General features: G+C 39.3%; 1 protein-coding gene across 1 annotated transcript; it reads left to right on the forward strand.

Moving 5' to 3' along the window:
* The first annotated feature begins 3,266 nt into the window (after positions 1–3,266).
* sfswap (splicing factor SWAP) lies at positions 3,267–59,335 on the forward strand. Its single transcript, XM_085359736.1, has 19 exons — positions 3,267–3,617; positions 5,096–5,259; positions 14,105–14,236; positions 16,717–16,793; positions 19,653–19,878; positions 20,064–20,164; positions 20,987–21,125; positions 24,175–24,424; positions 24,734–24,886; positions 25,059–25,152; positions 29,659–29,725; positions 30,493–30,596; positions 30,721–30,850; positions 36,030–36,226; positions 43,373–43,788; positions 44,662–44,793; positions 45,788–45,928; positions 47,617–47,689; positions 58,765–59,335. Exons 1-19 carry the CDS (start codon positions 3,424–3,426, stop codon positions 58,828–58,830), a joined length of 2,856 nt encoding a protein of 951 aa, XP_085215862.1. The 5' UTR covers positions 3,267–3,423; the 3' UTR covers positions 58,831–59,335.
* Positions 59,336–72,089: the final 12,754 nt, after the last annotated feature.

Genomic DNA, 72,089 nt, shown 5'->3' on the forward strand with positions numbered 1-72,089 from the left:
TGTGCACAGACCCCTGTGACTAAAATCTAATAAATAAATAAAAATGAAACTTCTCCAGATCAGTATATATAATATACACAAGTGTATCCACTGCAGCCCTCTGAACAATGCTCTCTGCCTTTTTTTTCTCTCTCTGTCCTACTTTTTTTTTTAGCCTCTACATCCCTGAGAACCTATGGAGAAATGTTAAGAAAAACACACACAGAAGCTGTAAATAATAGAAAGGACCAATACAGTCTTTGTGGCAAGAGCTGCAAAGTAAATGCATCTCTATTGTCTTTGAATGCTGCAGTATAAAAGCTCAGAAGTGTACTTTGTTAAGCTTACTGGACTGCTTTCATTGTCTGTGATAAATCATCTGACTATAAACAAACTGTTCATCTTAAATAGTAAATGATGTATAATAGATGGACACAAATGAGTATGTCTCATCTTCATACTTCTCATCCAGGGGCAATTTTAGCCTATTTTTGGGGGTGCTTCAGCAAAATGGTTTGTTCCAGCCCACCTCTCCCCTACTCTGACTCTAGCGCCGTTGCTGCCAGAGCGATGGTGGCTGAGACGCAGCGGAGCGGAGGTGGAAGTGCCTGGCTTAAAACAGGACATATTAGCTGCATTTAACCTTCAGTTACTCTTTATATAGTTAGGTAGGAGACAGACCATGTTTCTTTTTAGCTGAAAAACATTACACTCAGGTAACCTGCAGTGTTGAAAACTTGTTTTCCGACGATGTTTGCTACCCTACAATCTGTCCTACTCTGTAGTAAAATCAGCAACATTTGACCGTCCTGTTGCTCCCATTGAAATTTATACAGCCTATTTAAAATCTAAAACTTAACATTGTCCGTAGCCTACTGTTGTTACCACTGTCCTGTTTGAAATGTAATGAGAGAAACTGGTTACTTTGTCATATGTGCATGTGCTGATATTAAACCCAAGGTACTGACTAGCTAACTGACTGGATGCCCATTAACCTTATAACTCCTGGTGTGTGTGTGTGTGTGTGTGTGTGTGTGTGTGTGTGTGTGTGTGTGTGTGTGTGTGTGTGTGCGCAGAGAGACAGCCAGCTTCATAATGGATATGAGGATGTTTTTTCAAAAAAAGGAGAAACATTCAGGTAAAAGTGTAAGATCAAATGATCCGTCAATAAAGGATAATGTTGGATCAGTGTTTCAATATTTATATCCTTTATTAGATATATATGTGGTTTGGTTATTTGCCTTTTGGTTGAAAGTACACTGAGAGAGGACTTTTTTATTAGTGATCTTAATAGTATTTTTTTTTAATCTAATTGAATACAATCTATTTGTGTATGATTGTCAGTCCAAAGAGGGAGAGAGGAAAGAGGGGAACCTGAGGAGTACAAGATCAGGAAGAACCAGGTAAGAAAACAGACAGGGAGTACTAACAGGCATAACAGAAACTGTTAAACTGGCAAAGAAAAAACAAACAAACAACTAACTAATCTGAAAAACAAACTGGGTTGTCAGCCCTGGCACTGCATTAGTAATGCAGTTCAAAATGGTAATGCAGCATTACCATATTGAACTTCAGTCAGAGGAAGTCACGGTTGCCAAAAACTTTTTGAAGCTCAAGAGTGAGGCTGGTGCCATCCCAGATATGTTAACATTGTACAATCTTCAGGATAATCAGATCTTCCCCACACTGAAAACTGTTAATCTGGTTGCCCTAACAAATCCAGTTAGCAGCCGTAGCTGTGAAAGGTCTTTTAGTGTCTTGACTCAGCTCCATACCTGGCTGAGAAGGACCATGGGTCAAAGCAGACTCCAGCACCTGGCTGTGATGTCAGTTGAGAAAGAGATGCTTGAGAGACTTGACCACCAAAATGTGATAGACAGATTTGCCAACCTCAAGGTGAGGCGACATAGGTTAAAAGAAAAGCAAAGATCTGCAGAGCCATAGGAGTATCTGCAGTAAACATCTTTTCATACATTGTATACATTGTACCATAAGCCAGGGTGTCTCCATTTTTCTAATCTTTTAATAATAATTTGTACATTTCAAGGACTCTTCTATTTTTGGAGTGTATTTTTTTATGTATCTGTATTGTATTATACATACACTTTAAAAGTGAATCTCTGTCCAAAAAATGCACTTAGTTTACTTTTTACTCACTATGAGCATCATTCATTATTCTCCTGCAGTAATTAAGGTTAGGATATGTTTTTTTTTTTTAAAAATTCCAATCCATTCTTCTTTAGCAGCATTTAAATAACCTTTATCAGATTTGATGGTTTTGTTACAGACTTAAAAAAAAGTGTTTTGCTTTTCTTTCACAAATGTGGGGATTAAGTTGTGTTAAAATGTACAAAACAGTGATGTCATGTTTTGTGACGAGGACCCAGGCACAGAGAGACTTGATGAATTTAAGAATTTTATGATATAATAAAGAAATTTGCAGACTTGCACAGAGAGGGTAAAATTATGATGACTGATAATGGAGATGAAGACAACAGACGATGAGGACAGGGAGGAACAGGGGTTTAAATGCACCAAGGAGACAGTCAGAGGGAACTCGGGACAACTGGAGACATTTAAGGATGCAGGGACTGACAGAGACAGGGAAGAAGTCTCATCGTGACGAGTAAAGTTTACCTTGCCTGGATGGGCAGCTCTCTGGGTGCTCAGCACCCCCAAAGCTCTGATCCTAGAATTGTCCCTGTTCTCATCACAAAGTGCTTGACATCTCACTCATAATTCATATGTAAAAGATGTCTCTAGTAAATCCTTGAACTACTCAGCATCATGTGATTTAATCAGGTTATGCAAATCCAAATTCATTAAACACCAAAACACATGGCTTGCAACACAGTTTTCAAATTTTTTAATTAATATATTTTAATAGCTTTATCAAAAATAATTAACAGCCTGAATAATTACAAATCTTAAACATCCAGCTGTGCTGTCAAATCCACTTTAAGATTATGATAAAAATGTTTTGTTTCCATATATTTAAAGTAACTAACTGTTGAATTACCTTGAACACAGGAATTTATCTGTTGAACAAAAGCTTAATATAATAGGGTATTTCACAGCAGCACTTTCGATAATTTGGGAACCACAAAATGTGGTTTATATACAGAGTACTTTAAAGCAAAAAAGTATAACATAACAGTGGACATGTTTAGCTACACATTAGGACGTTTACTTACTGAACATTAGTGTAAACTTTAACTGTGCTCTCGTGAAATTGTCGTAAGTGCCGACCGGATACACAGATGCATTTACTCACTTTTCAACATGGCGGCTCTTGGCGTGTAGTGTTTTGTTTTGGTGCAAAATCCCACGGATTAATGTAACATTTGGAGGACCTGGTAGCCACCTGGTAAACAAAAAGCTATCACGATACCGTCATTGTTGTTACGTCCTTTAAGCTAATCTATTCCTTCGACTATCTGGGAGATGTATCGTCGCGGAGCGGCAAAGAAAGACAGCAAGCCGGTGAAGAAGGATGTGAGTGACAGTGATAAATACGCCGATCTGTTGGTTTTCGGCTATGCCTGCAAACTCTTCCGAGACGACGAAAGGGCTCTTTACCATGATCACGGAAAGCATCTTATCCCATGGATGGGGGACAAGAGCATCATGATTGATAGGTCGGTTGAACAAACTTAGACCGAAACATTATGCTAACAATCTCTCCTGTCCGCTAGCCTGTCTCAAAATTCAAGGGACCACGTTGGAGTTGTTGCTTGTTGAAGCTTGGAAACACCTGCAACTCGCGACGATTGTTTTATTTCTTGCCTCCTAACGTGTCTTGTTGGATGTCCTGAACTAAAAAAGAAAGAAAATTGGGGGGAAAAGAAAAACACCTGGTATCTAAAGTTTCTTCGGTAACATGCTAACTTGCAAATGCCTGTCAGTCTTTGCTAATGTTAGCCATGACTGACCTATTTATGCTTTTTGCTGTCAAGTTATTATACACTCCAGCTTACATTATAAGAGAACATTGGACAAATGGATTGAATAAAGTTTATTTGAGACTGGTTTAAGACCACATAGGCCTGCATAGTTCGCGCTAAATGTACCTCTTAAATTGGCAATTGCAGTAAATATATAAAAATACTCAAGTTATCTGTGAAATCGGCTTTGCATCTTGGCATGTTATGAGAATTTCCTCTAGAAGCTTTTTTCATGCTTTACACATGAATAATATGTCTAAGCTATAACATGTCTTTTTCCTGTTCTTTTCAAACGGACGTTTTCTAATATAAAGTGGTGAAGTCCCTACAAAACTTGGTATTTTACTATGCTTTTGTTTGCCAGAGCAAATTCTAGCAAAGACAAAAGTTACTGTCATTAAGGTGATTCAGTGTATCATTTTGACTAATTTTTTCCACCTTTTACATAGAAATTGTCCTTGTTGCAAAGTCATTGTAAACCTCCTTGAGTCTTGTATTTCTTTAAACATATTAAATCAATTGAATCACCTTAGTGTTCAGACCCAACTTATGTTTCATTTGTACAGCCTTTGTTTGTGTGTCTTTATTACATAACCCAGTTTTTCCACAGCAAGGTAGGCTAAGGGGTCCTTCCAAACCCCGAATGCCAACCTCAGCTCCAGATTTCTTTGTCTTCATGAAGAAACTGCAAGTGAGAGATGGCGTAGAGGGACGAACCTTGGAAAATGTCGTCCATTTGGGTTCTTACGGATAGGTATTTATGTGCTCGGGTTTGTGTGAATGTAACTTTCTTTGCAGATTTAGAAGTAATGATGAGTGTTACAGGGGATTATTGAACCCTGTAAGGTAAGAAGCGAGTTGCTTTGTTTGTCTTTTTTTTTCTTTTTCATTTCTAATGTTGTTGGCCTGTAAAAACAGGAAGAAAATACAGACAGAAAACTTGCTAGGTATATCAGAGCTCTATCCAAAATAATTCCCAAAGACTTAATTAGTATCATTATTGTGATGTATCCATTTTGAGAAAACATTCATGGAGGACTTACAGAGGTAGACCAGTTTTATATCTTTTATATTGTGGGTTTTAGGTTTTACAACCTTGGTAAGTAGGCCCATGTTCTGTATGAAAAGTTTTGTCTACTTCCTTTTCTCTAATCCTTTTTATCATCCAACAGATATGATGGACGTGGTCACTTACATGACCTTTCAGAGTATGACAGTGGGTCATGGAATACATCCTACCAGCTGTCAGAGGAAGAGGCCAGGATTGAGGCGCTCTGCGATGAGGAGAGGTACCTGGCACTGCACACTGACCTGCTGGAAGAGGAAGCTAGACAAGGTGAGCAGGATGCTCGTTTAAACATTTAGCAGTAATAGTTAAAAAAAAAAAAAAAGAGTGATATTAAAGGCAAGGAAAAATAATTTCAAAACATCTTATATACCTTAAATCTGCTGGAGCTCTTAAATAGGATATCATGACCTTACTTTCGTAATCTGTTTTCAAAAGCTGATTTTGTGTCAGTAGCTCAAACTTGTTTTCCGTTTGTAGTCAGGCCTTTTTAATAAAGATGTAGTTGCATGGGCTCATATGTCAGGGGATGCTCACTTAACAGCATTTTTGCTGTCTTCATCTTTTGCTCCAGTAGAAATTTTAAGGTAATGTCTACTGCTTCTTAGGATTTCCCATTTGTGATGAACACACTGACATTTACTTATTGCTAATGCTGGGCAGACACTGTGCGATTTTTTTTTTTTTCCAGTCGCACGATTCAGTTCCTGCTCAAACTCAAATTGGCCCATTTTGAGCCGATTTCTGAGTCCTACAACCGTTTTGGCGATCGGCCCGATTTTGGCCTTCATCGTGCGTCGTGCATCGTGTAGTATACATGGGGTAACGAGAAGCGATTAACACCTCACGACCAGCTCCCGATCATCAATCGCTTGGTCGTGAGGATTTCAAACCTGTTTGAAATCCTCGCGACCGTCGTGAGGGTGTCACCGCAGTTTCTCACACTGCGCACAGCAGTGCAGCATGTGATCTGGACACAAGCGATGGAGGCACAAATTGTAGAACTTTGGAAAGCTCATCCGAGCCTTTTCAATGTGGCCTCACAAAATTATCACGACCACAACAACCGTGAAAATAGTTGGATTTACACTGCTGCTCAATCACAGCTGCCTGATCAATGTTTTTCATTAGCAATTTAGCAAAGTTGATGGTGGTGGTGTGTCTGTGTGAGTGAAAGACAGAGAGGGAGAGCGAGCGACAGAATTTCTGTTATAACCTTCATTTTATGGACGCACAGTGTGAGCACTCAGGTCGCATCAGAGCATCGGACCGTATAGTGTGAGACCCTGCATCGTGACCTATGAACTTCTAACCCCTGCGAGTCAATCGTGCCGTTTGAGCAGGAGCTGAATCGCGCCACTGAAAAAATCGCACAGTGTCTGCCCAGCATTAGTTACAGCTTGTTGTCAATACGCTGGGGGCAGAAATTAAGTGATCCTCTGCTGAATTTGTAAATTTGTTTGCTTCCAAAAAAATGAACAGTCAGGTAAACGGGTAGCTTGATTTTAATGGAAATAAACATAATATCATCCAAAACTCCAGGGAAAAAAGTTATAAATTAAATTGCATATCACTGAGTGAAGTAAATATTTGATCCCGAAGCTAAATATGACTTGTTTGAAATACCTTGTTGGTAAGCACAACGGTAAGATGTTTTTTGGTTTTTTTTGTAGTTATTCACCACATGTGCACACGTTTCAGGAGGGATTCTTTGTTGAAACGCTTAAGTCCTTTGGCTTTAGAGTTGGTGTTTGTCAACCCAAACCTTCAGCTCCCTCCACAGATTCTGTAGGACTCACGAATGGCTGGTCCTATCCATGACCTTAATGTGCTTCTTCTTCGGCCACTCCTTTTTTGCCTTGATCGGATGTTTATGGGTCATCGTCATGCTGGGAGATCTATCCATGACCCATCTTCAGTGTTCCGGCTAAAGAAAGGAAGTTCTCATCCAAGATCTTATCATACAGGGCCCCGCCCATTAGCCCCTCAATGTGGTGAAGTCGTCCTGTACCTTTAGTAGAAAAACAGCCCCAAAGCATAATGCTACCACCTCTGTGCTTGGCTGTGGGGATGGTGTTTTTTGGGTCATAATCAGCATTTCTCTTTCCCCAAACGCTGCACTTTGGGTTGACCACGGCACTTTCTCCCAAGCCTTGGAGATGTTCACTGGCAAGCTTAAGATGGACCATCGCACGTGCCTTCTTTAGCAGGGGGACTTTGTGGGCTTTGCAAGAATAATTGATGCTCATTTGATTTCTTTCGAGAGTTATCAACTTCTCATCAAACAGTTTGCTCATTCCAGCCTTATGCAGGTCTATGATCTTGTCCCTGGTGGAAAAGTAGGAATGAAACAAATTGAGTATCTTCTGTGTGCTACATGGACACAGTCTGTGGAAGCCAGAATTCTTGCTGGGAAGGAGTTTAAGTCTCTGGCTAGAACTGAACCAATGATCTTGATGTCCTTATTTCTACTGTGACACTTGGATGGTTGAATCAGAAATTGGTGTAAACATCATGAAAGCTTGGATCCATTACTTTTGTATCAGCAGTTCAGGCTGGCGGCACTGATGTATTGGTGTGATATATTTTCTCGCCACACTTTGGGTTCGTTGTTACCAACTTTAAACAGCAGAGCCGACCTGAGTGTTGTTGCTGACCATGTCCATCCTTTTATTACCCATCTTCTGATGGCTTTCCAGCATGATGACGCATGTGTGTCACAAAGCTCAGATCACCTAAATCTTATTTCATTAGCATGACAGTGAGTTCTTTGCACTCAAATAGCCTCCACACTCACCAGATGTCAATCCATTAGAGCACCTTAGGGATGTGGTGAAACGGAAGGTTTGCATTATGAAAAACTACTACAAACTTAGTAGGTTAATGTTTATTGCTGCTTCTGTCATGCCTGTCATATTACACTAATTCAATTTATCAGGTCCTCTTTTGAACTCGTGTCATGCCTGTCTTGCTTTTTCACAGTTTAGAAATCTTCACTCTCTTCAAAGGCAGTCTGTGACAGTGTTTTAATTACTATCCAGTGCGTTTTAGTTTCAGGCATGCATCATCTTATGAGACTTCTTCTGCAGACTGCCACTGCACATAAAACTTGGATTTTATCCCAACAAAAATTGACAAGTCACATTTGCTAAAAAGTTTAATCTATGCTTCTTAACAAAATCCCTGGATTTTTTTTTTTCCCAGGCCAAATCTTCAGAGTAGAGTGACGCCCCCTTTCTAAGGCCTTTTCAGCTTTTAGACTCTTAAAAAGGGCTGGCTTTAACTCTTGAGTTGAAGAGCTGCAATTTCTATGGAAATCACATTTGACTCATCTAGGATACTTGCATCTCACTCATTTTACATAATATAATGAAGCTGGCTGTTTTGATGACAAAGCATCCTTCCAAAAGACAGACGTAATGACTGTAATTGAATTTAATAAGCCACAGTTTTAAGTGAAATATGGTCTCTTTTGCTCAAACTGACAGGTCAGAAGGAATCAGCTAATGGTTTGTGTAAAACACACACACACTGCAGAAGGTGGATCTTGCAGTCCGGTTTGCCCTTGAATTTGGAGATCTGACCCCATTTTGCTGAGGCGATTACCCATCTGTCCACTTAAGGGGCAGTGGGAAGCATAAGAAATATTTATAGAGTTCAATGAATTTCAGTAGAAAAGGGTTGGCTACAGGGTCCAACATGCATACTTCCTGTCCCCTTTTATATATTACATTGGTAGCATTATAACTATTTGTATATCATAATGATCATGAGTTATTTGAGATTAGAGCAGGGCGATATGGCCAAAAATATTTATCACGATATATATTTGAAAATTTGCGATAACGATATAACTGACGATATAATTGATGCGAGACAAAATACAACTCCACAACATTACTAGCGCAAAAAGACAACCTTTCATTTATTTTCACTTAAACAAGAAGCTGGTTTTTATGTACATTAAAGCTTTATAAAAATGTAACAGTGCAAATGCAAATTCCTTGCTGAAAGTTTAACCAAAAGGCATTTCCAGTAGAAATGGGCTGACATATCCTGAGCATAACCATGTATAATATCCACTGAAGTTAAAAAGAGGTGCTTTGCAACATTAAACTGCAGTGTGCAGTACGCATTTTTCGGACCATAAGGTGCACGGGATTATAAGGCACATTAAGCGAAACAAAGCAGTCAGATAAATCAAACTTTATTCAACTCATTCTTCTTGCTTCCTCCACTTCTGTACCATTGATTCATTAATGTTGAATTCTCTGGCAGCTGCTCTATTCCCATGTTGTTGCAGTATAGTAATGACTAACCTCGTATTGTGGATGGATTATCTCAGTTGTTCTCCTGACTGAAGTTTGGTCCGTTTACAGCATCCTGCCATGCGACTGCATTTGTCTCTAACTATCAGGAACCTTAACGTTAACTTTTATAAGTGGAAAAGTGTTAGTGTTCGTCCTCCAGCTTCACTGTTTATGTTATGCTAACATAGCTGTGTCGCTAGCGATCACATAGCACATCATTATATACCAGCTAGCCCAACTTCAGTAACCTTACAAACGTCATTGCTGTTTAGTTTCCTGTCTTCATTTATGTTGGAAGTGATAGCAGAGCTGTACGTTTGATTTTTTTCAGAAATCTCTCAGTCAGAACATGCTATATCATGCTAAGGTAACTAGCAAAACTAGCGAGCTAACTTCCGCTAGCTTCCTGCTAACTTCTAACTCCGTTAAATGTAATAAATTTTGTTTTCATGGATGCCTGGAAGTTAAACTTCATAGTTACACCTGGTAAAGCAGAAATGCTGATCGTTTTATTAAAGATGAAAGAATTTAGACAGTTTTTAACTCTCAGTGATGCTGCAGTGTTGTTTGACCTGAACGATACGGAGTTTAGGACCCAGATTACTCCCAGATTTAAGAGCATCTTAGTCCGACAATAACGACGGCCGCTTGCATGTTCTGCAAAAAAATGTGCTTTGTCGTGTATCTGAAGGACAAACACCAAACCAGTTCCACATCACTGAAGTTGCACCATTTTTACAAACCAATTCTGGTTCATCTGTTTCACTCAACAATCAGCCATGTGCGTATGAAAACAAAGGCACTGCGCATGCGCGTTTTACTCATATTCTATCGCGATATTTCATTTTCCTATCGTTGCCTAACATTATACCGGTATTACCGTGAACGGTATAATATGGCCCAGCCCTATTTGAGATTTTATATATATATATATATATATATATATATATATATATATATATAAATAAATACAGAGGCTACTGAGACACACTTAAGTACAGTCCTTCAACAAGCCATTTGTGCACTGCTTGCCAGCTGTATGTATGTATAGGTTGTTGCTTTCATCTCGGAGTGGAGTAAACGTTCTTCAGTGGCTTTTAAAATGCAATTTAGTTCATATATTTATTTTCTGGGTGAAAAGCAACCAAACTAAGGGAAGATATGTTAAGTTTTCAAACCAGAATAAATAAACATTAGGCTTTAAAGGACAATTGTAAGAAGAATTTTGTGAGCCTGTTAAAGTTTTCTATATATCTGCACGAGTATGTCCTAAAAGTACACAAAAACAATTAACAACAGTATTGTACAACCTTACGAAAAATATTAGCTCGTTTTGAATTTGATGGCAGAAAGGCATCTCAAAAACGCTGGGAGAGAGGACACAAAAAGCTAGAGAGGACACAAAAAGCTGGAGAAGTAAGTGGTACTAAAAAAAAACAGCTGGAGGAACATTTTGCAACTAATTAGGTTAACTGGTAACAGATCTGTAGCATCGTTGGTTAGAGAAAGAACATCTTAGAGAGGCAGGATTTCTCAGAAGTAAAGATGGACAGACATTCACCAATCGGCTGAAAAACTCTCTACAAATTGTGGAACAGTAATGTTGCAATGATGTCTCTGTATTTTTACTCAGTTGTATATAGCATTCGTATTCTATTTTTATCTTATTGTATATTTTTATTCTATTTTATTCTACTGTATATAGTATATTATTTTATTCTATTCTGTACAGCTGTGTACTGTATTTATTCTTATTGTATTCTAATTTTTGCGTCATAACTTTTGCACTGTCCACTTCCTGCTGTGACTAAACAAATTTCCCACGTGTGGGACTAATAAAGGTTATCTTATCTTATCTTATCTTATCTTAACATAAAATCATAAAAGACTTTTAAAATCTTATTATATACGGTAGATAATATCATTATGAGAATCAGAAGAAATCTCTGTGCGCAAGGGACAATGCCAGATATAAATAATGGATGCCTGTGATCTTTGGACCCTCAGGTGCCCCTGCATTAAAAATAGACATGATGTTAACGTGATCCGGAAATGCTGCCATCTCCCCTGAGCCTAAACTCAGTTCAAATGGACTGCCAGCATTCAGTCCAAAAGCCTGTATCTCTGAAGGGGGCGGCTGAGTTGACATGTTGCACATCTGAAAGGCACCACCAGTCTTGGAAGTTATATACAGGTTTTAAAGCAAGATACGCTCCCATCCAGAAGATTTATATTTCACCAAGACATTCCTATAGCGCAGACTGCATCTATTACAATAGCATCGATTTGTAGTAGATGAGTCTAAGCGCTGAAATGCTCTGTTTGCAGTCCAGATGTTTCACCAACTGAAACATTTAACGTGTCATGAAATGGAAAAAATACAACAAAGATGATCCAGGACTGTTGAGTTTTTAGAATCCTCTATCAGACAGGAATGAGACAACATTCCTCTCAGAAGTCCGACGGTCTGCTCAGTTCCCAGTTGTTTACGGGCTGCGTTAAAAGAAGAGGGGATGCTGCACAGTGATAAACACAGCCTGACCCTAGCTTTTCTGATATACGTCATTTCCATCAAATTCAAAGTGACCTTGTTTTATTCTTAGGCAAGGCAAGGCAAGTTTATTTGTATAGCACAATTCAACAACAAGGTGATTCAAAGTGCTTTACAGAGACATTAGAAACAAGAACAAATAAAAAGCATGATTTAAAATTGAATAAAACAAGCAAATAAACTAACTAACTAATTAACAAACAAACAAACAAACAAACAAACAAACAACAGTATATAAAATCAAAACAGATAAAATCAGAACAGTAGATAAAATCAGTAGTTAAATGTAAGTTTTGAAATTTAAGCTTAAAGTGTGGATTTGGTGCTTTATTCAAATGCAGCTGAGAACAGGTGAGTCTTCAACCTGGATTTAAATAAACTGAGTGTTTCAGCTGATCTGAGGCTTTCTGGGAGTTTGTTCCAGATATAAGGAGCATAAAAGCTGAATGCAGCTTCTCCGTGTCTGGTTCTGACTCTGGGAACTGATAAAAGACCGGATCCAGATGACCTGAGGGATCTGGATGGTTCATACTGGGTCAGGAGGTCATTGATGTATTTTGGTCCTAAACCATTCAGAGCTTTATAGGCCAGCATCAGAACTTTAAAGTCTATCCTCTGACGGACAGGCAGCCAGTGTAAGGACCTCAGAGCTGGACTGATGTGGTCCACTTTTTTGGTCTTAGTGAGGACTCGAGCAGCAGAGTTCTGAATGAGCTGTAGTTGTCTGACTGATTTTTTAGGTAGACCTGTAAAGATGCTGTTACAGTAATCAAGCCTACTAAAGATGAACGCATGGACTAGTTTTTCCAGGTCCTGTTGAGACATCAGATCTTTTATCCTTGATATATTCTTGAGGTGATAGTAAGCTGACTTTGTTATTGTCTTAATGTGTTTTTCTAAGTTTAGGTCTGCATCCATCACTACACCCAAATTTCTCGCCTGGTTTGTGGTTTTTAGATGTATAGATTGAAGTTCTCTGGTGACCTGTAATCGTTTTTCTTTGGCGCCAAAGACTATTACCTCAGTTTTGTTTTTGTTTAGCTGGAGAAAATTGTGGCACAACCAGTCATTGATTTCCTCAATGCATTTACCAAGAGCCTGTACAGGGCCTCGGTCTCCTGGTGACATTGTGATATATATTTGTGTGTCATCTGCATAGCTGTGATAGTTTATTTTGTTGTTGTTTATAATCTGTGCCAGTGGGAGCATGTAGATGTTAAACAGAAGCAGGGCTCGCAAAATCGCTAGCCCGACGTCCCGGAGCTAGCGATATCTCTGGTCAGGTGACCAAAATCTATCTCAGCCCCGCCCGTCGGGCTATATGATAACCCAACGGGTGGGGCTGAGATAGATTTTGGTCGCCTGACTGGAGATATCGCTAGCTCCGGGACGTCGGGCTAGCGATTTTGCGAGCCCTGAGAAGGGGTCCCAAGATGGAACCTTGGGGAACTCCACATGTGATACTTGTCTGCTCAGATGTGAAGTTACCTATTGATACAAAGTAAAATGTAATATTTTCTCAGTTAAAACATCTGATACTTTTTTATATTCTATTATTAATGAAATATGTGTTTATGGAAATTACAAGCTATTGTGTTCTGTTTTTATTTATATTTTATATAACATCCCAATTTTGGAGGGCAGTTGGGGTTGTACTCACTCCAATTCATCTTTTACCTTTCTTTGTACAATTGATTTGTGTGCAAAAGGTACCTTTCTTTGTGCATGACCAACTCTCTCATGAGATTCAGCTCAGACAAGCATCCTGACATTTTCTTTTAGTGTTCCTTGGTGTTATTCAGAATTCCCTTTTCTTTTCTATTAATGATGGTCTGTTGTTTTGGCCCAAGCGTGACACACAAAGATCTATACGATGACACTTCTAACCCCCTCTGTGTTTCAAAGATGGGAAGCAGGAGGTTCTACCTTACCTTACTACCTATGCAGTAAATAATGCAAACGAATGCTTCTCATTTAAACCACAAAGTTTTATTTTGGTCTCATCAACACACAAGACAGGACTGCGTCATTGTTTTGTTTAATTTTTCATCCACTACACGTCTGTATACTGTATATCTAATTAAAACTGACACAGTATCAACTTAAAAAGAGTAACATTCGTTATCTTCACAGATAGATGTCCTTCATCAAAATCAAAAGTCATCATCAGTTTGTGCAGACTGGTTTAAAGTGTTCTTCAACATTGCAGTCTCTTTTTTTTCCCTGATTATGTGTGTTTCCTAATCCTTCACAGAGGAGGAGTATAAACGTCTGAGTGAGGCTCTGGCTGATGAAGGCTCTTACAACGCCGTGGCTTTTAAATACAGCGCTGACTACTATGACCCCTCTCAGCCCACTGAGGAGGAGGATGCTAACAAGGAATCAGGTGAGAACTCGTCACAACTTCCCAGAGTAATGTAGTTACCGTGGGCTCTGTGTCACGTCTAGAATTGTAGTTGATTGTGTGTGCTGCAGTCAGCTGTGAAGAACACAGCAGCTCTTTCTGATATATAACATTTACAAAAACCAACTTTTTTTAATCCAAACAGCCATCTGCCCATTCATACACTTGAGGCGTTTGCTGAAGTTTATTTTTTGCCCAAAAAAAAGCTCATGACAAATGTGCAAAAAATTCAGTATTGCACTAGAATATCACCTCATGTAATCACCTCGCACCATCTGTGTTACTTTTAGTCCTCTATCTGTTTGTGACTTCTTGTTATGACCTATTTTGTGAGGAGCCTTCATGGATTCCCTGCTCCCTTGTGCAAACCTTAACCTCCTAAGACCCGAACTCTTCCACGGCATGCATTTTTGATTTCTCTTTGATATTTGGGCTGATTGGGACCCAATGAATGTAAAAACAAAGAATGACCAGATTTTTTTTTTTTTTACCTGATTTTTGTTTCTAAGAAAAATGAGAGCCACATATGAGGATATTTGTTTAAAATTTTGATAGAAGAGTAGCAGCATAATGTCCTCGTAAGTGGATCTCAGGCCCTTGTAGAGCAAAATTGAGTATTTTGGTCTAAATAACCCAAAATGTGATGTCCACATATGTGGACGCCAGGTCCTAGGAGGTTAAACTAACAGTCTTTTTCCCAAATGTCATCTAAACAGACCCTTTGCCCTCCAACACACCCTTGTCATGTCTGGAATGACTTCCCAAACATCCTCATGCTCAAGAAAAAAAAAAAAAAAGACTGCTTCCTAAAAGATAGACACTGACCCTGACACAGTTACTTCTGCTTTAAATATCTGATATACACACAGACTAGTTAAGCAGACTAGATGCCTCTCTGTGTCTCTGGTGAATTTGTAGAGCTGACCCCATGGTATACAAACATCTGCTAAAGATTCAGATGCCTGCAGAGGGTGACTTCGTGGAAAAAGTCAGAAAGGTCTCACATTTGATCTAGTTTGAGTCGAGCTCTATTTAAACTCTGAAACATTAATAAAAAAGTGGTCAAGAACTTCCCTCTTACCAAAGAGAGCATTAGCGCTTAAGGAAATATATCACAGTAATATACCAAGTTCAGTCATTCAGGTAAGGAAATCCCAAACAGTTGATTGTGTTTGTGTTGATTGTGTTTCAATGTGAGAAACATTTCGTCACTCATCCAAGTGAGTTCTTCAGTCTCAGCTGACTGCAGGTTTCCCAACCTTATAAACCGTACAGTTCCATAATGACTGAAACCAGCCCACTGACAAACAATGGGCTGTGAGGTCAGTTTCATGACCATTGATTAACAGCCACCGATCAAAGACCATTGATCAATGACAAATGGCCATGATTACCACAAAGAGTTGGCTGATCAGTGGTTTCACCTGCAGTCAGCTGAGACTGAAGAAGTCTCTTGGATGAGTGACGAAACATTTCTCCTTCTGAAAACGCTACGTCCACATGAACAGAATCAATTTTTTGGATTTATATTTCAATTATTTGGTTCTGATTGATAGCCAAACCAGAAGGTTAAATTCAGTACAGTTTATTACGTGTTCTGTCAAAACATGATAAATGCGTCTTATTGTTAGCCTCTCTGTTAAACCCCACACCAATCATTAGCCAGTCATTTCACAATATACCAATTAGTTTAACATCCTGTCAAAATAAGGAAGCTAATTTGAATAAGCAGTATCTCTTTGCTGAGGTTATTTAAATAATTCACTCTGTCTTCACTGAGTAGCTACTCTGTAGTGTGGCTTTAAATAAAGACAATGCTGGACTTCCCATTAAAAATGATCAGTTTCAATGGTTTTTATTTTAATGTGTAATTACCAATGAGATTTACTTTATATAAGATTTAAGAACAAGCTATATTATAAAGTTGCAAGTAGTTTAACCCTGATAACAGTGCTATTATATAACTATATTGAACAGTATTGCTTTTTTATTGCTTTTACTGTATAGCCCTTTATAAGCCTGTCGATTACATATTGTTGCCATGGCACACCTTCCACATGCACCCAAGTGGAATCCATAAGCATTGCTTTTTTTCTTTTTTAATTGCTTCAGAGATGCCTTTTGTTAATATAAAGGACCCCTTATTGGAGCAAACTCCCTACAGTACCTGGTTAAATATTTAAGCTCGTTTCCACCTGACCTGTATGTTGTCATCAAGATGAAGGTAAAGGCTAGAGTGCTGTTTTGCTTTGATGTATTTGTGTAGTGGGGAGGTTGGTAGAGGGCATGAGTTTCATCCATTTTTAAAATGTTTTAGGAGTTCAGAAATAATCTTAATGTTATTGCTGAACTGGGTAGATATAAAGTGGGGTTTGTTCGTTTTTTGTTGCCGATGATTGTCAAAAGTTAATCTGTTTATCGGTATATTTATTTTCCATTCTCATGTCCCTTCATTTGTGTAGAGGAGGCAGAGCCTGAAGAGAGTGAAGAACCATTCGTTGCTCCCGCAGGGCTTTCTATCCCTCCTGATGTGGAGTTGGTGAGTGTTAGATATTCTGCTTCGTTTCTTGAAACTCTGACTTTTTCTGTCTTTTTAGGTGGATCTTTAAATGAGTTCAGTTCATGCTTTTCTTTTTCTCATTCTCATTTTCTCACAGACCAAAAAAACATTTTCAAAATCCTATTATCACAATATTTAAAAAACAAAAATACTGTACACACTTAACAAATGCTCGCTACTTTCACAATAAGTAGTGAGCTCACAGATGATGGCGTGTCAGAGTGAAAACCAAGCTGGGGTTAGGTTACTTTGCTTTAGAAAACAAAACAAAATCAGAATACTAGCTAATGTGATGAGCTGGAAATGTAATTCATGTGCCGATTTGCAACCTTGTCAGACATGCTGATCATTCGCTTTTGTAGATGATCGAGTGGTGGTCACTTTGAATTGTATCTCCTTTTCCTTCATGAAGAATAGGCTGGTGCAGCCTGTGCTAAAGGTGCTAATAAAGAAAATACTGAAGCGCCTTTCTTTTGTATTCAGAGAATTCAGCTGCCTCTTATTATGGCTGCCACTTACTTACTAGTTGAAAACACTTCAAAATGAGAAGTGTGCCAAGCTTGTAGAATCATTCCCAAGAAGATTTAAGTCTGTCCAAAATCCTTTAACCAAGTAATATGGGAAGGATCCGAATACTTCATATAAAAACAAATTCAGGCATTTATTTTCAGTGAATAAACTAACTATGCAGAAAACTTAATGATCTGTAGACTTTCAAAATGAGCTGTATGTACAGTGTGCTCTATGTTTAAATGTGATGTCACGACATTCTACATGTGTCTTAACTATAGATTTATGTTGTGTTGTCTGCCTTTGTTTTTGAATCACAGATTCAAATAATTTCTATATAACACGCAAACCAAAGCAACAGAAATGACTCTGCAATAAGTTGAAAATCTGTGAGTTTCACAGGGGTTTGCTGAAAGGGGATTTTGTCCTAAAATTGTATGGCTGTCCAGCCTTACTCTGAGGCAGAATGCCACATAGTTTTTGTTTGTGAAAAAACACTTCTGTGCCAAAAGATAATGTTTCACATTGACATACCATCTAAAGAAGGAAACAGTTGAAGTAATAGAAAAATATAAGATTTTCTGTTGCTTTGTTGTGTCTGATATCCACGGCCAGAAGCCTGATGATTCCCTGTAGCCACTGTCCTATGCAAAGAGAGTCGGTCTCTCCTGCCGTTGTACACAGATGTTGAGAAGTGATCCATCCCACTTAGGAATTAGTGACAGTGTATAGGGAGAGTCTTTTTATGTGAAAGCAACGAATGCGTTTTTCCTGCTTTCCTTCTTTCAAAGATGAATATAAAAGAGTCATTCTCCCCTGTCAGGGATTAACACATGTCGGGAAGCATAACACCTCCCTAAGGAAATGCTACGGCAAATGTTGCATGTGAAAAAAGGCATGCTTTAATGCCAGTATTATACCATGGTGGGTATATGAGAATCAAAACAACCTTGTGTTTGCATATATACAAACACAGCATAGCTGCTGCTCTGTATGATTTGCATATATTATCAATCTCTACTCCTTGGTTTGTAGGGAATATCACCAGGAGAAGCCCTTGAATATTGGGCAAATTCACAACACAGCCTGATGGGATTCTAATATTTACCTGAAGGATAGATAAATATGTCTGTGACACACTAAAATAAGAGCATGGCTCAGTTTGACGTGCCTTATTTCTCACAAGCTTCTTAATGAAACTATTCAAGGCCTGGTTCAAAATTATTAAGCTGGTAAAATTAAATTATTCATATGCTATGAAAAATACATTTTTATTATAGCAGCTACCAGTCCATTAATTGGATTAGTTCTGTTTTAGTAGTCTTAAGGTGGACTTTTGCCACTTTCATTCGCCGTTATTAATTATTTTATGATTATTAGATTTGCCCTTGTTTTCACAAGTATAGCTTAATAATAGGTAACACTGAGAGAGAGCAGAGCAGTTTACCTCAAAAGGTCCTTGGCCAAGGATGTCTTTGAGCATTTTAGATAAGGTCAGGGTGTCACATTTTAGTACAGCTCTAGTAATAAGTACAGGTGCAAATTAATCTCTACTCACTAACCTTTGTTAACTGAGAGACAATATGGTTGGAAACATTACATATTACTTTCACATTGGCATTCCTAATGGCTATTCTTTGGGTAACAGTGTTGCAGAATAATAGGTGCGAGACACCATGCTCTTCTCTTTTTTTATGAGATAAAATAAGTACGTAAAAGTTCCAAACACCCTTTTCCCTTAATTGCTAAGTTCGTAAGTGGAAGTGAGAAGGGATTGTGTATGTCAGAAAGTCCTTGGCAGCTTAAAAGATAATAATGATCTGTTTTTGTTGGACGCCAGTCTTTTTTTGGCAGTGTTTTGAAAGGTGGTATTTATTATGACTTTCAACTTGATGGGATATGTGTATTCTTTGGAAGACTGCTGCACTTCTCTGTACTCTCTAGGTATTGGCAAAGATTAATCATTGAAAGCACACAAGGCAACCAATAATGAATGAATAATGGACCATTTCTTGTTCCACTGATTTCCACCCCATGTGTATTTTCAGAATTAATGTCATCACAATGAGCATAAGAGTGCTGGGCATGAAAATGTTTCTGTAACAAAATTGCCTCTGTTCTTGGTGTACTGTGTGTTGCATCTTAATGCCCCGTCTGTGGTGCCGATGCTTATTTGTCACAAATTTTTCACCACGTGTCTTAAAGGAGAAAAGTTTTCTCCTTTGCAAATTGAAAAAAAAAATGTGTGTTTTTCAGAAACTGAAATATAATAATAGAAACTGTCTGCATTTTTAAATGCAATTTCTTAATTTCTTGACTCTTTTGTAGCCTGCAACCACCAAGACCCACAACATCATTGAGAAGACGGCCAACTTTGTCTGTCAGCAGGGGGCTCAGTTTGAGATAGTGTTGAAAGCGAAGCAGTCTGGTAACTCCCAGTTTGACTTCCTTCGTTTTGACCATTACCTGAACCCTTATTACAAATACATCCTGCGGTCCATGAAGGAAGGTCGATACAATGTTGCCTCTGACAGCAAGAAGGAGCAGTCGCAGGGTGAGTTACAGAAAGCATTCACTGGATCCACCACATTGCATATGCATGTGTCTCGTACGGTAACTAATGTGTAATTGTTAGATTGATCACAACGTATAAGTAGTCAAACAGTGCGGAATACACTAAAAACATTCATTATTGGCAATAATTTGTTTCATCTGTACATTGTTTTTTTCGTTCTGCAGAATCTGATTCTGATGATTCAGATGATGATGGAGATGGGAGCTACCTCCATCCCAGCCTTTTTGCCCCTAAAAGGAGCTCTCGCCTGGAGGAGCTAATGAAGGTATTGTAAATTTTTTCTTTCTTTTTTTTCTTATAGTAGAAAGTTTTCCACAAACAGGCTTGTTACCACAGAATTCTTTTTAGGTCGACTGGAATATTAATAGGAGAAATTTCTCAGCCAAATATAATGCTGATATTTTTCTGAAAAGATACTCAAATGTTGAGCTGCATAATTTTATTTGTGAACATAAGTTAATGTTTTGGGTGGGGTTTTTGTGGGGTGGGGGGTGTTCTGTAAGACTGATCCGTTTCTAACCAGTAGCACCATCTGGCATCTAAAATTGATTTACATGCCTTTAATGCAACCCAAGTCTGTTACTGAGACTAATATCTTAGAGCTTTACTCTGTTTCCCGGTCTTCATGCTACTTCAGTTGTTAGTGTTTTCATGTGCCTTGTCATTAGAGCCATTAGTCTTTGTGCAGCAATAATGGGAGCATGCCTCTTTATAGAAACATAATGAGCTTCTTTTAGTAGAAGCTGCCTAACAGTTGTCTCCCATCAAGAGGGATTCGTTATCAGATTTTCCCCTGTAATTTTCTACTGAAGACTCATATTTTAATGTTTAAGGTTTCATGGGGTTAAAGCTTAAATCTTGTAGACTTGTAATACCACAATAAGGACGATTAATGTGTATGATTTGAATAATGCAAGATATTTAAATACATGCCATTTTAGAGGGCTTTGAAGATATTTTAATGCATTAAATGCTCCTTTCTCATGTAATGCTTGCAGGAACTCAAATGTTTTAGTATCGCTTTGCAACAAACAACATAATGGTGTGAAATGTTATTTTCACCGGACTGGCCTTTTTTGTCTTGTAGCCTCTTAAGGTGTTGGACCCAGATCATCCCCTGGCAGCACTAATTCAAAAAGCCCAACAGGAAAGAAATGGGACAGCAGCAGTGGCAACAAACCAAGAGGAAGCTCCAGCTAGTCTACCAACACAATACAGCGCCGACCGTGAGTAGAGTCATTCTGATAGAAAACCGCATTTTGACATTTTTAGTTTTTCAGTCATGGTCTTTACATGATGGGTCCCTCTGTACTATTTTGTTCAGCTTTTGTCTTATACACTGCCAGTTATTCATCAAAACTCCCTTCAACAAATACTGAGTGTAGTCTATCATTGAGGAAAATGGTTTCCAGTCTCTGCAGCGAAGAAATACTGAATTCAGTGGGTTTTTTTCCCATGGTAGGCCAAGCGTACTAAACGGTTAACCTGACCTGAGCCAGTATTCAGATCCAGAAAGACCTTTGGCTTGGGGTCATGACAGGCAAAGAGATCGAAGGCTTGATAACATGATAAACGTGTACTGCAGTGCTAATCTGGGTATCAGATGAGTGTTTGAATGAACTGTTTCACATGTGATTTTAAAGTGATTGCTCAGACTTCATGTATAAATAAACACAGGGAGATTATATTGTTCGATGAAATCCTTATCTTGCCAGATTCCATTAAAAAAATTTCTACTATAACAAAATAAAAATTCTAACAAGATAAAAATAAATAAAATGAGTATCCTAGAAATTTAAAGAATAGTTCAAGTAATGAATGTGCAAACAATGAAATGAGTTAAAGAGTTTTAAAAAAGCTCGAGTTGTATTTTTTTTTTTTTAAATACATTCACTCTTTTTTAAGTTAATCTGATAACGTCTAAACATGGCTTCGTGCTTGAATGCCACCCTAGTTCACTTGACCGTCAGGTCAGAGCATAATGGGATTTTACTATAACTTTCAAGGTAGCACAAGACTTGAATGCATGCTGTGACTTAAACTGATGGTTTTCTCTTGATAACACACTCCAGTATCTTGAGTTTCAGTTCTGATTAAGATCCTTCTTTTAGATGATAGCAGTAATGTCAGGGTGAAAAAAATCTAATCAATTTCTAATGTTCGATGTTCAAGGTCTGAACATCAAGACTTTTCCATATTTCTGCGCAAAACATCAGACTACTGAGGATGTTATTACGCCTAGCTACGGGTATTCAAATATAATATTAAAAAGAGGGATATCTCTCTGAATTTAAGAGCGAACATCCTTTCATTGGGTGATGTTGTGCAACAAGTCTTTTGCATGTAAGGGTGAAAACCCCAGGCAATCTGTCAAAACGCCTAAAAACACTTTCAGTTTTCTTGATAGAGAAAATTGGATATGTCATTAAAGTCAACCAGCTTAGTGACTAACGTGTTAATATATCCCAGCCTCCACTTTGACACTGACCATTTATTTTGTCCTCGTCCCTTTATTGCACATTCTTCTTTCTTTTTCAATAACAGTCTTTGTGATATAAACCTGCTGATGACTGAGAAACTTTTCTTGGACAGGGGCCACACATTGACTTTTATAACCCAGTTGCCAAAATAGCTGGAAGTCTTTGTAAATTTGCCAGTGATTTCAATTCTGTATTTATTTAACAGTAGTACGATGATGCAGTACAGAATTTTGACAACACTCTGGGAACATGGAGACCAGTTGCTATCAATGCTTTCAGTTGATGACACTAAATGGGTGTCGTGGCTGCACAGCAGGCAGGCCAGTTTAGTTTTTCTGCAGAGCCACCCTAACCTGAATATGTACCTGTGTAACCTGTAAACCTCTGTAAGTTGGGACTAGGTAAAACAGTTAGAGTTCTGTCTGCAGATGATTAGCAAAAAATGAATTAATTAATAAAACTGGCTAAAAAGTTTTATTGTTTTACATTTATTTTTGCAACAGATCTTTTGTGGAGTTATTTTTCTTGTTTTTAAGTTTTTAATTAAGGTCCTCTATAACATTTGCTCACTGTTCAGTTCAGTTCAAGCTAAGATGACTGAAACGGCTCACTAAAAAAAAAGTAAAACTTTGAGTTTTTTCGATAAACCTGATGCAGGATTATTAACTGCAGATGCCTTTGTATATGGATTGTTCGAGATCTCTCACATGGTCCAATCGAAATAACTGCATGTTGATTGTTTAGTGAACTTATAATGTTAAAAGAAGAGATTATTTGACTTTGACAGAAGTTCCTTAACACTGCGTTCTTTTTAAGACGATCAAGTTTTGGTACCTTTGCAAAAAGAGATTTCTGGTCCTGCAGAAGTCTGTGGAAAAACATGCATTTGTGATTACCTCTATAAACAATTTAAATTCATTTGAATTTCACATCAACAAATACATAAAATATATAGATACCTTTTATTTATATAAAAGGTGAAAAATGTTGGTTTAGAAACAATTTAAACTTGAAAAACACTCTTGCTGTGATCAGGAGGCTGTCTTTCTCCACCTCTCCCATTTTCCCTGCCTTGAAAATCTTGAAAATGTATCAGTTATTTAAAGGTTTACCGAACAAGTCTGGTGTGACAGTTTCCATATTCAGTTAGAGGTGACTTTTGTCTGACCTGTGGTTGTTATTTACCAAGGTTAAAATGAAAAGTTTGCACAATTGAGTCTGAAATGAAATACTTCATCATGTTAGAATCTATTATAATGCCCCATCAATTTATATAAAATCTCAACAGCTATTTCACAGTTCTTCACACTTTTCACTTTAGCTGCACATGAGGTGGACACAAAACAAGTGCTCCACACTCAAGGACAAGTTGGCTGAGTGGTTAAGTGTATCCTAACTAAAGCAGAATCTGGTTATCCTCCTAAAGTTATTATTTATTGGATAAGTGTGGAAATGGTTTGAATTAGGTCATGCAGTTTGGTCAACAGGTGGCAGCATTTTAGCAGTGAGTGTGTGAGGATGTTTTCAGACGTGTGCTGCTATTTAACTTTTAATAGTTTATATTTGCATACCAGCGAAGCTTTTCCTGGCTAAATAAATGTTCATATGACTGGCTACAGCATGTTTGGGTATAAATGTGAAAGTTGTTTCTTAACAAAGAGGCATCAACTTACAATATATGATATATTTAGTTCATTTTGGTGGGGGTGTTGTTTCTGTTTTATCACACACAGTTAAATAGTTTCTTGGAGGCATGTGTATTTGATCTAATTCCTGCCTCAATTGTTTTCAGCAGCAGTGTACTATGGATATTACATGCTGCCAGATGGATCGTTCTGCTTAGCTCCGCCTCCCCCAGGTATAGATGCCACCTCATACTATAATAATATGACCTCAGCTGTCATGGCACCACCTGCTTCTACCGAGGCCGTGGCTAATTTGGGCTCTGCACCCACCCCTGCTGAAACTGTCACAGTAGCAACAGCAGCTACAGCCCCCACTCAGGACTCCAGCTCTGTTCCTCCAGCAAGTGTACCAGAAATCAGGTGGGCTCTGACACTGCATGGAAACGCTTTTCACTTTTCTTTATGGTAGCCTTGACATCAGTTAGTTTAATTTTGCCTTAATCAGAAATGATTAAATGTGTTTTCTTTAAGAACCTTGATCAAGCATAATGATGACTGTTATTTACCCAAAAAGCTAAGTTAGTGTTTTGCTTAAATTGTCTGAAGTTACATTTTAAATTCAATTATTACATAGTGTATTTAAATACAAGAATGAAAATGATGCCATATTAAAAGTTGAAACTTTCAAAGATAAATTGTATTCACATCTTAAATTTCCCCTCCAAACAGTTCAAAAGCTGAACTTCCAGTTTCCACCCCATCAGCAGCAGCCATCATTCCCCCACCACCCGACATCCAGCCGGTCATAGACAAGCTGGCTGAGTACGTTGCAAGAAATGGTCTGAAGTTTGAGGCGAGCGTCCGTGCCAAGAATGATCCGCGGTAAGTTTTCTTACCAGAAATAAACCTGCTGTTCCAGTCAGGTCTCACTTTAGGAACTCCTGTTAGTAATTTTGCCATCAGATATGGCATAACCTCTTTATCATCCCCCGGCTCATTTTTCTGAGCGCTCGCCTCTCATCTTTGTATGTTTTCTTCTCTCTGTGCACTGTAGGTTTGAATTTCTGCAGTCCTGGCATCAATACAACACCTATTACGAATTTAAGAAGAAATACTTCATGCAAAAGGAAGGAAAAGGCTTGCCAGAGGTAATATAAGCATTGCGCTGTATACATTATGCTTCTGTGCGTATTAATCTAACTCTCTTTATCTTTCTTTGCCATTTAACATTAATGTAACAATGGTTCCTTCAATCAAAACTTTAATTACTTATTTTTTTAATACCCTGCAAGGTGTGTGGTTTGGTTAATGGTATATGTACATTTACAGACATGAAACTTCTAAGTATTAAATATTGTTCCTACATAATGAATAATAATGAATTATAACAGTTAATAATGACTGCACTGAAGCAGTTCTCTCATTTGCATCACTGCTACAGATCCATAAATGATCAAGATTACTGCATAAAGCCCTTAAGAGCTTAATAAAGCTGTGGCTCACAAGCAGCGGTGCTGTCATGGACACTGACTAGAAGCAGTTTTACAAAGACTGTGAAGAAATGTTTCTTACAGAAAGATCAGTGTGACTAATTTTTCAAAAATCACTAAACCAAACCAATGGAAAGTTTTTAAATTTCATCCAGAGCGACGACATTAAATGCACAATAGAAAGTACCAAAGAAGACATTATGTGCTAGAGTAGGGACAAATGCTGCACAAACAAAATAAGATTGATAATCAATTAATCAGACTTGACTTTAAGCGAAATCTCCTCAGTATGTGTATTATCATTTCCTTTTTCTTATTATTTCTTCCCCATGTATTGTTGATCTTAGAATTTTCAGCTGTGCTTGAAGGATGGGCTCCATATGTGATATTTTTAGTCTGTCTTGCCCTCAGTGTCTATAAAATCTGCCTGCAGATCTAAAGTTAGAGCTCTGGGGAGTCTCAGCTTGTGCTTCTTGATGTAGTTCATGGTTTTCAGGTATGCTTGGGATTATTGTCATCTTATTTGTAATTTCTTTCTTAAATTAATGCTTTTGCAACTTTGAAATTAGTTCCTTTTGTTGCGTATCCACTACAGATATCTTTAACCAGAATTTGGAATTGATAAATGAGGATAACGCAGGGAACAAGGAAGAGATTAAATGACAAGAGGTGGATCCAGCCATCCTACTGAGAAGCAAAGTAATACACTAGCTCAGCAGCTTAACTTGTCTTTCAGTCTGTACCTTCAACATTTCTAAAGCTCAAAGTTTTGCTGCTGAGATAATCCCACCTGTTACCAGAAATGTCTCCCATGTTTTAGAAATTTGATTCACTTTGAGTTCATCTGGTACTTTACAGCAATCAAAAAATAAGATATTAAGTTGAGTTACTAAGAAATTGCTTAACATGCTCGGTGTCCCTCAGCTTGGGAGCTTTTCGAGTTTCCGAGCCGAGCATTGGTGTTCTCTCATCTGTTTGTAAGTCAGATCGCTACCAGTCCATTTTTTTTTTTGCTCCCGGGAGGTGCCTCTGTGATGTCAACAGTGAAATGGATGGATGGAGAGATCCTTCATACGTATGAATACATAAGCATATTTCATATACTATATATTGGCTTTATGTCAGAGCTAGAAAGAAATGGTAAGAAGTAAGTGAATTTTGTAAGGAGCGATTTGTTTTATGTCAAATCAAATTTATTAGCTTGTCAGAGTGCAAAGAAGTGTGGTCCATTATGACACAGCACAGGCTGTTTCAACAAGCAGTGCTTGGCTTTTTCTATCAGAAAATCTGTCTTGTGTTTATTTTTTGCTGGCTAATGGGATGAGGTTTGCTGCTCTCAGTCAGTGCTATTATTTGTAGTTTCATACTTGATGAAAAAAGTTAATGTTGCTTCATATAGTATCAATAAAATGTTTAATATTTGAAATTTTCTTCACTTTATTAGTGTATAAATATAATTATATTAAAAGGAGGTTTTTTTGTAAATAGTCCAAACCTTCCTCACACTTTTATGTTGATATTCTAGGTTGAATGTGACACCTTCTGAAAGCCCAAGCTTTCAATATTTGAATGGATGCTTTCATTTTTGCATCAGTTATAGAAGCATCTTATAATTTTAAAAAATAAATACGTAATAAAACATTGGAGTATCTCAGTGACGGTCTAACTGGGATTAGAATTTGCACCATGAACAGATTATTTATTTTTTTTGAAAATTAAGGACGTAAAAGCTAAGTTAAAGGTGTAATTGTGAGAGCAATCAAATTCCTGCATTTTACAATTGAGGTTATTCCAGAATGTTTTAGTGTGCTTCTTCTGTAAGCTTTGACTTGAAAGTTGTTTTTTTTCCCCTAAGATTTATTCTCTGGGCGTTTCACAGTGCTTTGACTGTTGAAAGCACTGTTCAATTACAGCTGAATAGTAGATAGTTGCCTTTGAAGCATTCTTCAAACATGATAAAATGTTTCTCCTGAGGGTTTTCCCTCCTGTGGCATTGGCTTCATCATCAATTTTCCATCTCATCCCATCAGTAGTTTAAATTTGGGATGGCAGCTAAGAGCACTTGGTCCACAGGTATTACTACAGAGGGTTTCTGTTGATCTGGTCTGTGCACACAAGCCTGTTAAAAAGGCTTTGTGAAGATACTCTGTTGATTTGAGTAACAGACCAAACAGAGGAATTTTAGAAGGCAACGTAAGGGTGTAATTTCGATTCTAATTAAGTACATGGGAGTGAAAACGGAGAACGAGAAGTGAAATTAAACTTGTAAAAATGATATTAATTGATCTTGAGTTATAAAAAGTTATCATTCAGAGAAATGAGTGCTCAATGAAATGCCTAACTACTTAAGGTGTATCAGTTAATATTCAAAAATCTGTTTTTAATTTTTTCCTGCTATAAAACAAAAAGAAAATGTTCGTTACAGTTTGCAGTGCAGAAGGTTATGCTGTGATGAATACAGCTTCGGAAGTTGATAGAAAAATTGAGGAAATTAAATTACTATTTATCTAATGAAATAAACTAAAAATAGTTAAAAGTGAATTCTTTGTTAAATCACAGGCTTTGTCTTCTAATTTATCTAATTTCTTACTATAATTTTTTTCCTAACAAAAGTATTTGAAGGATATGAGTCAACAGTGTCTTTCCCCCTCAAACCATATTCAAGGACCAATGATTTTCCAGTAAGTGCTGTGTTCTCTAGTTAGATACAAGAGGTGCTGATGTTGACATGAGTGCAGGAACAAACTCTCACTTATCTTAGGGGACTACTGCTGCACACAAGTTAATGATTTCCTTCTTCTTATGCACTTGCTCAGTGGGAAATAAAAGTTGACATCTCATCACATTCCCGAGCTATTGTCAGTGGTATCCTTGAGCTACCTCTCATTCTTTTATATTTTGCTTCCACGAAATCAGACTTTCTTATAATTGTTTAATGTGGTCTTGAGCGATAGTTCTGCAGGCTGTCTTTGAAAGCTTTTCTTCATGCACTGGCTACCTGACCATTTTCAAAGGAATGTTGTTTTTGGTTTGTTAAGCCACTTAACACTGACCTATGAAGCATTCAAGCATTAAAAAAGGCACCTAACTCAAAGGATTAATGAGTTTTCTGTCTACATATAATAGACGACTTCAAAAAAGAGCCAAGTTTCAATAGTATTATAAAAGTAACAAGATGATTGTCATGAGAGGTCCTGCAGTGAGTATCTAAAGCCATGTATAAACTGGTAGCTGCTCTGTCATGGTTTGGAGCTGCATTTTAGCCAGTGGTGTTGGGGATCTTGCCAAAAACTGAATCATCAACACAGAAAAATACCATCATACTTTGATCCACCGTGCAATACCATCTGGAGAGTGTCTAACTGGCAACAACAGCTTTATTTTTAATACTGACAATGATCCCAAACACTGGACAGAAAAACAGGCCAGTCATGGATCGGGCTCCCCAGAGCCTGGACCTCAACAGAGAACAGAACAAAAGACAGCCAACATCCAAAGAAGAGCTTTGAATGTCCTGCAAGAAGCCTGGAGAACTATTTCTAATAACTACTTAAATTATGTGGAGAAAACGTAATGTGCTCTTTCAGACTTGTCAAGTTGGTTTTACTTTATAATACCCTGAAAAAAAATAGTTAGCGCACTGTGAAAGTCCCTGCAGATGGATAATTACAATAATTATACACAAGAGTTATTGTTTCATTGGAAACCACAGGAATGACTCATTCAGTGATCCATGCATCATTGAATTTATACCTTGACTATAACATACACCAACACTAAAGGTTGGTTCTTTCAACCACCCAGCCAATTAAATATTGTTTACTTGTACCGACAGTGGATAGATGGTATATCTTTTAAAAACTTTCCCAGCACTAACTTTTTTTTTTTTTCATTGTGCTGCTTTACATCAAATCTACAGTATCTTTTATAAAAATGAAGGCATGCAAGTTCCCAAGAAATACCATTTACAACACCATCTGTCTCGTGTTCTACTGGTTTACCCATAACGTGGACTCATTGCTGAAAAATGCAACAAGGTTTAGACATACAGAATTTGTGAAGCCTCTGGAAAATGTTAATGGCTTAGCTTTTAACATTTTAAAGAAAAGCAGGATGATCCTTTTCTCATTTTCTCTCCTTATTCTCTCGTGCTTCATCATCTAGAGCGAAGAGGTAGAGGATTCTAAGCTTCAGTCAGACAAGGCAGCCAAGGAGTCCAAGTTGACAAAAGGTAGGACACAAACTCATGCAAAAATAAACTCATTCTCAGATTGCAGGGCTGCTTGCACTTTTTGTTTTTTGTTTTGTTTTGGGCGTTTTTTTTTCTCCCTTTTTTTTAGTTTATTACTTCAGTGAATGGGATGCAAAGCCTTTGGGGAAATATGAGTATATTTGCTCTGGTGTGCATGTGGATGTTTGTATTTATGCGGGCAATTTCATTTGGTAATATCAGGCCGGAAATGGCTATGCAAAGATGAAAGAGCCTGCTTACCACTACGCTGGCGGGAGCCGTAAACATGCACGCATATTCAAATTAAGGCCCGCATTCACAGACTCCTCAGACGCAGTATATCAGGGTGCACGCAAGGCAAAACTAATAACTAGTTGGATTAGTTGCACAAGTAAACTATCCAGCCCCCCACAATAAGAATCAGGATCTTGTATTAAGGTTATGTGGGGGAATGGGAAACAATAGATCTCTTTCATCTCCAGTAGACCACAGATATTTGATTATAAAATGCTACCTTTCATTGTGCATGTCAGTCTTTCTCATGTTCACCTGTCTTTCTGTGCTCTTATTGTCTGTCCCTTATTTTTCAAAAGTCTTTTCTCTCCTGAATGTTTTCCATGCTTCACTTTTCTTTTTAACTTGGATTTGTCAAGAAAAAAATCCAGTTGTGCAATGTTTTTTTTTTTTTTTTCTCCAATATCAACTCACCTGAATCCTTTTTGGTCTTTTCTCAAATCATTTTAACTCGTGTCTTTGTGCCATTACAGCCTCTTTTGCGCCCATCTCTTTTGCCATCAAGGCAAAGGAAAATGACATGCTGCCACTGGAGAAGAACAGAGTTCGACTGGACGATGACTCGGATGAGGACAAGGTCTAGCTCAGCTTTGTCTGTTTATTGCACTCACTTTAGATCTTGGGGTAGTTTTTGCACATTTAAAACTCATTTTTGTTTTAGTACCATTTTTAAGAATAAGTTCTGATGTGTTTGCTTGAAGTTGTTGGAAGAGGAGGGGCTGGAAGCTGTGATGGGTGGAGCTGAGATGATTGATAAGGAGCCTCCTCCAGTCAGCGTACCAGAAGAGAAGAAACCCACCCTCAGTTTGGAGGAGTTAGAAGCAAAGCAAGGTAAAGGTCTAAAAAAAAATGATAATGCAATGACTGTATGAAAGCTCTGTAGCTCTTTAAATGCTAATTTTAGCCATGTCTGCAACAGAAAGCAGTATAAAATATATTTGGAGAATAATTTTGGACAAGTCATAAAATATTCTCGTGCTCTCAAACTGCCCCACTGCCTGTACAGTTGATAGGATATTGGAAAAACGGGATAATTTCCCCAGCTCGATGACGATTTAATGCAGGCCTGCTAAAAGTGAGGTTTTTGTAAATGAGCTCAGCTTCCAAGTGATTTCTCTCACACCTTCTGGCTTTTTGGGAGGGTTGGTAGAAAATAAATTTTAAAAAAGAAGTGAGAAGATGCATAAATCCACAAAAGTCTAAATTATGAATTCCCTTAACAGGGTGTACCCTAAGGTAAGAATCTAGCTATATAGTATAGTAAAGTGCATGATATACATCTCCCCCAAAGGCATAATGGAATTATAGATATAGAATGTCATCATGCTGGCTCAGCAAAGTCTTCCAACAGAAAATATGTTGCCTAAAATATAGAAATACTGCATCCTAATGCATACACAGAAAATCCCCCCTTTGTTCTCCAAGAAGTTTACACTGTGTGGTCCGATCAGGGCTTTGATGATAGTTTTTACAGAATGTTCTTCAAAAACGATTGAAAGATTTTAAAAATCAAAAGAAAAGAATTTGCCCATTAAGTTTTCAGGGTTAGTCACATATTCAAAAACTTTTTATCCACTCGATTATTTATTTTATCTATTTTAAAGCTGTATCGTTTATTTATGTATTTATGAATTGATTTTATTGGAATCTGAAAACAGATTGTACTTGAAGTTCTTTTGTTTTTTTGGTTTTTTTTAATCTTGTTATAATTTGCCAACTTCAGAAACCTGCAATCGGTGCCTAGCTTCAGCAAAACTGGACACCTTCCCTGATGACTTAAACCTGTGTTATTAAACAGAGGTGTGGACTCGAGTCACATGACTTGGACTCGAGTCAGACTCGAGTCATTAATTTTATGACTTTAGACTTGACTTGAAAAAATGTTCTAAGACTTGTGACTTGACTTGGACTTTTACACCAATGACTTGGGACTTGAATTGGACTTGAACCGGTTTACTTGAAAAGACTTGATATTTTACCCCAAATATAAAATTTAACATGCATATTATATAGAGATTGAAAATGTGACGTCATTCACGGGTAGAACCGCAAAGGATTCTGGGAACTCGTGGCAAGCGGTACTATCGCACGCAGGCTTTCAATTAAAATCAGTTATACAGCGATAAAAAGAAACACAAAAATGTCAAGAAGCCGTTGTATTATTAACTGCAATAGCCGGTCGCATGACAGCCACGGGAAGCCGACGGGTAAAGAGATCGGTTGTTATCGGATTACGTCGTTGAAGAGAAATTGTTCGAGCCATGTTTCCGAAGTAACAAAGACGCGACTGGATTGCAGCCATTCAAAGATCAAATATAACGTCCTAGAACACTCCAGCTCACAGGTTAGTCTGCTCCAAGCATTTACACGAAGGTCAGTGTTTTTTAGTAGTTAATACGTCATTTTCTTAACATAATTGGTGATATAGGTTACAAGCAAGTCTGGCGCTGAACAGAAATTGTCGCGCTATGCTCCTTTATTTATTGTGCATAAATAGTGAATTGTCCTGACACAATATTGCGTTTCGCTTCTGTTATTATGGTACATTGACAAAAACATATACTTTTATTCACAGAATAAAACAGTTGTTATGTATCACTAATTGTCCAGTGCGATTACAGCATACAATATTATTGTCACTGCTACATTTCTGTGATGCTACCAGAAATTATTTCCACTACTAATTAATTACCGTTAAGCTCAAAGGTTATATTAATAAACGGTTAACGAATGTGTATTTATGACGACGATTTGTGAGACTGGTAAACTTATGATACGTACGATGGTCTTTACTTTCTACACGGTGCATTTCAAGGTCCTGTACCCATCCGTCGGTAAACTGTACCTGGGCTTGTTGCAGTGACCGGAAGTTACTAAACTTCACGAGTGTATGCACTCACAAGAACCGTATAATTATAAATATGCATATAAATATGCTACGATGAGATAGCTGACTTCATCTAACTAGCAAATGTTGTCCAGGCTACGTTGGTGATGCAGTTTTTTTTAATGTATATGATATTTTTGTCATGCGATTTTAAAGCCGGTGTTGTGCCAAAAAGTGATTGTCTGCCAAAAACTGATTTCCAGTGTTTCTGTGTATTTTTTATGTGTAATATCTTTACGTATGTTCGTAAATAGACTTCGGTGAACAGGGGATACAAAGGGGTTACATAAAGAATTAAAAAATTATCTGTTTTTTAAGTATCTTTACAACTTGTACTTACATTATAACCAATCCGGTCCTTTATCCCCACTTAAAATATTTTTACAGAACTATTGTAATATTTGCTGCCATTTCTGCTGTCCTGTTGGGCAACTTACTCTTACAAAATACATTTTTAATGTTAATGAGATTTTTTTTTACTGCATAAATAAAGGTTATATAAAAGTCGCTGCCAAAAACTGATTGCGGCTTGTATCTTGCTACACGAATGTTGTTTGTGGCTCAAGATGACTTTATGTCATCCATAAGGGATGCATTTGACATATGTTTAACATATTATAGCCCAACAAGTTACTTATAGCACTTTAAATATGAGCAATCGCTTTTTGGCAAATACCGGAAATCAGTTTTTGGCAGACAATCACTTTTTGGCACAACACCGGTCCTACAACCGCATCCAAGAATAACATGCAGCTTATCTCAGAACTGTCGGTGAAAATTATTCTTGGAGCTAGGTTTAATTGAGCTGCATTTTAAAGAGGTGCAATTTCACAATTTGTGTATATTTTCTAAGTTCACTATTTTGTCATGTGTTGAGAAAAACACAGATTTAAAAATTACATGGTCTAATATTTACATTTAGCATAACTGCAACATACTTTTTTCTTTTTTTTTTTTTAAAGACTCGAAAGGACTTGAAATTCAAAATTTCAGACTTGTGACTTGACTCGGACTTTTACACCAGTGACTTGAGACTCGACTCTGACTTGCCTGACATGACTTGAGACTTGAGGATAAAGACTTGAGACTTACTTGAGACTTGCAAAACAATGACTTGGTCCCACCTCTGTTATTAAATGTCTATCTCCGTGCTTGTCAGAGAGATGTGATTGACATGCCGGCCTTTTGCCAGTTAATGCCCAACAGACATCTACGTCTGTAAGAATGCCGCATTGATGTCTGATGATAGAGAGCAAGAGTAATAATCTCTTAGCTGCAGAACGGAGCCTGAAACGATAGACGGACAGACAGTCAAAGACAAATGTGTCACTTTTCAGCATCAAGATAGTTGACCGGTGCCGTTTAGGTTCAGTGGAACACTCTTTGAGTGTGATGGCCTCTCCTGGAGCTGACAGACAAAAGAGAAAGACTAGAAGACCCTAATAAAAAGCTGACTGAATTGGTTTTGCTGTATGGCAAAGTGGCTGTCAGTCAGCAGGCCTAACTTGATCAGATAGGAGAAATGGTGGCAGGCTGCAAAACACTAATCTGTGTTGATGGCCTGGAACAGCGCCATCATGTCCGGTTTTTAGGGAGAGCTGCATAAATTGTTCAGACTGCCATCATTTTCGACTAAATGTGTGTGTTTTTAGTCTTTGTACAAACACAATTTTCATTTCATTATTTTATTTCATTCACATGGAATTGGTATTGACTAAAGATGGTGAGTGCACCCCAACACTCAAAAATGCAGCGTAACCCATTTTGTGCTTGATATGAATGCAGTAGTTGCTGCTAAGAACGGGCTCTGTGACGAACAAGAGCGTGTGGGGTAGAAGAAAGAGAATTTTTCTCCACTTGAGGTACTTTATTTGAAATGCCCGAGGAAGGTGTTTGGCAGAACATATCGATTGCCGAGACATTTCTTAATTTGTTGGAGGAAATAAAAGACGACCTGAAGCCTCCAGCTAGGAGAATTCAGGAAATGCCTGCTGCCTCACTTTTTGGGCTTCTGGCTCTTTGCAAGAAGTCAAGAAAGGCTTTAATAAACTTTTATTTTAACAGTCACAAGGCTTCATGTCAACATTTTAAGCGTTAAACCAAGAAAAACAGTTAAAGGTAGATCATGTTTGACGGTTTACCTGATACATGACTGAAACAACGACTTGACAGAGCTCCAAATGATGAAGTGGAAGTAAACGGAAGTAAGGAGTTTGGTTTAGTTTTATTGTTCTATTACATTAGTCAAATGTATCTATAAATACAGGAGTCAGATTGAGGCTAGGCAGGACTATGTCAGTGTCTAGGGTACCGATTCTGCTCCACTTGACTGTTGTTCATTGTACTCAAATATGATTTGCCTTAGCAGCTAGCCTATTTTTAACCCCAAAGAGATAACAGTAGACCCAGAGGTTGCATAACTTATACAACTTGTTTTCCGCAAGCAGTTGCTTTTATACTGTCTTGTCTTCCCTATTTTTTATTTATTTTTTTGCTCGCTCATGCCGTTGCTCCCTGTGCCCCATTACATTAGCTGTGCTCTTCTTACCTATGTATCCCCTACCCATCTGTGTCACTTCATCTCCTTTCCTCATCTCTCAAACCATGCATTTTGTTCCACTCCCATTATCAGTTAGATGCCTGTCTTCTCTTCTCCACCCACGTTCCCTCCTACTCTGTACAAACCTTGAATTGCATGAAATTATGCATCATCGGGGATTTCGTCGGGCCTTATCTTTTAGAGTAGAAACTTTGTCAGTCTTCAGCACTTGGAAAGTCAGAAAAATGCCAGACATTACCTTAGTTAGGGCAGAAATGTACTCTTAAAGTCTTTGCTTGTTTTTCGCTTCACAAATGTGAATTTTTCCCCGCACTGTTTGTCTCTTCATGTTTCATTCCGTGTCTCTCTGCTCTCTCTTCTTTTTAATTCTTTTATTTCCACAGGGAATTTACTTGTGACCAGAACAAGCTTTCCTTTTCTCTCACTTTTCTCTCAGAGCAAGTCAATCCTTTGTTCCCGCCATTTAGTAGCTGCATATCTGGCAGTGAGAAAAACAAAAAAGGGACAATGCCTGCAATCCAACCATGTCTCCTGTGTTTACCCTCTCATCTCTCGTCACTTAGCTAAGCAGAAACTGGAGGATCGTCTAGCGGCGGCAGCCAGGGAGAAGCTGGCCCAGGCATCTAAGGAGTCTAAGGAGAAACAGCTACAGGCAGAGAGGAAGAGGAAGGCAGCACTCTTCCTACAGACTCTCCGCAGCCCATTCGCTGGAGAACCTGAGGCAAAGAGAGCTGAGCTAGATGCATGTGCTCAACTCGAGGTAGGTACATGGTTGCAACGGTTGCATAGTGTTCGTCACTGTGTGTTTCTATTTTTAACAAATGATAGTAAGTGTAATATGAATCATTATTCATGTTACACATGTCTACATTAACTCAAAAACTAAAATGGCATAAATATAGTGGGGCACATACCCACCATATGTAGTCACCACATTTTGCATGCATATTTACACAGCCACGAGTCCTAAACTAAGCTTTGTTATTCTTACTCAAAGTGTGGGAAATGCTACTTTCTTTGCATTTTGTTCTAGAGTCCTTGGTATAACTTTATAAATGACTGTGGTGAAATTGAATTTCTCCTCAGTGAGCCTTTCAAACCCAAGAACACTGTACCAGCTCTTAGGCGTGGTGGTGGTAGCATCATTCTCTGGGGTTGTTTTGCTGCCAGTGGTATTGATACATTGCACAAAGTGGATGGAGTAGTGAAGAGAGACGACTACCTCTAAATTCGTCAACTTCACCGATAAATGGTAGAAACACCAGTATCAGGTGTTCCACCATAACAATGATCCCAAATATACATCAAAACTGATTTTGGACTGTATAAAGCAGGCCTTCATTAAGCTATTGGGATGTCCTTCCCAAATCCACAACCTCAACCCTGTTGAAAATATGTGGATTGATCTTAAAAGCTGGGCCCGTGCTGAAAAACCAACACATTTCGATAAACTCTAGCATGTAAAGTGCTTTGAGGGGTCCCGAAAAGCGCTATATAAATGCAATCCATTATTATTATTATTATTTATGTCAAGACAAATAATTTAAAAATCCAAAATACACAATACAGTACAAAATGCACCCAGTTTTTTTTTCCTAGTCATTAAAGCTGTCTGCTGTACACTCATTCCAGCCGGGGGGAAAACTGTTAAAAAAGAATTAAAAGCCCAAAATTAGGCTGACATACATGCCTGTGATGAATGTATGTAAATTTCTTAATGCAGCTGTAGTTACCTAAATTGTTGATTCCCTAAAATGTTTATAGACTCCAATGGAGAGGAGCAGAGCCTATCGGCATATCCCAGTGTCACTCTAAAGATACAAACTGAATTATAGAAAACTTCTTTTCTTCACTCCTTTGTTCTATTTCTCAAATCTCCATACCTCATGTAGGGTACGGAGATTCTGTTTTAAAATTCTCCTTTGTGAAGTACTACGAAGGTGTTGCAATAATGCAAATTTTTAAAGCCTTTTGTCTGTCACAAAAAGGCAGCAATACTTTATAGTGTAAATAAGTCTCTGATAGTGGTCATTTGATGTGTAGATTGCCTGTCTGTGTGATGGATGTTGCATGTCAGCTCCTCATGTTAGCCCAACTGATTTGTGGTGAACTGGAATATTGCCTGTTAGACCAGGTGGCAACGGACAGCCTGCTGTCACTACTGTGCCAGCTCTTTCTTTCTTTACCAGATGTTCTCCGTCTTCTGCAGTGGCTATCAGAGCGTAAATATCCTGAGGAAAGAGTCAGGCCAATAGCCTACTGTAAATTAGCTGTGTACTAGTTAAATATTTGAAAAAAAAAGGTTGAATTTTGTGTGTATTCAGTCTTCAAAGTATTTTGTTTCAGTGGTGGGAAAAAGTAGTAAAATCTACGTAATGCTGGTATGAGGTACACATTGAATAGGACATTGTAAAAAGTCACACATCCTCAAGGCAGACAGTAGTGCAGTGTAATTGTTCGAGTCAATAGGTTTTTCAGTTTCTATTAAAGCTTTTTGCAGATTAACCCCCTTTAAGTAAGACATGTTCACCAATTTATTAATTTGGAGAGTCACTTTGAAGAACAAATTTTACCTGAATTTGTTGCAAGTGTATGGAAATCGAAAGGGATTAATGTGATTAACACGAATTGTTGTGAATATCCTAGGGGCAGTAATTTGGAGGGTCACAAAGAAGGATCATCCACTAGTACAATTTGGTGGAACTCTTAGTAGCTTTGAGGACAGATGTGATTGCTGATGCGATGCAAAATGAGCTGACTTGGAACTGTTGATGTAAGCGCTCCATGTTTCCCATAGTACCCATCATGTTGATTATCCTGCAGCAGTGTAGTGGATAGTGTAAACTGACATGAGTAAACAGATCCCGCTGGCTAAGCGTTTCAGGCCCAGGCAATTTATCCTTTTCCAAGTGACACTTTCAGTGTTGTGATTTGCTGCCGTTTTAGCCATTTCTTATTACATTTTGGCTGAAATGGTGACGGTGGTGGATATGTAGCTTTGTGTTTCCTGCAGATTGATATACTCAGAGATTGGTGCAGATTCAGTCTGGCTTTGCTTGTGTCATTTATCTGTTCAGCTGATTTGGTGTGTTAATTCTGTACACTGTAGCTTGCTATCACCAGTGTGTGAATGGGTGGATGATTGTGTATAGTGTAAAGCGCTTTGGAGTACTTAGGACCAAGTAAAGCGCTATACAAATACAGACCATTTACCATTTTATTTCAATTCAGCTGCTCTTATAGCTTCATTCGAACATGTTAGTGCTAAAGATGGCACCTTTTGGTTCTGTTGGTAAGAGGAGTGAAATGGAGGGCAATAATGAAGCAGTGATATTGTTTTCGGTCCCCTAACTGGCTACCAACAGTAGCAGATAATGATTGCTCAGTAACTGACAGCTTAATATACGACCATTCTCTGTGTAAGAGCTCTTCTCTGTTGGTCACATGGTTTAGGTGATAAATGCTTTCTTTATTATTATATACGAGGTCATTTTTAGTATACGAGAAATCTCGAAGACTTGGAAAATGTAGTTTCCCTTTGCTTCTGTTCCTTTATGCTCCCAGGACAGTACTTTTCTTTCCCGCGCCTCTTACTGTCTGAACTTCTATATCTTGCTAGAACAGGTGTGAGAGGGCAGACGTTTTGTGTGCCTGGTGTTGGGATAAGCCTCCCATATGCCAATCCCAATTTGAAACCATCGTTTCTTCCTATCATTTCATTATCTTTCCCTCAAGCTAGACACCAGATTGGGTGTAAAAACTGCAGTGTAATAAATATCCTCCATTTCTCTGCTTCTGTCTGTTTTAAGACACTTCTTTTCTTCTGTCATGAGCACATTTTCTTTCTATTTTTTTGGCTTCTTCTCTCATGTTGTTTCATCATCATCATCTCTCACCCCATATTTCTCTTTGTCCCTTTCTCTCTGTTTTCTTACAAATTTTAGCAGATGGGTGAGGGGAATTAGATCCATGAGACAGCTCTGTTGATACTAAGCTGAAGTTGGAAAAATTTATTTGGATTGCTTTATTGCAGAGCTCATAATCTTTTTTTTATCTCACCACATAAAGGATGCCGTTTGATGTTCTTTTTCATCCAGATGCCCCTTTAGTACCAGGAATATGCACAAATTTAAATTGGCCGTCTCAGGAGCAATCTAAGACCTAACCCTGTTAGATAAAGTCTGTCCTTGGAAAATCTATTGCTATATTTAATCCGCTGATGGACTAAAGCCAGTTTTTCAGTGTGAATCCAGCAGCTGACCAATCTAAAATGAACAGACTGACTCACACTGGGGTAATTAGAGGCACTTTGCAGCTGACAGTTGTAACTCAGTGTGTAGCCAGAGGGCTGCACTGTGTTGTGTAACCACAGTTTTCCTTCTGTTTTAAAGGAGAGAATATGAGCAATAATTTCCCAGGAGAGTAAGAAACTTTCACTTTTCCTGAGCCAGCCTTGTTACAATCCCTTGTCCCTTTCAGTGTGCATATGACTATTTATAGTACCGTCTCTAAAGAGAGAAAAAAAAACCCTCAAGTACATTTTTCTTCTTCACCTTTTGTGATTTTAGACACTGTGCAGCTGTAGGCCTTAGAGCAGAAAATAAGTCAAGTTAGAAAATTAAGAAAACAATTAATCAAATTTATCTAAAGCATTTTTAACCACCATACGTGAATACAGACTAGGCATATTTTACCCTTATATTTCCCGTGGTAGCTCCGCTATCTATAGCATAATATAGTGTAATGCAACCACACCTCCAAAACGTTTGTGTGACTGTGTAAATGTGGATAAAAACAAAATACAATCATTACTTACAATATAAAACAGAGAATATATCAAATATTTCTAGGAGTATATGTCCTTTTTCTTTTTCTTGTTTTTTAAAAGGGCATATTAAAATTGATGGCAGCTACATGTGTCAAAAAACGTGGGACAAGGCCACTGTGTAGCAACCCCCCCCCCCCCCTTTGAGAGAGGCCTATTGTCTCATTGTTGTCTGATAGTAGCCAACTGCTCAACAATTAAGAGAGAGAGATAAGATAGAACTTTATTAATCCCTCGGGTGGGTTCCTCTGGGAAATTCGACTTCCAAAAAAAGCACAGCAACGACCGAAGTTACAGTTACAGAACTGTTATATATATATAATACACACACACACACACACACACACACACACACACACACACACACATATATATAAATACAGAGACAAATATAAATAAAATATACAAAGGGGATAAATAGAATAAATAGGAATAAAAAATAAAAATACAAGTGAATTGCACATTTCAAGTATTGAGTCTATTTGCACCATTGACTATTTACAAAAAGTATTGCACAAGGTATTGTACAGTGAGGTGCAGAGGCACTACAGCTTAGTTGTTCCCCCCTCCTTTGTCCTCCTGTTTCCCCTCCCTCTCCCCTCCAGAGAGGAGTTAAACAGTCTGATGGCGTGTGGGACAAAGGAGTTTTTAAGTCTGTTAGTTCTTGTCTTGGGGAGAAGCAACCTGTCACTGAACAGACTCTTCTGGTTGTTTATGGCCGTGTGCAGAGGATGCCCAGCATTGTCCATAATGTCCATCAGTTTCTTTAATGTCCTTTTCTCTGCCACTGTCACCAGAGTGTCCAGCTTCATGCCGACCACAGAGCTAGCCCTCCTGATCAGTTTCTCCAGCCTGGATGAGTCCTTCTTTGCTGTGCTGCTCCCCCAGCACACCACAGCATAGAAAAGTACTCCAGCAACCACTGACTGGTAAAACATCCTCAGGAGCTTCCTGCAGATGTTAAAAGACCTCAGCCTCCTGAGGAAGTACAGTCGGCTTTGGGCTTTTTTATACAGGTGCTCTGTGTTGCATGACCAGTCCAGTTTATTGTCCACCCACAGCCCGAGGTACTTGTACTTGTTGACCACCTCCACCTCCTCCCCCTCTATCTGAACTGGCAGTGGACCTTCTCTGGACCTCCCGAAGTCCACAACCAGTTCCTTAGTCTTTGAGGTGTTGAGTTGCAGGTGGTTTGTGTGACTCCATGCGACAAAGTTCCTCACCAGACTTCTGTACTCCTCTTCCTGATCATCCCAGATACACCCCATGATGGCCGTGTCATCTGCAAACTTCTGAATATGGCATAATTCAGAGTTGTAGCAGAAGTCAGAGGTGTACAGGGTGAAGAGAAGAGGGGACAGCACAGTTCCCTGTGGTGCTCCTGTGCTGCTGACCACTGTGTCAGACGTGATGTCCTTCAGCCTGACGTACTGTGGTCTGTCGGTGAGGTAGTCGGAGATCCAAGCCACCAGGCAGGGGTCCACCTCCATCCTGTTCAGTTTTTCCTGAAGCATACAGGGCCGGATGGTATTAAAGGCACTGGAAAAGTCAAGAAACAGGATCCTGACCGTGCCTTTTCCCCCATCCAGGTGTGAGTGGGCTCTGTGTAGGAGGTACAGGATGGCATCCTCCACTCCGACACCCACCTTGTATGCAAACTGTAGTGGGTCCTGGGCATGTTGTACCTGTGGTCGGAGGAGGTTGAGGAAGAGCCGCTCTAGAGTCTTCATAAGATGTGACGTCAGTGCCACCGGTCGGAAGTCATTCAGCTCATTGGGCCGGTTCTTTTTGGGGACCGGGACGATGCAGGATGTCTTCCATAGGGCGGGCACTCTCCCCAGTCGCAGACTGAGGTTGAAGACTCGTTGTAGCGGCTCCCCAAGTTCAGCAGCACACGCCTTAAGCATCCTAGGACACACCTTGTCTGGGCCTGCTGCCTTTCTGGGGCGAAGCTTCCTCAGTTGCCTCCTGACCTGATCCACTGTGACACTGGGAGATGTTTGGGAGGAGGGGAGGGGGGGAGATGTCTTGCTGCTGAGAGAGGGATTGGAGGAGGGGGGTGTCATGTGTGGGACTTCTGGGATTGTAAATTTAGTGATACAACGAATGCTGTCAGCTGGTCCAAGGTGTGGACTGCAGGCAGCCATGCTGTTGGAATAGATGCAGTATGCGGTTGAGCAATGTCTTGCTGTGAAAGGCCTCATCTAGATGTAAATATGAAATATGCAACACGTTCCCTGAAAAAGTTGTTGTCTGAATTGGAGCATATGTTGCTCTAAAACCTGTATATACCTTTGAGCTTTCATGCCACCTTTCCAGATATGCAAGCTACCATCAGAGATGCAGGCTTTTGAACTTTGCTTTGGAAAAAGCCACATCCTCCCTCTCCTCTTTAGTCTGGAGGACGGAGCATTCATGTTTTCCAAAAAGACATTTCACATTTAAATTAATTTGACCAACAGTTTTCCACTTTGCCTCAGTCCATTTTACATGAGCTTTAGCCCAGAGTGGCGTTTTTGGTTCATGTTTATCTGTGGCTTCTGTTCACGATAAATCTTTCACCTGCATTTGTGAATGTCACGGTGAGCTGTGTTCATGCAGTGATTTCCATAACAGAATTATGCCTGTTTTTAATGTAGTACCACTCAAGGCCCTGAAGATCACAAGCATCCAATACTGATTCCAGGAATCTTTTGATGTTATATATTCAAAGTCTTCAGAGTTGTACAGAGAAACATGGATTTTGAAATAGTTCCACAATTTGTAGACGTATGTGTTTTGCAGATTGGTGAATCTCTGCCTGTCTTTTAGAGAAACAATGGCTCTCTAAGATGCTCGTTTAATACCCGGTTATGTTACTGATCTGTCACCAGTTAACCTAATTACTTGCACAGTGTTCCCCCAGCTAGGGTAAACACATTCCAGCCAGGGTTGTCCATTGCCTTCATCTTTTTAAGTAGACAAGCTTGTTAATTGTCCACAATATCAGATATAGGAAGGTACTGTGCATGTGGGGGGAAATAAACAACAAAATAAAACTGACGTTTGTTTGCTCTCTATCCTCATTTTGTCTTTCTTTAGCTGCAAGAAGCTTTTTCTGCTTTTGTGGATCCTGCACCTCCTCAAGTATCCCCTGCACCACCTGTTTATGCTCAGGATCAAAGATTGTCTGTGGAGAACCATAGAAGCCACCACAGCAGGGAGCCCCCATCCGTCTCGTCATCATCTTCCTCGTATATTACCTCCTCCAAAGGTCCAGAACGCGACAGAGATCGCGACAGAGATCGCGACAGAGATCGAGATCGAAACAGAGATCGAAACAGAGATCGAGACAGAGACAGGGACAGACAGAGAGACAGAGACAAGGATAGGAACAAAGGGAGAGACAAAGACAAAAAGAAGAAAAAACACAAGAGGAGGTCAAGATCCAGGTCAGCATCGAGATCAAAGAGCAAACACTCCCTTCCCAGTGCCTACAGGAGATCCCGCAGGTCCAGGTAAGACGCTCCCACTGAAAAGTCAGCCTTTTTTTATTTCTTTTAATCCACCACAAAAAAGTCAGAGTGAATGCAACAGTGATGCTGCTCACTCCAGCCACAGGCGGCTGAAAAGAAGCTTCTGTTATTTCTTTTTTGTCATTATGTTTTGCTTTGAGTTTATGCTGCCTTTCTACAGATTTGTGGGGTTTGGGGATTTTTTTTGTTTGTTTGTTTTGAGCAAGGTAACTGAACTGAGAGGTTCAACTATTAGAACATTGTGATAGGAAAGAGACGCACACACACAGGCTGTATTCTTAATCTTATCCTGGTTGTTTCATTTTCCAGCCTTGCTATGCTGTGTTTGTAAATGGCATGCATGTTCTGCATATTAGGCAGTGGGACAAAATAAATTTGACTGCCCTTTATGGAAAGAAATCTGACAAGGTTATTAATTTCTTAAAATATTTATGAATACTTAATGCTTTTCTGCCTAGTTAAGAATAAAAGTAGTATTTCCATTTTGTGAGTCCTTTTATATAACTTGTATTAAAGTAATGAACTGAATAATGATTTTTTTCCTGTTCAGTTCCTCAGTATTTAAACAGTGTTTATCTGTAAATTGCACCACGTTCAGGTCTTCCAAAAGTTTACTGAAATAATTGAAAGTCTTATTCAAACCTATCTTTTCTTCATTTTCAGTTGTGCAAAGCCCTCATGTCGCCTTTTTTTTCTTTTTCACTTTAACGCCATTAGGCTTATCATTTTGTTTTTGCCTCACTCTTCTCCTCTTTTTCTTTATTTCCAATTCATTTGCTTCTCTCTCATATTCTGCCTTCTGATATTTAACGATTTCTTCCATCTTTCATTCTCTTTGTTCCGCTCTCTGTCCAGATCCCGTTCACACTCCCCAGGGAGAAAAGACAGAAGAGGCAACTCATCAGAAAGGAGACGCGAGGAGAAAGAGCGGGAACACCATCATCCCAGCAGCAGCTCCAACTTGCCCAGGGGGCTTTCAAGATCCAGGTAAATCTAACAGCAGGTGTCTTCACAAGTCATAGGTGCTCACATGCAGCTTTGTTTTCACACTAAAAACATTGATTTTTGCTGCCTTTAAAGCTGAGAAGGGGCACTAATGATGCGACTCTTGGGTGGTTAGTCCATATTTTCTTGATATTCTTCAGTTTTCTTTATTTTTACAAAAGCAGCGGGGGAACCGTTATCAGTGTTCAAGGTTTTCCATGTGTCATTAAGGCCAACTTCATGTAACTCGAAGACAGTTTGATTCCCCAAAAAGGGGAGGGCATGAGGAAGTTTTGGCAAATGCATTGCAGAGTTCATCCCAGTAAATATAGTTTTGTCTTTATAATTGTACAACAGTCGCTTGATACCGACAGATAAATAGGCATTGTTACAAAAAATAAAAGTACAGTCTTTTTAAAAAAAAAATATGCTCACTAGCGTTTCACTGCTTTAGGCACTGGGCAGCCTCCTGTCATTGATTCACCTGGGAAATCTGCAACATACCAAAGAGTCTCTAAAGATTTTTAAGGCATCCGTCCAAAAGAAAGAGCTGAACCAGAAACAGACCTCTCATCACGATAATGATGAAAGAATGAAGCCTTATGAAATGGACTAGTTGTTACCACAAGGCAATACTAATATTACAATATTATAAACAAACAACAGCACAAGCAAGAAAATCCTCAAAAATCTTGTAACTGAATGAAATTTGCAGGGAATTGTTCAAACCAGAGTAAGAGACTGGGAATAACTATGCAAAATGCCTCTTAAATAGAGTTTAATTGGCCTGTGAAGTTAAGGGTGTATATTACAGCAGTTCATATGCTCAGTTAAATTATAATTAAAGACGTTTATTTTGTACATTTTGTTTTGAGTACACCAATATTTCATGCAAGGCTTGGCAGATACAAACCACCACTGTTTATTGTGCAGTGTTAATATCTGATTGAGACGTTTTAGTTTTTAGCTCCTGCTGTGCTCTTCTTGCGTTTGTCAGGTCTCCTCCTGAACAGCAGAGGAGCTCCTTGGCATCCTCAGGACAGATGCAAATTGCGGCCTCCTCGTTCTCACCATACTCTTCACCCGGCAGAGTTTTGTCTCCATCAGCGAGCCCCGCCTCCAGCCTGGCTCACTCAAGGTAACCCCTCCAGACGCTTGTCAATAATCCAGCTTGCATCCAGCATGTAGATGTAAATGAAAGTCTCTTTACTGAAGGCTTAAATGTTTTGTTTTGGGGTTTTTTTGTTTTTGTTTTAGCTTCAAGTAAATGAGAAGATGTATTCTTGCATTTAAATCTCTCTTATTTGCAACAATAGATTGTTCCTTTAGGTCTGATAATCGAACATTCCAGCTGCTGCCGATTTAAGAACCTAACAGAGGTTATGCTGATGCACTCTTTTTCACTGACTAATGTTTAGAAATGTTTATTTTTATGTTGTTGTTGTTTTTTTCTGTTTCTAAACTCCTTCTACTGAACAGTGTTTGCTCTCCTGATATCACAGCGCACAGCTTGGGTCTTTCAGCTTAAAGGTCACAAGGGCAAAAGCGCATTAATGATCTTGGCCACAGACTTGATAAGACTTGCAGTTGGTAGTCTGCCACTTTAGCAGCGTGTTGACTTTTCAATGCAAGAAGACTAAATGTTGGCCAGGCGCACTCTGTTCACTTCAATATCTTACTAAAAGAGAAGGACTCATTATGAACTTGTGGCTTGTTGGTAAATAGAGCCTGTTAATTACAAAATAACAATATTTTAAATTCCACCTCTTTTATTTCCAAAGTTTTATTGCAAAGTTTCCAGATTTTAAGCGTCATGCCTTCTAGCTGATACCAACCAGTGCGTTTGTGGATGTTCACTTGTTTTGTAGTTTAAAAGTTTAATTTTTCAGTCTTTAGTTTGTGTAACCCAGCATAACTTTTAAAATCTGCCGTCATTAAAAAACAGGCTTCTGGGAAAACAGGAAACAATGTAAATATTTTTGACTTCTGCAAAATTGGAAAAACACAACAGTTCCTTTTATGTTCAAACTGAAGTATTGCATGCACCATAATTTAATGTTTTTAAAAGCTCTGCTTAACCAGTATATCAGCCGTCTCATGTGCTTTGTTATGAAGGAGAATGCTTTTTCTTCCATAGATTTAGTAAATGCTCGTCTTTTCATGTGGGGCGCAATTATCCTGGCAGATGCAGGAGTCATTCCAATAGAAGACAGTCTTTTGTTGCCCTTTCTTCCTAAACTGTGGGTGAAAGCATGAAAGGTTTTGCTGTTTACTTTCTCCGGGGAAAGGAAACTAGATCATGATGCCATAATAACAGCGGGAGGGGCAGGTAGTACTTTATACTGAGTGCCGTGCACACACACAAACGTTTGAAATCTTCCATCTTCGTGAGAGGAAGAAAAGCTAAACTTTTTATCATGAGCAGCGGTCTTTTCTGCAGTTATGTTCACCTGTTGTGTTCAATCAACTTGTACATGATTTGTTCCTTTTTTTTAATCTCTTGATGAATTATGAAATGCTGGACTGTAGAGACATTTAAGCTTCGGAAGGAGCCGTGAAGCTGAACTTGAGGCCTGAAATTTGTCTGCATGATTAAATACTCTGTCTGTGTTTGGTCTTTTAACTCTAGATGGAAATTTCAGTGTTACAGGACACTTCTTTCACCTCTTTCCTTCCTTCCATCTTTTCTTTCTATCGCTCTCAATGCCTGTCGAACTTTGGGCATTTCAGAGAAACATCATAAATATTGAATATTCTCTCCTGTTTACATGATTGATTTTATGCTTTTTGACTCTTTTGTGTCCTTCTCCTCTGTTTTCTTTTCAGGGGTGGTTCTCTGGAGAAAGACAAGGCAGTGTCCTCATCCATAGTATCCTCTGTTCAGTCTAAAATAACTCAGGTATTGTTCTTTGCTCTTATCCCAGATGCATCCCCTGCTGAACTCTTCCATCCCATCCAATGAAAGTACTTAGTGGTGTTCTTTGTTTCCATCATGCAAAGAGGAAGGATGGAAAGTGCTGTTCTCTTTCATACACCAAAATATAGCTAGTTTTTAGAGCTTTTGACTTGAACTCATTTTATATTTATCCACTTCTCCCGGTACCTTCTGTGTGTTTTTACAGCACGTCGGTGTGCTATATTTGTTTGTTTGAACCATGGGGAGGCCGATGTCTTACATTTATATGTGGTGCAAATGTGATAAAGCTGCACTCTGTATTCAGTGGCAGTGTAATCCAATCTCATGCATCATACCTGGAGAAAAACTGCCGGTCTGATTTTGTTTCTTGACAGTTTGAAACTGTTGTTAAGAAAACTGTGCGGACTCCAGGTTCACTCGGTTTCAGCCATATTGAATGATCATCCGCAGCAAATTGAATTTGGTTCGTTGCCACCGAACGACCGATATTAAACCGTCATGATTTTGCTTGCCTCTGGGACTTGTCATCAATTTTGATTTGGATAAAAATGTAACTTAACATTTCTCTCATAACCTTGGAAGTAACACTTGTCAAAACAAAGCGGTGAGAACGGATTTGTAGATGGCCTCGATTTGTTAAAAGTGTCTGCTAAGTTTATAGTCGACTGATGGTTGACCGGTTGATGGCGCAGGTTTCTAATAGTGTTTTGTTGGATAACATTGTTGAACCGTGTTGCTGAGGTCTTGTTTACCACTGTTTGGGGTACATGTGCTCTTATTTTAATAAACAAACAGCACTTCTCATCGTGGCAGTGGATCTTGGCTCCAGATTGCTCTTCGGCCCTGCGCATCTCATCCTGGGAGCTTCGCCAAGAATTTAGGATAAGAGAGACTGAATATTAGTTGGCGCCGATGAAGCGAGAGGCAAAAACAGAAACCTCTGCAAACTTGCCGAAGTCTTTTGGGAGATGGATTTCACTTCACTGCAAAGGAAGGAGGCAGAAGCAGCACATGGTCTTGAAAATGTTTTCTCCAGTGGTACTTAGGGCTGCTCGATTATGGCAAAAATGATAATCACGATTATTTTCACTGAAATTGAGATCACGATTATTTGACGATATTTATTTAACCCTTTAAGACCTACTATAGAACCAAGTCCACCAGAGCTTATATTATTTTTTTTACATGCTGTAGTGCCATTTGTGGGAGCATTTCAAGTTGCTATACATCAATACAACTGTTATAGCCCATATTTTAATAATATGTATGCATTAAGTCCATAGTAATTACATAAATTGCAAAAAAGTGCAATAAACTACAAAAAAAATTGAAAATCGCTTTTGTTTTGTTTACATATATTTCTACTTGGAGAAATTTAAGAGGTTTATCCCTCAAAACTTTAAATACAATAAAGTTGCAAAAAATAGTTTACAACAACAGGAAATTTATTTTGAGTGTCTTCATAGTTTTATTTTGGAGATACAGCAATTTTTATATACTGCAGGAAAAACAAAAAACAATCCTATGATGCAAATTTGCAAAGAAAACAGCAGGTGCATCATTTCACTGTGGGAAGTGTTACGAACAGCTGATAGGAACGGCAAAGCGTGTTTCTGGAATATTATGTTTTTGTTCCTGCAAGCGCTTTTTATGCAATTTTTGCAAAGCTATATGTGGAACGAAACCGTGACCGAGGACAAGCTGATGGCATCAGATGTAAGTACAACTCCTCCGGTTTCATATGCAAAACAAATTATTGCGCTAGCTTACACGGTTCAGGTTCTACAGGGATTTAAAAATAGTTACGCAAAACGGAGCGTGCTGCTCTGACCGGCTTTAAAGGGTTAACAATGACTTTAAAAAAATAATATAAAATAGTGTGCAACACCACTGAAGTTTTTTTTTTTAAACTCTCTTTTCAACCAACGGCAGTCACTCTCCAAATAACTTCTGCTTAGCTTTCCGAGCTTCCCTCGGGTCCTCTTAATCAGCGGTCTCCAACCTTTTTTGCGCCACGGACCGGTTTATGCCCGACAATATTTTCACGGACCGGCCTTTAAGGTGTCGCGGATAAATGAGGGAGGGGCTAATAATCGGCTCAGTCATTTTTAATGATCGTTGAAAGCCCAGATCGTAATCGTGATTAAAATTCGATTAATTGAGCAGCCCTAGTGGTACTTGTAAATTCAGACAAGAAGGACCATTACCATTACTGCTGAGAAACACAAGGTCAAGTTCAGCAAGTTGTCAGTTCAAGTTAAGAAAATGGCAGGTTTCAACATTCAGTATGGTTTTATACCCCATGTGTTTTTTTTCTTTTACATTTTATAACGCAACAGAGAAGCAGAGGTTGGCTTCACATAACTTTATAACTTGTTTTAGTTTATTACTTAGCTGTGTAAAAACTAAGCCCACAGTTTTGGAAGCTTGGGTTTAAGCCTAAAGCTGTAAAAGCTCGCCATACACTACCTGCTTGGCACTAAACGACACACGTGATGTGTAAATAAGCGAGTGTTTGCTAAGAAGTTGCCGCTTCAACTTAAAAGCTGAACCTTGTGTCAGTTTTGCTTCTCATCACTTCTCGTCGTGGCAGTGCATCTTGGCTCCAGATTGCTCTTCGGCCCAGCGCATCTCATCCTGGGAGCGCAGGATGAGAAGTCACATTCCCCAAATTGCTTAAAAAAATTAATTGTCAGGCTTTTCTTTTCTGTTTTAATAAAAAACACCCAAAGAAAACTTACTGAAAAGGTTTGATTGGATAGTTGCCACTGTCGTCATGCCCTAATGCAACCCATAGTCTCCTGTTGAGTGATGAGCACAGCATAGACACTTCCAGCTGTAAAATTACAGTAACTGCACATAGAGCTCTGCGTGTAGCCGCTTTCTGACAGTTGACTAAACCAAATGTTAAAATACTGTGTGTGTGTGTGTGTGTGTGTGTGTGTGTGTGCGTGTGTGCGCGCGCGCTTGAGAGAATTTTACATACTGCTTACATCAGTGCCATGCATTTAACAGTAATCCAACATTTGCATACAATTGTTTCTGATGCAGCCTGATAAGGTGGCACTGACATGGATTACAGCAGCTATCCTGTAGTTTTCTAGATGGGACAATGCCAGTTAGTCCACCCTTTCATTTTGTGGCTGACAAATAGGCTGCATGGCTGAAAACTCTGCGAACACACACAAAACAACACAACAGTAAAATTAGCGCTTGTGCAGCATCTCAGCATTCCCAAAAACTGATGGCGTTGTGTTGCCAGAACAGTGTCCGGCTCTGTGCAGACTGCTCATGTTCTTCCAAGACAAACTCTGATTACTGGAGTTAAAAATGTCGGTCTTGTTTTATGCAACGGGGTATTTGTTCCTCAAGCTGCTGAAGCACAGAATGCCTCAAAATATAAAAGCACATCGTAGCATCAGGTTCTCCTTTGATTTTGACAGTGAGAGGCACCTCCAGACCAAAGGAGAACCAACGTGTTTATTGGTGTCACATAATTATTGCTGTATTGTTATAGTGCGTCTGGGTCATATTGGGCCTGTTTAATGTAGATAAGTGGCAGGCTGTGTTGGTGTTTTGTCTCATTTGGGTGCGAAAAATGAAAAACAGTTGCATCTGAGTAAGTGCTACACACCCGTAACTCACAGTGTAACCTCACACACGGCTCGCCAATAAATTCTGACCCCGGCAGGCACTGTCCTTGCCTGCATGTTTTTAAATTGCTATAGACAATTTATAGCCACTATTTTGTTGCTTTCAGAAGTGCACCTCAGATTAAGTGCATTCACGCGTATCACTTCTACAGACGAAGCGTTATATAATCCACAGAGATCATTGATATTCTTAAACACTGTCTTTATTAATGTCTGTTTAATGATTCTCCTTAAAATTGTTGTAAAATCCACAAAACAAAAGTGCAAAAACACGAGCAGTTACTGTTGAGTCCTGTCAGTCCTCATTTGGACATTGTGCTCATTTAGATTCATATTTATTATGTAGCTTTTATCTCTTTCCTGAAGCTTCTTTGTTTTGCTCCTAATCTACTTGTATTTGACTGCTGTTGAAAACCTTAGGAGAACTTTGAGAAGCCTAAAAATGTCTGTACGTACTTTGATTTTTAAGTCTACATCACCATAAACCTCTCTGATTAAATGTCAGTAATTTAATTTATACTTGCCTCTGCAATGCATTATTTTGATACACGGATTCTCCTCCAACTGAGCGAAATAAACCTAGCATGCAGGTAAACATAAAGTGTCAAACGTGGGAGTACAGCCCTGTGCAATATCACCTAAAAGACTGATTATTCAGAACTGTGTCACCTTACTGGGAATGTGTTTCTCTAAGCTGAGCAGAGCGTTTACTCGCATGTAAACTTGGATCTTTTATTTCTTCCGTACTTTGTTTGTCCACTGACTTTTTCTTTTTTTAATCGTCTTTCGCATCGATTTTTATGTGGCGCCAAATCTGGAGAAGTGTTCTGCCATTATTCATAAACAGTCTGGAGGGTTTATGTTGCTCTGCCTTTCTTTAAAATCTTCCAAAGGTATATTGGATTGACATTAGGTGACGTACTTAACCACATCACAGTGTGTCTGCTGTGTGCTTTAGATTGTTATCATGCAGGAATATTCCTCTGTTGCCGCGCTTCTGGAGGCTGGAGGTCATCTCGTCTGACGGGAGTTTGTCATATCCTCAGGCATTCACGGTGACATCTGTGTCCTCTTCCAACACTTTTTGTGTCCGTGCAGCCCATCTCATCTTTATTTCCACCTCCATTCTTTACTCTTATGACTATGCATTCACTGTGGCAGTCTTGGGCAGGTTCATGTGTAGCCTGCTGGATTTCATCTAGGGCTGCCACGATTAGTCGACTAGTCACGATTACGTCGACTATCAAAATCGTCGACGACTGATTTAATAGTCGACGTGTCGTTTGAAGCTTTGTAAGATCACAAAAGACGCAGGAATAAGTAGTAGGATTTAAGAGTGTAATAACGGACTGAAACAGAAGATGGCAGCACTGCATGTACAAGGATGCCAGCTGCCGTTAAACCCCGAAGAAGAAGAAGTAGCTCTGTCCCAGAATTCATAGCGCAGCCCAGCTCAGTTTCCAACAATGGCGACAGCTAGTTGGTTTTAATATTACTCTTATTATTCTTTCTGGGTCACAAAATAAACGTTTAACATATTTTCAGGCGAGAATGTAGCTGTGTAAACCTCAAATATCTGCTCAGTTTATCAAGACACCACATATTTTCAAAAGCGCTCCGACGTTTTCGGAGACGTCTGTTACCCACTAGCTCGAGTGTTAGCCGGGGGCAAGGCTCACTAGAGCCGGTGAGAACCCCGGACTCCCGACAGATCGTTTTCAAACCCACCGCCGTCTTTCGCTACTCAGGTTAAATATATATAAGTCACTTAGATAACTTAAAAATGTTATTGTTTGGCTTTTTTTAGTATTTTATTTGTTCCTGAGTAAATCGGTTTGGCTGAGATTAAAGTTATAGTTTTTAGACAGCTGAATAAACGTCAAGCAGACAGCTGATTATCAGAAGTGTGAGATGGTAGAGAGTTTACTCCGGTGTCCTGTTATATTTTAGATAGCAAGGAGTTTATTAAACTTCACCGAAACAATCTGCAAATTTCATTAAAATTTAATAAACTACCATCTTGTCTTTATTTTTAGTTAGCACAGACCTTAAACACTTAAAGCTGTAAGCTAATGATAGTTATATAAGAGCAGATTCATGCTGGTGCAATAAGCTGAACGCTGTACGTCCAATGGATGCATGATCTGATTAGTTGACTAATCGGTGACTAGTCGACTATCAAAATAATCGTTTGTGGCAGCCCTAATTTCATCAGAGGAAAATATCAAAAATATTCCCATTTGACTGAAGGAGGTGCTCCCAGTGTCAGTCAGGCTTCTTTTCTGGTACTTTAGCAAAGTGTAATCTTGCACCTTTATGTTGAAGAGCAAATGGTATTTAGGGGGGGGGCACTGTCCATAGAAGCTGATGTTATGCTATTTTCTTCACACTGCCTGAGCCAACACAGAAGCTGTAATTTCCAGCGATAACCCCTGTGCCCAGGGTAAAGCACTTGTCCGTCTGTTTTCAAAGATGTGCAAGTAGTTCAGTGTGTTTGGCAGCGAACAGCCACTCTGATTCTGAGTGGGACCATGGCTTGTTCTCTACCTCCTGATTATTGCTTCAACTGTGTTTAATATTTGTTTTTCTAATGTATCATTAGTCTCCCTGAAGAACTGTTAGATCAGTGATGATTTTAGACAGATGCAGCCCATTCAGTGCTTTTTCTCTTTTGCATATAAGTCACACTTTAATAGCTCCTCTTGTTAAGGTCATGCCAAGCATGTCAGTTGGTCCAGACTCTCCAAAGCCCCTCTGTGTGTGTGCGTGTGCGTGCGTGCGTGCGTGCGTGTTGTGTCCTTTCTGTATGTTTTGGTCAGCAGAGTGTTTTTCGCTGTGAAACTCTCCCATGGATGCCATTTTTACCCAGGCTCTTTCTTGTTATGAATCGTGAACTCTGACCTTAACTGAGACAAGCGAGGCCTGTGACTCTTTAGATTTTGTTCTGGGCTCTTTTGTGACCTCCTGGATGAGTCCTCGATGGGAAATGAATTTTAGTAGGCCGGCCACTCCTGGGAAGGTTCACCACTGTTCCAGGTTTTCTCCATTTGTTGATAATGGCTCTCTCTGTGGTTCGCTGGAGTCCTAAAGCCTTAGAAATGTCTTTGTAACCTTTTCCAGACTGATAGATGTCAGTTCCAGCTGCTCCTTTAGATCATGGCATGATGAGTTGCTTTTAGGATCTTTTAGGCTTTACTTTGTCAGAAAGGTGCTGTTTAAGTGATTTCATTATTCAGTAAGTCTGACATTAATCAGTCCTGGGTGTGGTGAGGGAAATTGAACTCAACTTTGCATAAATGTGAGTAATCATTTAATTCATACTTTCACAAGAGGATAATTACTTTTTTACACATGGCCAGGTAGGTTCGGATTACTTTTTTCCCTTTAATAAATAAAGTCCTCATTTAAAGCTACATTTTGTATTTACTCAGATTATCTTTGCCAAATATTATAATTTGTTTGAGGATCTGAAACATTTTTAGCGTGACTAAAAGCTTTTTTTCACCTCACTGTAGGTGTAAAACTGGACACGATATAAAAAGATGAGCCTAGAGCAGAGTCAGGAGTGAATGGGCATGCAGTTTCACATCCAATTTTAAAATACTAAGACAGCGATGGTGAAAATGTTTATCTTAAGGATTCAAGGCGGTCTTCACAAGTCAGCGGTTCACATCACGATATCCACGCCATTTAAAAGGCGAGATACTCTTTTTCCGGTTGTGACTAATGCATTAATTAAGCGGCGATACAGTTTTAAGTCATTTAATAAACACAGCGGTGCTCTCACATGTATTGAATACTGTACATACTAGACAGCATCTTACAGTGAGGCTGCAGTGTGCTGGATTTCTAGAGCTTCTGGGAGTTGATGTAATGCAGGTCGATACTGTTGCCTCTGCGTTCACACTAACTCTTCTATGAACACTGGAATAACTTCAACTGAAGTGAAACTAACTCGCTCACCTGGCCGTGTGTGTGTGTTCCACAATGAACATCTCTTGATTCTTCTGTCATCAGCAACAACAAAAAAAAAAAGTCCTATTTCAGTTTCTTTTTCATTATCTCGTAGTCGCTTCTCCCACCTTCATCTCAACATAGCAACACAAGCTAGCTGGTGGAAACATGCTGCTGCAACATGCTCTGATTCAAAACTGCTAACTACTTATACCCCATCTGTGATGTTTTACAAACACATCTTGAATAATTCAGCACATCCTCATCTGCCTAATGGGCTCTGCTTCCCTCCGGGTGCCTAGTTGCTATTTGCTTCATTCCAGCTCTTATTTCTCTCGTGTTTGTCTGTATTCCTCTTTCTTCTTCCCCGTCTTCCCTGTTGCTGTACATTTGAAAGATACTTTGTTCACCTTTACAGTGAACTGCACTGGGACCGGGAGTGTTTTAAATTAGGAGTGTGGGTATCTCAAACACTGCATAGTTTCTTGGGGGGGGGGGGGGATCTAATGACAGAAAGGCTAGATATCAATACATGTGGCTGCTACATTGCTCCCTCAAGATTTTCCTAACAGTTTTTTTTTGTTTGTTTAACGGTTGTTGCTGTTAAAAGCAAACATGTGACACCCTTATTTCTGTAATCTCACTTCCTAACTTGACCCACTGGTTATAGTTTTAAAACTGTCTTAAGGGCCCAGTGAGAGTTATAAATAGTGCTTCCATGTTAGTTTTTTCAGGCCTAGTGTTTGTAAAATTAGGTTTCAATCCTAAACAGGTAAATGTGGTTAACTGACAGCATACAAGGAAAATAGTTTGTCCTAATGAGGAAAAAAACCCAACATCCCAATTCAGTGAAAAAATAAAGCTGTCCTTGTAATGTGTGACATTTCATTTTGTTTAATTTCATGACAGGATTCTGGCACAGCTTTATCAGACATACAACAGAAAGGCAGGCGTGATATCTGTTTGCTTCCAAACAGTCTCACATTGTTTTCTAAAGAAGCCGGTCAATAATAATCGCAGCCACAATCTGATTTCCACCCCACACACAACAGCAAAACCGTCTAAATAGAGGCCGTGTTCTTTAGCAGATGAAGGTGTGCACCTCGCACGATCTATTCCTTCAATTTCCCCACTATTACCAACATACAAATGTTACGATATCACAAATGTTCACATTTAATACTAAAGCTTCCTGTGGAAAAGTTTTTTACATTTTTGGTGTAATTTTGCAGTCAAATAAGGAAATACTGTGCTGTACTTCTCAGCTTAAAGCCAGACGGCATTTAAAAGCACAGACACACAATTAGAAAGTAGCTTTGTAGTTGCGTTGTGTAAAGCGACCAGTGTGTGTGTCTTCAGGCCTTCTTATAGAACAAAATGAGTGGGTGTGCGTCAGAAGTTAGTCAGGGTGGTCTCTTCCTCTGCTGGTACCCGTGTAAAAACCCAAAACTGTTCTAGTGGTTATCAAACTGTATCTTTATTGATGTATACTGAGGTGTCAAAACCGTCATTATGGGTGCGGGGAGGTCGTTAAATGTCGTCTATGTTGGTGTAAAGTGTATATGTGGTGGGGTTGTGGAGTAGCAGCTGCCCGTTGGTCTTTACTCCAGTGTAGATGAGACAAATATAATAAAATGATAAGGACTTAAATTATGCACAAGTGTGGAGAAAAAAAAACATGCTTTTCTTACAGGTATCCCTGTTCATTATTACAGAGGTATAAGTACAGCTGGCAATTTAACTGTCACACTCAACTAAAACTCCAGCATCAAACAAAAAGTCGAATGTGAACTTTATGAAAAGTTTCAACATCAAACTCAGGTGTCTGTCTTTAATTAATTTAGTAATAGGAAAGCGTTCCAATTAGACGACTCCTGCTGGTTAAATTTAGCTTTAGATTTAGATTCCAGATTTAAACATGCCACTGCTGACTTACAGTGACGCGAGCAGAGTGCTGTGTCTCACTGATGCTGAGCAGCCTGCTGGTTTTTGGATGTTCTCAGATTTTATCTTTGTAATTTTTTTTTTCTTTACAGAACGTGGGGCAGTGCAGGGACTGTTTAGGTTAATACTGTATCGACTGTGTCTGGGATAGGCTCCAGCCCCTCTGCGACCCTGAACTGGATGAGTGGTTAAGAAAATGGATGAATGTATTGATTGTTTACTCATGAGCAAACTTTTTTTTTTTTGGTCCCAGAAGTCATGCAACATGGTCTCATACATGACGACTGAAGTGCAGCACGCAAAGACCTCCAGAATTTAGCTGCACATTAGTTAGACGGGACACTTGTGGCTGTATTTAGAGCACACGTCCAGCCACTTGATGATAATTCTGAGCGTTGTCGTTGTGCGTGTCCGTTATCTGTGTCTATCCGAGAACATCAGGGTTTTGAGAGAAACTGCCTTTAGAGCGATTTGATATGACAGCTTTCCCCCCTCTTGTGATTACAGCTGTTAATTCGTCTCATCTGTCAGGAGAGCTCGAGGGTGGATATTTGTCCATGCGTGCATGAATCGCTCGTGCACCGCGATGCAAATTAACACTTCCTATTCTGCAGCGTAAGCACTTGCCCCCGTGGTGTGCAAAGTTTACATTTCTACCTGAAGAGTGAAGGAGGAGAAAGTGGAAATGAAAAACTGCTGTTTGGCAGTTTCTTCCACTTTGTTTCTGTTTCCCTGCTGTGCACTCTCATTGCAACTTCCTATTAATTATATTGTTTTAAGTAAATAACCTGTTTACAGTTGTCAGGGATATGTGTGGGTTGGCCGGGGAGTTCATATATGTGTTTTCTAATTGCCTTTAAGGGGATTCTGTTGTTAATCTTTTAAAATGTATAGCAGTGCAACAAAACTTTGAGGCTGGTGTAACATTTCAGTGACTATTTATACATTCCTGCATACTCGTTTTCTTCCTTCCTTCGCTTTTTATTTCTTCTATGAAATGAATGAAAGTGTTGCCTTCATTCATCCCACAAGCAACAACAAAAAAACAAATGGATGAACTTGTGTGTCTGTCAGCCGCATGGTTGATTCTCAGTGGGAACACCATTACTAGCAGCTCTTTCGTACTGCAGGGAATAGTTTGCTGAAGAATTACAGGAGAAACTATTCCTCTTTAAGGAGAAGTAAAACACTGTGACAAGAAAAGAAAAGCGTTGGCAGATCTACTTTTTCCATTTTGTAGTTCTTTCAAAATAAAGTGCTTTGTTTTGTCCCCTTCCAGTGCAGTGTGTTTGCTCCGCTCCTAAATTTTGATCGGTTCTGTTTGATTTAGTAGATCTGCTTAGATCAAACTAACTGACTACTAGTTGTATTGTTATTATACCCACCGAGGCATGGCATATCTCTTGCCATGCCAGTTGCAACATTGTACTGGGGGTCTTAGTGGGAAAGCTGTACATTAAAACTCATCTCATGTTTTGTTTTTCTCTCTTCTTCTTCTTTGTGCAGGATCTGATGGCCAAAGTGCGAGCCATGCTTGCCACCTCCAAGACCTTCCAGCCTCCCAATTCTTAAAAAGGACGTTGCTTTCTTCTGGATGTGACAACTTTTGCCTGCAGGCGAGTGGTATTCTCCGATTTCCCGGAGATTTATCTGGCCCGCAGCTGTTTCAGAGCCCTCTGTTTATCCATGATTTATCAGTTCATCAAGAATTGAGCATCGACAGTTTCAGTTTGATTGTGTTACGTCTTGTGCCAAGTCGTAAGTGTGAAGTACGCTGAAGTGAAACCTGAGCACCTGGTTTCACGGCCGGTGTGAGAAAACCGCTCATAACACAGGAGATTAAGTCACAGCTATGTTTTTGGTGCACGGAGAATCAAATGTGAAATAATGTTTGCCTCCTGTTTTGAGATGCTTTTCTCCTACGAGTCACTCTTTGCAGCATCAGCTGCAGGAAATCTGGAAGCTCTCCTTCTATGAAGGCTTATGTTTTGATAATTTAATTTTCCCATCATTTTTCCTCATTTCCTTTTTCTCTTCAGCGCCTACTCTACTACCTGAGAAGTAATTTGTTTTTACTCTGTCCATCAGCTGCAATGTGCAGCCTTTGAATTTTGGTTCCTGGTTTGTACTGTAATGAGTAATGCAGAACAACTTTCTAATCCAAAATGAAATAAAAGTTCTTTTATGATTTACGTGTGGCCTTCAGTTGTTTTATTTTAACAAAAAATAAATAAACCGTCAGGAGAAGAAAATGGATACAATGCAGGTTGTTATAGTGCATTAGATATTGGAAAAATTGTACTTGTGGCAAAAAAAAAAAAGATTACATAATTGGAACATGAATATTCAAATATAAAATGATTAGAAACTAATGATGCATTCTCAATCATCCAGGAAAGTAAATCTCCAAAAGTTGATTCTGTTCATCTGGACGTAGCGTTTTGTGGGAGAAACGTTTCGTCACTCAACACAGAGCGAATACCATCCCCACTGACACAGCAGCCAGGGAGGCAGAAGAACAGCACATCAAGAAGGCCCTGAGTAAATGTGGTTATCCCAGCATCTAAAGGAAGCTCCAGCCAATCCAAGAGAGAAGGACAACCGCTGCCCCAGCAAAAACCTGTAGTGATCCTGTATAGGGGTGGGTTTTTATAATCGATTCATCGATTAAAATCGATTCTGGCTTGGATAACGTAAAATCGATTCATTAAAATCCTGAATCGATTTTTTAATATAAATTTATTTTGTCCGAAATGCCAGAATCTCTGGTGACATCTCACAAAATTTCAAGAACCACCAAACAGTAAATGAGAGCAGGTACAGGGATTCTTCACATAGACTTAAACACAGGGCGTGACCCGCGGATCAGAATCAGTTAGATGTCGCCTTTCTCACAGTCGGGGCTGAAAGTGAAAGCCGACAGCTCGCTGATCCGGGTCCGCGCTTTGTGTTCACGCCCTTTATGCGCTGATTCTAAGGCTGTTAGTTTGATCTCTCTCCAAACAATATTGACCGAACCAGCAGCAAAAGAAGATCCAAACGCTTCACATAAACATCGTCATGAATTCACTCTTTTACTGTTTTGCTTCCATTGCGATGCGCAGCTCTCTCTCTCTCCCTCTCTCCCTCTCCCTCTCTCTCTCTCTTTCTCTCTCTCTCTCTCGAACAGTTTCGCTTTCTTCATTATTCGCTTGCTTGTTACGCACAAGTCTACTGTTGTTTACAGTGCTGTCAGCCGCTGTTTTTTTCCCTTTTACATTCTTCCGAAAAGAAAACCTCATTTCTGCTGTTCAATACTGAACAAATTTAAACTTTTTAAAATTATTCAAAATGCAAAATGCTTAGCCGTGTCTCTAATAAAACCGCTGTAACGTCAGAGGTAATGTTCATTAATTAATGGTTTTCTTTCGTTTTTGATGTACTGCAGAATATTTTTTATAAAATCCCAGGCCAGGAAAATCACCTACATGTTTTTCTGTGTTTTATCTTCAGCTACTTTGACACAAAGGCATCTGCTGTGATGCTCACAGCTTGGATAAAGTCTTGCGAGTGTCAGCTTCCTTTTTATAGATACAAAAATATGTAAATGTACTGATCTGAATTATATTTCTGACTGTCAAAATTTCCCAGATTTAAATTGAATCGAATCGAATCGAATTAAATCGAATCGTGGATCGAATCGATTCGGGACCTTGTGAATCGGAATTGAATCGATTCTAGAAATCAGTGACGATACCCAGCCCTAATCCTGTATGTGTCCGGAGTATCCGAGCAGTTGAGACGCATTTTTTCTAAACACCGTGTCTCTGTGGCTTTTAAACCCCAAAACACACTGCGCCAAAAATTGGTCCACCCCAAGAATCGGGTCCCCCGACACAAACAGAGTAATATAGTGTACGCTGTTAAGTGCCAGGAGGGTTGCCAGGATTTATACATCGGGGAAATCAAACAACCTCTGGCGAAGCGGATGGCACAACACAGAAGGGCTACCTCGTCAGGCCAGGACTCTGCAGTCTATTTACACCTACAGGCCAGTGGACACTCTTTCAAGGATGAGGATCCTGAACACATCCTGGACAGGGAGGAACGCTGGTTTGAGCGGGAAGTCAAGGAAGCCATTTACGTGAAAAGGGAAAAACCATCTCTGAATCGACGAGGGGGCCTAAGGGTACATCACCATCTTACAATGCTGTGATTGCAGCCGTTCCCCAACTCTCTCTGAATGGTACTCATGGCCATTGATCAGTGGTTGTTGATCAATGGTCATGACAATTTGCATAATTAAGATTAAGGAACTGACCTCCCAGCCCATTGTTCCTTCAGTGGGCTGGTTTCAGTCATTATGCAAATGACGAAGAATTAACGAAGGGAAAAAAGACAAAAGATCCATAGTGACATGACATGTATTATTAAAAAACAAAGCCAGTCTATTTCTATAGAAGTAAATTAATATATATAGAGGGAGGGGAAAAAATCAAACTGGAGCTTATCCCACAGCAAACCCTCAGCACAAGTATAACTCCCCCTTTGATTTAAGCACTCTGCACTCTGGAACCTCTGATGGTAACTGATTCTCTGATCTGAGGGGTCTGAGTTCAAAATAAGGTGGTTGATCAAAGTCTGAGTGTCGAGATATAAAATGGAATCGTACTATGTAGTGATCAAAAGTGATCAATAAAATTTGAAACTGGATTCTCTGTGAATGGGAAGACACTTCTAATCGCCACAAACGTGGATTAGACGTGGTATTTGTGTGTGTCTGTGAATAGATTCTGTCTGTATGTTGGAGCAACACAACCTCCTGTGCACGTGTATCATACACTGAACAAAAATATAAACGCAACACTTTTGTTTTTGCTCCCATTCCCCATGGGATGGACGTAGAGACCTAAAATTCATTCCAGATACACAATATAACCATCCCTCCCAAACAGTGGTCACAAATCAGTCCAAATGTGTGGTAGTGGGCACGTCTGCTATATTGAGATAATCCATCCCACCTCACAGGTGTGCCACATCAGGATGCTGATCTGACATCATGAGTAGTGCACAGGTGTACCTCAGACTGCCCACAACAAAAGGCCACCCTGGAATGTGCAGTTTTTTGCGCTATTGGGGGTCTGGGGACCCAGAACCGGTCAGTATCTGGTGTGACCACCATTTGCCTCATGCAGTGCAACACATCGTCGCATGGAGTCTATCAGATTGTCAATTGTGGCCTGTGGAATGTTGGTCCACTCCACTTCAATGGCTGTGCGAGGTTGTTGGATATTCGTGGGAACTGGTACACGCTGTCGTATACGCAGGTCAAGCACATCCCGAACATGTTCAATGGGTGACATGTCCGGTGAGTATGCTGGCCATGCAAGAACTGGGACATTCTCAGCTGCCATCTGCCCTGAACAATGTGAACCATGATTCATCCGTGAAGCGCACACCTCTCCAACGTGCCAGACGCCATCGAATGTGAGCATTTGCCCACACAAGTCTGTTACGGCGACGAGCTGGAGTCAGGTCAAGACCCCGATGAGGACGACGGGCATGCAGTTGAGCGTCCCTCAGACGGTTTCTGACAGTTTGTGCAGAAATTGTTTGGTTGTGCAAACCAATTGTTCCAGCAGCTGTCTGGGTGGCTGGTCTCAGACAATCTTGGAGGTGAACCTGCTGGATGTGGAGGTCCTGGGCTGGTGTGGTTACACGAGGTCTGCGGTTGTCAGGCCGGTTGGATGTGCTGCCATATTCTCTGAAACGCCTGTGGAGACGGCTTATGGTTGAGAAATGAACATTCAATGCACGGGCGACAGATCTGGTTGACATTCCTGCTGTCAGCATGCCAGTTGCACGCTCCCTCATTGCTTGTGGCATCTGTGGCATTTTGCTGTGAGACAAAACTGCACATTCCAGGGTGGCCTTTTGTTGTGGGCAGTCTGAGGTACACCTGTGCACTACTCATGATGTCAGATCAGCATCCTGATGTGGCACACCTGTGAGGTGGGATGGATTATCTCAATATAGCAGATGTGCCCACTACCACACATTTGGACTGATTTGTGACCACTGTTTGGGAGGGATGGTTATATTGTGTATCTGGAATGAATTTTAGGTCTCTACGTCCATCCCATGGGGAATGGGAGCAAAAACAAAAGTGTTGCGTTTATATTTTTGTTCAGTGTATATGTAGCAATGTAATAATTTCCCCACGAGTCAAATGTAACCTCAAGGGACGAATGAGTGCTCTGTCTACATATAACAGGCAACAAAGAACCAATTTTAAATTGTATTTTTACAAACCAGTATCTTTTGTTACAGCAGCCTGTCACAAAAACACATCTGTCACCATTTCTTTAGTAAAATCTTTGAAAAATGTCAAAGCTAACACAGTTCGACAGGGATAAAATAGTGGTTTTGCAACAATAAGGTGATTACACAGAGCCATTACCCAAAAACTCAGCATATTTTAGCTTGCTGTGTATTGTGTACTTAAGATACTTGTCCTCCACTTGTCCGCCTGGAAAAGTGGAGGACAGAAGAAGTGTCAGGCCTGAAAAAAGTTGTCATTGTCCAAATATATGTGAACCCAAGTTCTTTTTGTTTTTTGTTTTTTACCTGTTCACTGAAACATATTTCAGTTATAGTCATATAATGGACATGGTTATAATGTGTAGACTCTCGGCTTTCATATGAGAATATCCACATTCAAATTGGATGAAGGGTTTAGGCGTTTCGGCCCCTTAACATGTGCCACCCTCTTTTTAAAGGGACCATAAGTAATTGGACAATTGACTCAAAGGATATTTCATGGGGCAGTTCCTTCATTATGTCATTATCAATTGAGCAGAAAAAAGGGCTTGAGTTGATCTGAGGTGTGGTGCTTGCATTTGGAAGATTTTACTGTGAACAGACAACATGTCAAAGTGGCAAAAACTGCAGTTTGGTACAGCTTGAGAAAACAAGAAAGACAGGAAGCACTGGTGAACTCAATAACACAAAAAGACCTGGATGTCCATGGAAGACAACAGTGGCGGATGATCTCAGAATCATTTCTATGGTGAAGAGGAATGCTTTCACAACAGCAAACCAAGTGAACAACACTCTCTTGGTGGTAGGCGTATCGATATCCAAGTCATAAAGAGATTACTGCATGAAAGTAAATACAGAGGATTCACTGCAAGGTGCAAGCCACTCATAAGTCTCAGGAATAGAAAGGAAAATTGGATTTGGAACAGCTCATGATCCAAAGCACATCACATCATCTGTAAAACACGGCGGAGGCAGTGTGATGGCATGCATGGCTGCCAGTGGCACTGGGACATTAGTGTTTAGAGTGTTTAGTGATGACGTCTCACAGGACAGAAGCAGCCGAATGAATTCTGAGGTGTTCAGAGACATACTGTCTGCTCAAATCCAGCTAAATGCAGTCAAATTGATTGAGCAGCGTTCCATAATACAGATGGACAGAGTTTAAGACTTCGGTCTCATTGTAAGCAAAGGGTTTTCAGCCAAGTATTAGAAATTGTCATTTTTATTTTCAGTTATTTAATTTGTCCAATTACTTAAGAGCCCCTGAAATGAAGGGAGTGTATTCAAAAATACTTTAGTTCCTCACATTTTTATGTAATCTTTTTGTTCAGCCCCCTGAATTAAAACTGACAGTCGGGAGTTCAGCTGTATCTGAGTTTCATTTAAAATGGTCATTGGGGCCGCAGCCAGTGGTGTTGGAGATCTTGTCAAAATTGAATTAAACGAAGGTCGAAAAGTATCATCAGATTTGAAGTTGCAAAACCAGCTGCAAAGAAAAAAGCACAAACACTGGAACAGTACCAGTCATGGATTGGACTTCAACATTACTGAAGCAGTGTAGGATCATCTTGACAGAGAACAGAACGAAAGGAAGCCGACATCCAAAGAAGAGCTTTGAATGTCTTCATGAAGCCTGGAGAACTATCCCTGAAGACTTCTTGAAGAAACTACAAAAGAGCTTCACTAAGAGAGTTCGGGCTGTGTAGAAGAATAAAGGTGATCAAACCAAATATGGACTTTCAATCTTGTTAGAATTGTAAAAATATTTTTTGCCTTGTACACTTTGCATTTTTCTAGAAAAATACAAAGACATTTGGGGTGGCACAAGACTTTTGCACAGCACTGTATGAGCAGCAACTACCAACAATCAATTTCAGCTAAGAAAAAGAGCCACGGTGGTGTTCTTGTCTCTATATTGATTGAAACAAACCACTGAACGGCGTGGCTGGTTAGTATGTCACTTACTGCATGAGTGGAATTAGTGAAACAAGTCTGAAAGTTTGTTAGAGCTGCCTTAGCTTACTGAAAACACATCTTCAGTTTGATCTGAATTATCTGATATCAATCAAAAAGGAAAGGTCCCACCACTAAGTACTACAAAGTAATTTCAGAGATTTAAAGTATTTATTTGTCGACATTTATAACAAAGGAATGAAATGCTGTAATTGTCTGTGTGTTATTGGGGATTAGGTGACATTGTTAAACTAATTAAAGCAGAGAAACAAGTAATTCTAAAGGGGTTTTGTTGTGACTCCCTCTCCATTAAGACAGACAGGTGTGCAAAGCTCAACAGCACATTTACCCCCTATCTAAGTCTTTCTCTTCTTCTCTTTATTTGGGGTGCCCAGCTTATAAGGAAAATAAAAAAGATTTCCTGCCCCCAAGCAATAACCTCTATTGACTGCATAAAGTTTACTGTCACAGCAGCATTGCAGCATAAACCTTGAAGACTGTTGATTGCCTCATACCCTCCAGGCAGCTGCTGCGATGGCCCTTGCGACCCAGTGCTCACTTAAACCAGGATGCAGAAATTGTTGGTAAACTCCAGCTCGAATTACTGGGGTGCGAGCGCTGGCTCACCGGTGATTAAATGTTCTGAACCATAATCCATTTAAAGCCATGTCTTTAATCACTAAAATGTAAAACCTATTTTCAAACAGGCAACTAATTACAAAATCACTGATGCTTCTGTTTGTTCTGCTCACATTTAAAGTTTTGCTCCAGCAGCCTGAGCAGAGCGCTGCAGAGCCCTGCAACGCTGTGGCAAGGTGATAATAATCCATTACATTAACTGTGAGTTACAGCTGTGTGCCAGCATGGCAGTGTTTTCAAGTTAGGCACACTTGAGGGATATTTAGCGCAATAACTCAGATGACCTGACGCGATAGCATCTGGAGGACAAAACTTCTTCAGTCGGAGAAACAAAGTGCTCTGCCATCCAAAGTCAGCATGTTCCTGTGCTCTATATGCACCATCACACACATCCTTAGTGCTCCTGCTGATGCAAAATCTCTACAGAGAGCAGTTCAAAACCTCCTCTGACTGCATTAATACTCAGTTCTGCCCCCGTGCCACCAGGGAAACTATACAGAAACATAACGAGAATAAAGGAAGAGCTGCTTCAAGCCTCCGGCCGTGAAAATGTTTCCTCCCTTCAGAAAAACATGAACAGATGACACCGACACACTTTGCTTTTGATGGTTTGTTTGTTTTTTTCCCTTCTATAGTAATCCCCTCTTATGAGCTTACCTGTTGTCATTTCCCTATTTGGTATTAACTCTGCTTCCTGCTGTAATGCTTAGATTATTAAAGAAGACATGTTACCACTTCACCAGTGTCAAACTATTACAGTAAGCATTGATACTACTGACTGCATTATCTCTTAACTTGTATCCCTGCTCCCTTTATGAAGTCTTAAAATGTATTTCAGAGAAAAATCTACAGCAAGCACTTTTAAGGGGGTAGCTGTAGCTGAGGAGGAAGAGTAGGTCATCTACTAATCCACCAACTAAAGGTTGGTGGTTCAGTTCCTGGCCGCTTTATTCTCCAATGGGTTTATTGGAGCAATAGCAATATTTTCTAAAAACTTGTCCCTTTAGTTCAAGCCCAAAAATGCTGGAAAGATTTTGCATGTGTTCAATCTAACTTTAGCACTCTGCTGTCCAAAGAGGGCTCGGGGGTGTTGTTACGTTTGGTCTACTCAACTGGAACTACTTTGTCCAAGTAGTTGTCCAATTCAGTTCAGTTCAGTTCAAGTCAACTCTATTTATATAGTGCCAAATCACAACAACAGTTGCCCCAAGGCGCTGCATAAGGTAAGGACCCTGCAATAATACAAAGAAAACAGATATACCCAACAATCAGATGACACCTCCGACCCCAATCTCAATACTTACTATTTAGCATATAGACAATTCATATACATATTTTTTCATTGAAATAATAAATGTAAAAATGTAAATACATCTGCCAGAGTAATATGACTCAAAACTTTTTCCTTCCAGCCTTTGCTTCTATCTGGTCGATAGAGGTTTTTAATCACATTTGCATTGCATAATGGAAACAGCAACAATTGTCTCCTAATGAAGTTAAAAAGCTCTTAAATCTGTCGATAATCAACTAAATTTAATTAAAATCACGAGTGTCTATTGAACACAAAGTCTTGCAACCCAAATGTTTATGGGTAGAAATAGATTGGAAGGAAATTGCTTCTCTAATAACACCATGTATCCAATTATGTTGCAGACTTTTTTTAATCTAATCATATAAAATCTGTAAGGAGTGGGGGTGGAGGGGGGAGAGTCTCACACAGTTAAGGCAGGAAATGTTTTACAGCAAAAACAGCAATATAAGAAGAGTTCACATAATTTACAGCAAAGTTAATTAAATCCATTCACTGATGAAGTTGATAATATATTTAGCATATTGCAATAGCTAGCAATATATCCATCGATCACTACAGTTAACATTCACAGAGGCTGTGCCATGCTGCAGGGAGTGAAAGTGGAAGGAGACATTTGTTTCTGCCATCAGGCAACAATGAGCTGCAGCATCTCAAGACTGGTGGGGTCATGTGGTACAGACTGACATCACGCTGACATGCTCTGGTAAGAAACAAACCTGAACCCACACTCCACTTTTCTTCTTTTTCTTCTTCTTTTTTTGCTTTAAGGAACTGAAGCCAAACATTTGATGGAAAAAGTCAAAGGAGAACAGCAGTAGGTACTGAAAACTAGCCTTTTTTTTTTCCAAACTCAAAGGTTCTTTATTGATTTGAAACTAAACCTTTAGCTGAGTGCAGAAACGTTCAAGTCAGGTTCAAAAAGAGATAGTGGAACAGGTCCAAATGACGGACTGCAGTATGTCAGTGAAGTGTGAGCCTTAAGTCAAGTTACAAGTTCTTCAGTCAAGTCTGAAGTCAAGTGCAACCCCCTTTGTGCAGACATGAACGGTTGCAGGTGAAAAGACATCAACACCACACTTGTTATAAAACATATCGCTAAAATACAAAAGGCAGCTTAACTGCTCTGTCTTCTACACTATTTGGGGAGTCGTGATTTGTGATCACATTCTTTTATACCGGATCTAATCAAATAAAGATTTAATTAAATAATATTTACCTGAAGGTGCTCTCACATAATAATATGTGGAAGTGGGAAATAAGTGGGAACATATATCATTTTAAGAAAAATATTTTGAATTTGATGGCAGCAGCAACTCTTGAAAAAACATTGGACTGGGGAAACAAAAGGGTGGAAAGTAGAAAAGTGAAAAACTTCTCTGGCCAAACAATTTTTTTAAATTCTTCTTTTGGGACATTCCTCTCCCAAATGTCCAGCTGCTGGTCCCTTTGGTTCTCAGATGTTTATGGACTTTTGTTAAGAAGAGAGGATCCCAGTGGTGACAGTGGTAAACCTTTAGGCATGTCCCAACAGGTGTAGGCCCCATGACGGACTGGAGACATGACATCTTCCAACTGGCTTGGAGAACACCTTGCTGTCCTCCAAATTTACCTTGTCTCAATTTCTGCTGCTTCATCTAGATGGGAGAGTCAGAATTTGATGTAAACAACATGAAAACATAGATCCATCCTGCCTTGTATCAACAGTTCAAACTGCTGCTGGTGGTGGTGATGTGTAGGGGATATTTTCTTGGCGCACCACAGCCTGCCTGAGCATTGCTGCCAGTCATGTCCACCCCTTTAGACTGCTTTCACCAGTTTCATCTGTACAGTTTATAGAAGACAGACAACAATCAAGGCAGAACCATAGATTTGGCCCATTTCTCAGATGAATAACGAGACTGTTTGTTACACGGTTGAATGATCTAGAACTGTTTTCCGTGTAAATAAACTACCATGTAAAAATAAATGCATTGGGGTATGACTGAACTAAAGTCAGTAATAACTGATAAATAATTTAAACTCAATTTTTGGCATTCTATTATTTCTATCAGGAAGTGTCTCGCCTTGATATTGTACAACACACAGGTCAGAATTTCAGCAAGAAGTTCATCTGGCCAATCCAGTGTGTGTGAAAAGACACTTATTTTATTATTTTGGTTCTTTATCTGTCTGCACAGCTGCGCTGCCTTTGATAAGGAAGGCGAGTGATGCCTTATGCAGCATTTTTCAAGGGGTAATTGTACGCTACCACTGAGGAATAGATAAGTATGAGTCAAACAGAGTCTAGTGAGGAAGATTTATGTGAGGGATGAGCCTGTATCCCTTTATTACTAAAGCAGATAGTCTTATAGTACTTCTAAGCACGTATAAAGTTTTGGTAACTCTCAGCTCTTTTGGCCTATATTACAGATGTCAAAAAGAGACAAGAAACAAGTTGCTGATACTATAGACTATTTCCCCCTCATCTTATGCCCTTATTTACTTTATATATTAGCATCTTACTTTCCAAATAAAGAGGTATTGGTTATTCTGTAGCAACAGTCACATTAAATCACAGCAGAGACCAAGTAGAGTTAACCTGTAGTTAACTCTCATTCTGTTAAAAGGCTGCAAAAATCACGAGGACTGGGATGCATAAGGTCTTCTGGACCTCCATTCTTCTCCTTGGTGTCACATTTAGCACTTTTTAACTTGGATAATTAAAGTGTGGACTGTAAGGCGTGATAAATAGCTGGAATAAAGTGGCAATACGTGTGTCTTGTATGTGGATGTGTCAGGTTTTCTTTTTTTGTTTGTTTGTTTGTTTTTTTTAAAACAAATAATATGATTGCAAGTAAGTGATAAATTCTGCTTAACCAATAAGACAATCATGAGTCAACAGGGGTTTGTGAACTGCAGAGTGTCTCCACAGCGGAAACGTACTGCTGGTACATCAGAGGAACAGCTCAGTATGAGCAGCTTGGAGACAGATTTAGAGAGGAGAGGCTGAGAAGGTGTGGGCATGTGCAGAGGAGGGCTCGTGGATACATCGGGTAAAGGATATTGAAGACGGAGGAAAAAAGGACCTCCACAGAGAAGACTCATGGGTGTGCTGAAGGAGGACGTGTGGCTCGCCGGTGTGACACAAGAGGATGCTAGGGATAGAGTGAGATGGAGCTAAATCCCTAAAGGGATCAGACAAAAGAAAAAGAACTGCAAGTGCCCATGACTTTATGTAAATAATACACCACAACTGCCATACATGTGAGCCAGTGTTGTGTTCGCTGACTTCTGATCTGCTTTAAATGGTCAAAAATTCATCTTGAAATTCAAATGCAGTATTTTTGATATTTTTATTTCTTTACTTAGTGGTTATAATCTAACCTTGTATAGCCGGAACTGTTTGATAATTGACAGAAAATTAACATTGTTGGAAACTGGAGTGTTCATTGAACCATCCATCCATTCACTTCCGCTTCTCAGGGTCGCACTGGAGCCTATCCCAGCTGTCATAGGGCGAGGGGCGGGGTACACCCTGGACAGGTCACCAGTCTGTCGCAGGGCCAACACACAGGTACAAACAACCGTTCGCACTCACATTCACACCTAGGGACAATTTGGGTTATCCAATTAACCTATCCCCACAAGCTGCATGTCTTTGGACGGTGGGAGGAAGCCGGAGTACCCGGAGAGAACCCACGCAAACACGGGGAGAACATGCAAACTCCACACAGAAAGACCCCGGCCTGATGGTGGAATTGAACTCAGGACCTTCTTGCTGTGCGGCAACAGTGCTAACCACCGTGCCACCATGCTGCCCTGTTCATTGAACCTTTTCACACATTTCAACACATTTTTTTTTTTAACAAGAAATTGTAATAATGTAAATTTGTTCATTGAACCTTTTCACAAATTTACATTATTACAATTTCTTGTTAAAAAATGTGTTGAGCAATTTATTTAGGCTTTTCAGGGGGGAAAATCACACTGATGATGCAGAGGTCTCAAAAAGCTGCAAAAACTCATGTATCAAATATGATATACTGGACGTTACAGGATTAAAAACAATTATGATACCCCACATATCCTTATTGTAATAGTGGGATGGATATGAATACTCCCAACTTATACGTATCAAAGTTTGTGAAGGTATTCATTGCATCGCATTTAAACTCAGAGCAATTTTTTAAGGATGTGAGGGTTTGTATTTAACGAAAGTGTTTCAACTTAAACTTTAAAGTATAAAGTATTTTATTTAATAATTTTTTGGTATTATATGTGTTTTTTTTGGTCTTTACACCTCACCAACAAGTATGAATGACGAACATACAAAACACAAAGCACAAAACTCCAAATACTGGCAGATCAATTGTGATGTCATGGCTGGCAAACTTGTGACTTACTACACTGGCACTCATAAAGCACTTTGTAGTGAAAAGAGGTCCATTATCTCTGGGCATCAGATCCCACACATGCCATCTTAGAGCATCAAAGAGTGACAGTGGAAAACAGCAAAGCAGTCATGGCTTATGACCCTATGAGCTCATTTTGAGACAGATGCACAGCAAAGGCACAAATCTGAAGCTGTTGCTCTTGGATCAGAATATTATGCTCATATTTTTTTTTTTCAAACATCTGCCATATTTAG

Source organism: Diplotaxodon limnothrissa, linkage group LG7 (genome assembly GCF_057381915.1).
Source record: "Diplotaxodon limnothrissa isolate DT_005_m linkage group LG7, D_limnothrissa_male_GT1.1, whole genome shotgun sequence".
In the NCBI taxonomy this organism is placed as follows: domain Eukaryota; kingdom Metazoa; phylum Chordata; class Actinopteri; order Cichliformes; family Cichlidae; genus Diplotaxodon; species Diplotaxodon limnothrissa.

Coding starts and splice junctions, on each gene's coding strand:
- sfswap (XM_085359736.1), top strand. CDS start 3,424: ATGTATCGTCGCGGAGCGGCAAAGAAAGACAGCAAGCCGGTGAAGAAG. Junction 25,153..29,658: donor AAGGAAAAGGCTTGCCAGAG/GTAATATAAGCA, acceptor TTCATCATCTAG/AGCGAAGAGGTAGAGGATTC. Junction 47,690..58,764: donor TTCAGTCTAAAATAACTCAG/GTATTGTTCTTT, acceptor TTCTTTGTGCAG/GATCTGATGGCCAAAGTGCG.